Consider the following 72,089-nt stretch of genomic DNA (forward strand, 5'->3'; position numbering starts at 1 on the left):
ACCTTCCCATTATTATATGTTTATATAAAATCTTTCGAGTGTTATCTAAATAAAGATCTCAAGTTTACATTTATGTAGAAAAAAAGAAATCTGGACCCGTAAAAATATGCTTTCAATATCAACAATAATGTGCATTCCACTTCAAACACAAAACAATGATGTTCATAGGTGCGTAAATCTGCCAATACCTCGTTCAGGGAAGGGGTGGTGGTGGTGGTGTAGGTGGGGGGGGGGGGGGCTATATTTCAAAATACTTCTACATAATGCTTATACAACACAATGCATCACATCGACATGTTCATGGCAAAATGTTATGGGGGACCGGGTGATATATAAATAAAAGTGCTATAGAAGGCTGAATAAAATGCAAATGAATATATTAAATTATGTTTCTTTACCATGATTTATACCAGACAATGTTTCCTGATAATTAATAACTTGATCAGCGCTCAATTGATGTTAACTCTGCAAAGCGATGATCATCAACCGTTTACTGATTTCTGCTCAAAGATCAAAGTATTAACTTAGTTTCCCTCATACAGAATACGGATCAAGTTTACAAATGGAAAAACAAAATCTCTCCTTCTCATTTGCTGAACGTAACGTGAAAGGTTACATTCATTTCATAATAATTATAGACAAGGCTAAATTATCTAAAAGTTTTGATTATCTACGAGAAGGACAGTGTGAAAATGTTTTTCCTTCTGGTTAAAAAACGAAACATTCATTAATCATCAACAATACTGAATGAATATGAAACTAAAAATTGTACTGTTTCTATATTTTAAAAATGTAATATACTTACAAATCTGACTTTATATTTCATTTTCTCTTTCAAAAGTCGATTGAACTCGCCTTGATAGTCTCCATCTTCAAGTCCAGAAGATAGTTACAATTTAATCATTCTAAGCTCGATGTGTGATCCATAAAGACCACGATAGCACATTATTGAAATCGCCTATTTGAAGAAACGATGTTACATACACACACATTGATTCATGTTTTGAGGCGCGTATCACGTGTTACAATGTTTAAGAATCATACATCAGTATTACATTAAGAAGTGATACATCTTCCTGATCTAGGGCCGGCCTAAAATATCAATTACAAGTGATTATACTTGGTTTTTAACAAGAAAATTTTAACTAAAACAACATACAGGCAAAAAGATGACATATTTCACTCAAGAATGAATGGCTTTTCGACAGGTGCAATGCTTAACATTTAAGATAAGCCAAAGAAATTACAATGCCTTTCTGGACCCAAACAAGACGTATTTGGAAAAAGTTTAACCAAAGATGTGCGTTATTACGAAACAGATTGTCTTGCATTACTTATACCCATTGAACACGAGGTATCATTCCTCTGACGCATACAAGCCTGCGTCAGAGACTGGTGCGGTCTCTGACGCACGAAGTGAGAGTGACAGCGTACCAAAATGATACAATACACAGTGCAAAACACTCCGTTAAATTTTAGGCGTATACGCCAATCGCCTTCACATGATTGGCGCAGGTGATAGCGCAATTTAAATAACGCCTCGTGTGCAGAGGGTATCATAGAGGTAAAGAACTACCGAGGAGGAAGCGTTAGCGACATACTTTATACGAGATGTGTTTGTTATATTCAATATAAATATATATGTATATATGTATATAATATATACAGCATATATAGTTATTGAAATGTTTTCGTATAATTCTCTGCAAAAAAGATATTTTAGTCTAGCTTACTCTTTTGCACTTGAGAAGCTGAAGGCAATTGAAAAGTCTGTGCTCTATTGTTTAGTCTATCTGCCTGATAGTCATTTGCCACTAAACTTTATGTTCTCGTATTTGGGGAACTGGTTTGTAAATGTTTCTGTTCGGTACAGTTCCATTTCTTCCCTTAAAAGAAGCATTACTGTCCACGATTGTCTTCATAGTTTCAAAGTGGGAGTTACTTGAGGATGTATCAGCCCGAGGAGCGTCAAACTCAGTATGACGCCTATTGAGTCTCCTGATGCCACTGTAGAACCCTGTTGAGCAGTCCGCCCATCGTCCGTACTTACCCCTGTTGAACAAGAGGAAGATGTATGGATTGGCGGAGGAGTTAGACGCAGCGAAGATACCAAGAAGACCGTAGACAAAGCGATGAATGTTATACACTTTGTAGCATTTCATGATCTCTACGATAAAATAGGGAAGTCCACAGATAACGAAAGCGAGAATGATGACAAATGACATCTTAAGGGTCTTACTCTTGGCGCGGTTTAGCGAGGTTGACCCGGTGCTCTGAATGCGCATCTTGCCGCCACGCTGGACGAAGTCACCAACGGGTCGCCGTCCGAACGATGTGTCGTGTGCTTTGTCCCATATTTTCTTGCAGATTCGCGCGTAGGCAACGGAAATGATCATGATCGGGATGAAGAATGTCACGACGGCGGCGTAGGAGAGGTAGGCCATGCGATGCCAGTCTGGACGAAGTTTAAAGTCGGTTCCGCAGGTCTGAATATCACCATGTCTCTTCTGTCTCCAAATGAAGAGCTGCGGTACGGAGAGGAGAAGTGCGAATCCCCAAGCCGCCATTACCATCCGCCACGCCGGTAGTCCTTCCTTGAGCGGACTCCTCACAGCTTGGTGGCGATCAATGGCTATCAAGACTAACATGTTACTCGAAGCCATGATGGAAACTGTCTGCATGTACATCACAACCTTGCACATGAAGTTACCAGCCAGCCACTGGTAGTAGAGCATCTCAAACAATGCTGATCCTAAGATGGTGAAGAAGCATACACAGAGATCGGCTGTAGCTAGACCAAAGATGATCTTATTGACTCGAGACTTGCGTCGTCTGTTCATCCACAGCCACATAAACACGCACATATTCCCGAATAATCCGAGTACGAAGAGGAACCAGAGAGAGACGATACGTACATCACGGTCAAAGGTCACAGGTCGACTACCCTTTGGTGAATCGGTCGCGTTGGCGAGGTCGGATTGATCGAGGTAGTCCGACATCGTGGAGACGGTCGATGTCAACCAACCCGGAGAATGGCCCGTCTGATCGTCAACACGTTCCATGGTTAGCTCAGCCAGAGTTATGTTATCACTGAGAATGAGAGAAAAAGAAGAATTTGAGAAATGACGCTGATAGAAGGGTTTACAAATCTTCTTGGCATAGGAAAGCAATGGTGGGGACAGAAAAGAAGAAAATAAAAGAATGGAAGAGTGATAGAAAGAGATAAAGAAAGAGAGAGCGATAATTTCGTATACATAATCACTTGCTTTCCTACTGTATGTATGATGAGATATCTTATACCTTCTCTCGATGACGACAATTTATATTCAAACTCAGAAATGAACCAATCAGTTTTCACCGACAATCCCATTCAAATACCTAAAACGTCTTCATTTTATTCTTCCTACAATGTTGAATACTTAATATGACTACATGTAAGGCCAAACGTAATAATATAGGCACTATGTAACATAAACAAAAACAAAAGTAAAAAATGATAATCTGAACCTTATTTGAAGCCGGTTAAAATGAAGAGATGAAAAGAATCGAAAGTATTATTGAAAGTCCCTTTACAGCTATTTTTCATGGGTAAACACATAAAGAGGATGGTATATAGTTAGATAGGATGTACAGACAATATAAAACATGAGCTATGATAGAGAGGGATGTTCTGTACATCGGTTTTATGAAGATTAATATTTTTGGCGGTGGTTGTTAGAATCATTATCTGTCTCCATCGCATGTGTGCCTGCAGAGAACATTACGATGAAAGATTTACCAGCCTGAATTCAAAACAAAATACCACAAATTGAAATCTTGCGGACGATAATCATTATGGACGCCAAGGAAGGTTTCACTTATGACAATGGATAGAGATAAACATACGTGACTCATCATTTCCGATATACCCCCATTTGTATCAAGGAATAGGTCTATGCACAGTTAAAGGGACTGGGTGACGTTTTTCAGATGAGAGAAAATGGTGCTAAGGTAGTGACGTCAATGGTAGATGTACAATAAAAGATAATCTGAAAGTTTGAGTGAAAACATACCATTATTAAGGATACAAATTGGGAAAAACTCATCTGATTGATTTCTTAATTCTGCCAACTATATTATTACAATTTATTTATATTTAAGTGAATGTAAATCGTCCCCAAAGCAATGAATTGGCTATATATATACCACTCCAGAAATTAATGTTGACAGATTTTTAAAAGCCTGTCCCATGTCTTAATTTCATGGAAAAACGGTCGGGAAAATTCAAAAATGGTTGGGAGATTTTACTGTAAGAGGGTGTCGCACAGTGACGCTTTCAAAGAAAACCATAAATATCTTTGGGGTTTGAGAACTTTTCAGGATTTTGTTTGCCCGTTCGAGGGTTAGTGCAGTAGAAGGAATATAATAAGTAACATTTCATACAAAAATTACACAGTTTTTTCATCAACCTTCAACAATGTTACCGAGTTACTTTAAAGACGCTCATTTTTTATCACTGTGTTATTAAATTTTTCTTTTAATTTGCCTATTATTTCACAATAGGACAATGATTTTAAGTAGTATATTCCCCATTCGTTGTTTCCGTTGGCAGCGCCTCGGAATCAAGTTGTCTAGATATACGGCGCCCTATAAATGCATATTATTAGTATTTTTTTAATTATTAATGTTGAACCAATACAGACATTTCGATTACTTTAACTTTTTGCACAGTCTTTATCCTGTAATTTGTTTGAAATTAGCGATGCAGCATTATTCATTAATGTGCAAACATGCAAAAGGATCTTCCTTCCTTGGGGGTGTATTTCTATTTTCTCATCTTATTTAATGCGCTATTATGTGACGCCATTTCGGCGCCAAAATGGAACTGGTTAAATCAGTTTTTATCGTACTTGGCATTCCCGGTTTTAGGAAAATGCTTATTCTACATTGCAATACTTAACTTTAAATCCGATTTTTCAATCAGAATGAAGGTATTATTTAGTCCTAAAATCGTTTTATATAATACTAGGTAAATGTACATGAATGCAGAACCTCATTGCGTGCGTAATATCGTGCTTTCAAAAAACACAATTTGTATAATATAATATTTTAAAAAATATAAATAAAACTGAGCTTACGGATGATGTACGAATTAACTGACATCAAAGTGTAAAATTAAGTGCTAGTTGTTTTGTAATGATTTATGACCAGCTATAAACTAACTTTACAAAGTCAAACTATAGATAAAGTATTACCAAGACCGATAAAATGTCAAGGAGACTTAATATACAAAAAACGAACAAGTAGAATTTTTAAGTCAAGACGGTTTTCCGAGTTGGTCTTGGAAACTTGTTTTTATATTCTTAGTATTTCGAATGGAAAGGCAAAGGCGACTGCTTTATGAATTCCCGATAACACAACATTGAGGTTGGAGTAGAAGAAATGTGAATGGATTTTTTTCTCCAGACCAACCATTGATATGGGTGTCTTAATTTGCGGGTTCTGCTTGATCCCTTTTCCTTTCCTAAACTTTGTTAACATTGCTTCCATCTTCCCCTGATGACTGTAGATGGAAAAGGTCTATTTTTATGATCTTAACATTCTCCATTTAGTATATAATTATCAAAGATACTTGGCATTCTTTTCCTAAACTTTGTTATCATTGCTTTTATTTTCTCCTGATGATTGTAAATGAAAAAGGTCTATTTTTATGATCTTAACATTCTACATTCAGTAAAAAAAATATATCAAAGATACATGGTTTACGCATCAACAAGATACATTTAGTCTGAATTGTAAGCATCATTTTGTTGAAGATCAAATTATAAAAATATAAGATCTCCCAAAATCCATTTTCGAAACTAGGAAATCTGTGATACTTTGTGATCTAACGAGATGAAGAGAGACATCGTGTTATGGGGCCAAATAATTAGCAACAACATCAAATTATAATGATCCGTCATGGATCCTACAAAATATCCAAAAAGAAGAATTACATTTTCCTCTTTCTTATCATTTCATCCAAAATTTTCGATGAAAATACTATACTCACTATACTCACTTCCGAAAGATACTCTTCCTTCCAACCTCCACTTTCTCGCCTTTCCATCTCACTTCTATTTTCTATCCACTTTCCTCAGTCCCTCGAGGACTTTACACATGGTGTACCGTAAACCTCTTCCGTGATTATTCATACCACCATGCAAACCTTCAAACATCATCTTATCATTTCATGTTTCTGTATAAACATTCAGCACATTCAAATGAAAATGTTCTTTTCATTATGACGTTAAAAGCTTTCAGAAATATACATAATTCTGTAAAAATAATTATGTCACATTTGATTTTGAACTACATGGCTGATGCGTTTGCCTGTGTGCATTATACAATTGCAGAGAAAATCGAATGTGATGCTTTTTTCGTACTTCAGTTTACGATTTTGCGGTGAACAGAAACTGTGATTTGCCATTTTCTTCTCCCTCCCTCTCTCTTTGTTTTGATGGGGGGGGGGGGGGGGGGGACTTTGAGATTGCGTATTTCTGTGCTCCTTCACTTCTCCATACCTTCAGATTAAACGAAGCCATATTCCATCAATGATAAATAACACCGGGGTGCCACCCCCTCCCTCATCACATGACCAAAAGAAAGTGAGAGACAAAATGAAGTGATGGGGAGGGAGGGAGGGAGGGTGGGAGGGTGGGTGGGTGGGGAGAGGGATAAGGGAGGGAGAGAGAGAGAGAGAGGGAGAGAGAGAGAGAGAGAGAGAGATGCTAAAAGAACATCGGGCACAAACACTTCCCATCTATCACCTAATTCAGTAACCCTGTTCGACGTTTGAGACCCCCCCCCCCCCCCACACCACCCGACCATGAACTTTAACTACACCACTTATCCTAATCCTTAGCTTTATTCTCTGACCTAATAAGCACTTTCAAATTAAGATCAAAAGATCAAGCTTGTATTTGGGGTATTTGGTAAGTTTGCGTTCTATATGCCGCACGCACGTGGGTTCCTTTATGTAAAATAATGTCAATAAGGCATGCACTTTTTTATCATCAAAATCCGAGAAAAAATAATTGGATTTTGGCTGGATCTAGTAGCTCGCGCAGTTTGTTTCCATAGTTATGCAAGGGATGACCAACTATTAATTACGTTATTTGATTAGATATTCAGTTACTAACAAACAGAGTTGATTGGACTTCGTTGGGCTAGCGGACTTGTTGATTGAAAACTTGTCGATTTACAATTCGACACAGACCCTTACCTAACAGTAACAACCAGTCAGACTCATAGGCTATGGCATAATTAGTCATGAATGGGGGAAAGAGAATGTTTTAAATAGTACTTCAGCTTTTCAACAAGAGAATGAAATACAGCAGGACGTTTAAAGAATAAGGCAAATTAGCTCAATACGCGAGCAACTCAACGCAATGCTTGCAAGTTGTTTACCCATTTAACATTTTTGTTCGATGTCAATCTTCACTTTGCGAGTCACAGACCTCGTCAGACGTTGACGTAGTCCTACTTCAGGCATAATAGGGACTTTTCGATTTGCACGTCGACATAGTGGACTGCTACGTGTGACGTCATTTCAATGCTCTGAGCCAGTGCCTTAAAATGACGTCACACGTACATGTAGCAGTCCACTATGTCGACGTGCAAATCTTAAAGTCCCTATCGACGCCTCATTAACAACGGGCTGAGAAGTGTAGGTCTATGTCTCCTCCCAAAGGATGATGCCTTTCTTTCACTTACATACTCAAACTACGTTACATTGTGGTCCATCGTCATTTAAAGGTATAGATCAGTTTCGGAAACACCCCCCCCCCCTCTCAAAAAATGAAATGGAAGCTCTTATTACAATTCATGTGAAATAATATGTTTTGACCAATACGTGGCGATACAAAGTTTGCCGGGAAACCGCCTACTAATTGATATATTTGGTAAATATCGATCCGGCCTGGATAGATATCGCGAATGCACTTCAACATTGAACATTTCGGCATATATTATTTCTGCTTTTTTGCAAATTTAGGTTGAAGTATTGCCATCTGAACCTCTGAAGACTGAAGGCAATATTTTTTAACAATATCAAATGGATATTTGCACCCAAAACCATTGGACCGCAATTTTACATGTGATGAAGCTGTAATTATAGACTGGAGGGGAGTTTCAATATCACAAGCCGTTCAACATTCGCCATGTCGGGAAGGTGATGGGTGTCGATGACTCTGTGGTAATGACCTTGAATTCAATAAGGTGTGAAAACTGTTTGAAGTCATGACGTGATTGAATGGTGTTATAAACACATTAAGGAGGAGAGTAAGATAACACATGCTTCCCTGGGTAAACTTATAATTGATTATTAATAATTATAAGTTTACCCAGGGATGATACCATCTTGATGCCTGACTTAAGTGCAGTGACATTACCATCAGTAGAGAAGGAGGGAATGTTATGTGGATACCTCCACCGCAGATGAGAATGTCCTTTCTCTCCTTCTTTCTCTCTCTCTCTCTCTCTCTCTCTCTCTTTCTTTCTCTCTCTCCCTCCCTCTTTATCTAACTCTCTTTCTCTTTATCTAACTCTAGTCTCTTTCTCGTCTCTCTCTTTCTAATGTCTCTTTTGTTCAATAATTCCACTTTCTTTCTTTCCCTTTTCCATCTCTTCCCCTCTCACTCTCTTTCTCGATGTATCTTTATCTCTCTCTCTCTCTCTCTGTCCTCCCATTTCTATCCCTATTCATTTCTCTTTCTGTTTGTGCTCACCCCTGTCTCTCTGTCTCTTTCTCTCTCTTTCTCTCTCTCTTCCTCGCTTTCTCTCTCTCTCTCTCTCTCTCTCTTTTGGAGCTCTCCCTTTCTCTAGATTTAGGGATGACGACCTTCACCTTTCGGATGTTTTTTTAAAACTAATTAAGTAAAGGAATACAAAAATGTGTCCCCTCCCCCTCCCGGCTGCTATCGACCCAAGCATTCATGCTTTTGATATTTGACTTATGCACTTATTTTCATTGTTTGATTTACCTCCATACTTTCAAGTCTTCAATAATATATCCATGTATTTTTTTGTAATTCAGTATTCATATTTTATGTAAATCAATGATATCATTTACTATCATTATTGTTTAATATTTTGTATTTGATTTTTCAATAAATGAAGAAACATCCGCTGAAAAATAATCGAAAGTAGATTTACAAGTTTAAGAAGACTGTGTCCGAGATTCGCAGGAAAGAGGACAATTTATGCACATTCTTGATGATAAAAGGAAATATGGAATCAAATTGGTAAAAAGAAATGTCCCAGATCTTTAGATATTTACCTGATGGAATATTCATCAGTCATTGTTGAACATTACTTTTGGCGCTTTCAAGGTTACTCCAGAATAAAAGAAATCTACAGCTTGATTGAGAGTAATTGAGAATCTAGAATCCAAATTGAATCAATCTCACGAATTAATTTTGCGTGCCCTAAAAATCACTCTCACTGTTTTCATTATTTCAAAATGCCGTGACACGAAATATTCACATGAAAATCCATTATCAAAATTCGCATTCATGTTACAGAATTGTTAATGGAAATGTCAGGTGCAGAATTTCGAGTGTGGGTGTCGCTACATAACAACTAGAAAACCACTCATCAAGTATAATAGACAACACCATCATGTCATGAAACATTCTTGATAGAACACAAGACTCTCTTTCTCTACATGCAGACGCACCATTCCAGAAATCGGGGTTAATTTCTTATTTCGTGACTAGAAATGCGATCGTATTCTTAACCCACCGGCAAGGGCAAAATAAAACACAAAACTAAATGAAAATGCGATTAATAAAGACCTGGTAAATAAAAGCGAAATGGAAAAGATATTGATATTATAAGACGTTTTAGATTTCATAAATCAATCAACTTCGATGACATCAAGACCTAACATTGTCGAGATCAAGAATAATGCAACTTTGAATGATTATATTAATGTATCGGTAACACGATCGCAACTGTATTCGGAAAAACTACTCAAGGGCAATTTTTTTACCCTATTTTATGTCCCATAGAAATTAGGTTCGCACATTTCAATACATGACGCACAGGCCTACTGAAATTGCACCAGGTTGATTTTCCGAAAGTGGTTGCTATGGCGGGTGATGTTCTTAATCTTTTAAAACTTTAAAAGGACATCGTCAAATACACATGACCTTTCAAAGTCCCTTAAAAGTGCATTATCTGTGCGCGAATGATTTCTAGGAAAATGTGCCATTTTGCATGATGCCATTGAAGGTGTGCATTCTAATACCCCTTTGCAAACCAACAAGACCGACTCCAAACCGACAAGTTACCGAACAAACAATAACATTAATACCCGAAATGGCATAGAATTTGGTCGATTATCCGTCGATTCGGAATTGCGTTGGTATGCGGAGTGACTGCGAGTGACAATGAAAACTGATCAAAATGATAATTATTAACCAATCCTATACTCACGTTATTTTGTATTGAGATGATGTCGATTAGGAAGAGCAGCTACCTTGCATGCCCGAATTGAGGTCCTTCTCCTATAGAGTTCAAGATAGAGATGTGAGAAGGTCGGAGAAGGATGCTTTATATCTATCCTCCAGAGAAACCTTACAAGCTATCCTCAGCACGATACAAACCTGGAAATCAATTAAATGTGGGTTGAAGGCGATTAGTCTATTTTCCTTTGACATTTTTATAAAGCCTTGGTTTTAAGCATTTCCTTTCGTGAAAATCATGTCCGACTGATACAATTACAGGAATGTCAGTCTCCAGACAGAGAACGGGAGGAGGGAGGAGGAAAGAGAAGGACAAAAAGGTAAAGCAGATGCCGAGGAACATGGAAGCCCCCTCCCAAAATCCAAAACCGGGTACATTTATGTGTAATGAGAGAAGAAATGATTGACAAAGACATCTTCTTGGCGATCAAGTAGATGGGGTGACAATCTTGTCATCAAAACATGTTTACAGGTTTATTTCCAACTATATATAAAAGCAATTAATCATTAGGTTTTATTTTCCAATACATCTAAATTACCTCAACGGCTGAATATAGCTTATTACATTTTTAAAATTTGAATTGGTGTTTGAATCTTGTTCATATCATGTCAAATTTGATGAATTAGAAACACCCTCTAGCATTCTGCACCATGTATGTGGCGACAAACAAAACTTCGTGACATTTTATTGGATAACATTTGACGATCTTGAGTTCGTCGTTTTTCTTGTCGTAGTTTAATAGTAACATGTTAGACGTTGCTTCGTAATGTCAAATTTGACACGGCACCAATGAACATGAAATTACATAGAATGCCTGAGGGCTGAGGCAATGAAACTCCCATAGTATCGTAAACATAATCTCAATTTCTCCATTTATCAACCCAGTTCTCTTACTCCCACGGCCAAATGGGAGGTTATATTTTCAACGTAACGCACATTTCAATTCAGTTGAGAAATTTGGAACTGATGCTGGATTATTCACGACTTCAATTCAATTCAAAGTAATATTAATTTTCTTCCATTTCTTTTTCCTTATCAACAAAAACATTCAAGAAATTAATGTGTACATCACAATAATGACATGATAAATGCAATAAAGCATGGCGCGTTTAACACTAGAAAGGCGGCGTTCTTCCTGCAAACACATAGGCTTGTGTCGAATACGACTTTGAAAATAAATAACAAATATTCAAATATCCACTGAGACACATATCCAAACTTTTATAAGGTTTCCAAAAGAGAGCAAGGAAATGAAAATTTAATTTAATACTCGGCACTCATCAGTATTCTTCCATTTTCTTACTTCGACGGTACTTGCTTTATTTTCTTATAAAACATTACATAATTGCATTTATCTGCTGATATATCGTATACGAAACCGCCTAATGTGATAAACAACAGAGCCGTTATTACTTTCATTAGAAAACCTTGAATGCAATTGATTATTTTCCTTCAGCGCAATGGCATCTCTCTAAGTTAAAATAAAAAGAATACGGTGAGAAAGCTGGCAATGTTATATGTAACAATGAAGCTGAAGTGAAGGTTGGGTTTAATGGATTCGTTTAATATATCTACAGGCAGTTTCATTCGCAGATACAAGGGACATAAATGAATAACGAATACTCTCGACTTTATTAATTTCTTCATCAATTTCATAAAGTTGGTTCTTGTTGTAACTCCCGTGATCTTGATCACTTTAAAGACACTTTAGAAAACCTATAAAGCCATAACTTCACGAGCCTTGTCAAATATGGATTCCTTAAATAATTTTAATCAGTCATATCGGAAAAAGGAAATTGAGTTTTCAGCACGGATACCAAACCGTGTAAAGAACACCACATGTATTTCAATTGGTAATGAAGGTAACTCGAACAGATCTTCCGATGTTTTATGACAGTCACACTTAACCAAATTATTCGAGATTTTCAGCTTTGTCTCCTACATCTCAGAATGGCTTCCTTTTTTAATAACCCAAAGCAGTCATGTTTTCTTATTTTCCACTCATTCATAAGTGGAAAAAATAAGATGTTTATAAAATGAACCAATGTGAAAGAAAATGGCAAAATTCAAGCGAAAAGTTGCTAATTATACACGAAAACAGTGATATATTCATAGTTTTCACGGCGTTGCCAGTTTAGCCTTCCCTCCATCTTCCGGCGAAATATCTTGACCGCTGAAACCAAAATGGTCCTCCTTCATTATTACATGAACAAAGACATTCAGCTTTGAACAGGTCTTTTCTTTATCTATACTCTGTATGTATCGACCAAGCCTGCATTATCATGCACTCTTTTACTTTACCTCTAGAACACAACAAGTCGTCAAGGTTGCCTTGGTTATGTCTACTTAATGTTTCTCCTGCACGTCTGTAGACCCGCCAGGGAAGTGGTCCTTGATACAAACTATTTGTTATGAGTCAATACAAACCCCCATGTTCCTCTCAAACTGAACCTAGCAGACATTATTGATGTTCTTTTAAGGCAACCTTTCACTTGCACTCTACGAATGTTCTTTTCGAATGTTCTTTCTTCAATTCCATGTTGCATATCAGTAGGCTATTATTCGTGTCGAAGTATATCGCCTAGTGTTCTTAAGAGTAGATCAGTCTATTGTTTACTGTAAAGTTCTAAGTGTGTTTGCCAAATAAACGAAGAAACGCCATGGGAATAATAGATTTTTAAGAAATACTCGAATTTCATCTATTTCTTTTGAGAAATAATAGTCTTCGCCCCTGCAACTTGTTTTTTTCACTTAAGTTGCATACGCCCTCACATACGTAACATGATTGCATCACATTCATGTATTCCCATGGGTGTTATATGAGTCGAAATGGCGCCTCGGAAGAACACAAACAACCACCATCAATCTATATCGCGTCTTGATTCGGCAAAGAACGACTGGAGTTCAAGGTTACATTTTGTGCTAATCACGTAACATGATGACATCATAATCATGTGTTCCTTTTGGCGTCATAATTATGAGCCGCTAGGGGGCCTCCAAATAACAGAAACAATCATCATCAATCTATATCATGTCTTGATTCAGCAGCGCCTGTATGGCGTGTATTCGGTGTCATAACCTGCAAAAAGAACAACTGTTGTTCTTACGAGTGTCAAGAACGAATACAACATGCGCGCTGGGACAACGACCGCTCTGAACGTTTACAGACGACTATGTTCTCAGTGATGTTTTTTTTTATAATGGAAGACGTACTTGCTTGTATAAGGGATGATAAAAATAGGGGATTAAATGACGACATCCCTCATGAAGTCTTTTAGCGAGCCTCGACGTTAAAGCACCGCAAGGCACTTGCCATACGTGAGCCGGTTTCATCTCATACATTCAAAACGTTGCATCAGAGAGGGGAGGGATAGAAGAGGGGCGGCTCATTATACAGGTCATTGGACTTTTGATCCGATTTCTGAATGCTCTGATCAGTATGTTGTATTATTATAATGGTAAGTTCATTCCCCCCGCTTCATCATTCATGCAATCCAGATTACTTTCCAATATCTATTGACGACCCTACTTTTATAATAAAAAAATGATTCATTGTATCAGAGATAACAATGTACAGTCTCTTTGGAGTCAGATATGGTTGGAAAATTTGATTGTATTGAATAAACCTAGATTATAATGAATTGCAATAGTCAATCACAAAAATTGTTTCCACTACATGATATTCATCTCTGTCATGAATGATAAAAACAATCATTCGAAAATAGAGATATATAATTCAGTAGTTTACTTATGATAACAAGACGAAGAGAGAAAGGAGAGATGAATGCTGATATGCCCCTGGAAGTAAACATCCTTTATCATCATAATCATGAATGAGGAGAAATCATTATCTATTACGTCAACTGAGTGGGCTGGAGAATAAAGAAAGTATAATTTATTTAAAGTGAACAAGCATATTTTCATTACCATGATTACCTCATGCCAAGAATTATCGTGTCAAGGGGCACATTCAAAGCTTGCAGATCTGCCATCCAGCCACCCATCCAGCCCCCCCCCCTCGGCTTCGTAGATTTAATTATATTAAGGAAGATCTTCAATATCCAAGAGAGCTTTCGCGGCTGATCTCATTTGCACTGAAAATGCATAATGTATTAACTCGCATCGCACTATCGTATTTGTTAATTTGTTATTGTATATTTATGATGGATATCCCTTATTTGTATCGAATATTGTGGAAAACGATCCACAATATGCTACCCTAAACTCAAATTCATTAAAAAAGAATCTTATTTCATGATGGTTTCACATCAATATTCATACAGCGTCCTCTCGTTCAGCCCTTATTACACTCTTCATAATTCAAGCGATCTATTTTTGATGATCGCGCACTCGTGCTGTGGCGGGGGAAAAATACAAGGAAAAGAAGAAAGAAAAATCACTGCCTGGAATATTGTTTTTTTGTGTGCATCATGTCATATACGTGACTGGAATCAAGCATCTCAAAATGATTGCTACCCATCAAGTGGTTCTCCCCAACGTCATTAGATCGGGGAGAAAATGATGAATTTATATATCTAAATGATATTTTAGATGACCAGATTTGAAGCAAAAGACACAACTAAACTAGTTGCAAGGTTGGTAATAGCCGGCGGCGGACTAAAGAAAGGTCATGTACTTTTATTTGCTCTCATTTATGATTTCCAGATTTGCTAGCATGGCTAAACTGCGCATGTGGGAGGGGGGATTTCCTCAAATAGCCGAGTGGTACTTTTATGAGGCGATGGACGGCCAGTATCAATTGTATTCACGAAAAAGTACAAAAGTGGCACGGAATTGATATCTAACAGTCACACTCATACATCTTCTCCACTGGTGTATCCAGCGGTGGTTGGAGTCAGCGAGCGCCACGACCTTCCCCTTCCTTCGATTGCAGGATAAACAAAAGTAAATAAAAGTTGCAATAGATCTATATTAGGCCCAGGGGCTATCCATGCATGTAGAAAGCATTCGTTCTTACACAGGACCCCTAGTCCACGAAGTAGATCATCTAGCAAATAGTGTATATCTTTAAAAAAAAATATATATTAATATAACAAGATATTAAAAGTCAGGAAAACGAGAAATATTTTGAAACCACTGGAATTCCCAGGACAGCGAAATTGAGTAGATAACTGTTGCGTTACGATTGGACTGCCCCCTGTTCTTTTATCAGGATAAGATAAAGTCTCTCAGGGATGAGACAAAAATCTGTCAGGAGAGATCAAAATACATACAGATAATAAGATCGAGAGAGAGAGAGAGAGAGAGAGGGTGAGTGAAAAGAGGGGAAAATAAACTAACAAATATTAGCCTGAATTTATTCATTTCCTCTGATTGATAACCTGATCGACATCAATAGTTTTATAAGATATCAAATTACACGAGCGGCAATGAAAAGAAAAAACAGAACTATATCAAAGATTTCTCAAATTATTAAGGATTCAGTGAACTTTTCCCCTACCGAAGCTACCTTGATATTCTACTTTACATCGGCAAGACAATTAGGGTCAAACTCTACCCATATTGAACGTGATATTGAGGATAAAGGAGCTTAATGGACCTAAATCAATATGGGTATTTTAAATACATTACGCTTTAATACAGGCTCGGCTATTCCTTTGTAATATAGCAAGCGTAAGTGAGGGGCTGGCCCACTGGTTTTAAGTACACGCATTTGCAAGTAGATGGGGATGATTGTTGCTTTCGAGCAAAGTGCTTCACTTTATTTAGTGCCTATCGGAGGAAAACAAATCCACACATATGTTTCTGCATTCCCCCTTCCACTGATCTGATTCTCTTGCGTTCATCAGTGATGCAAGCCACACATATGCCTCATAATAATCACATTATAGACCTGAATAAATCAAATAAATAAATTTATTCTGTAAAGAAATAGCTAATCTGATTGTTTTCAAGGGAATTTTCTCTTTCTAACCTTATTGTGTTGCCCTTGAACGTTGAAACAAAATTACTTCGCCGGTGGAACGTAAATTTGGATGGATTGCATTTAAATGAATAGGGGGAAATATTTGGTAAACAGTTTTCATCATATTTTCTGAATATGCTCAGGGAGGTAATTAGTGATAAGCAAACGAGGTCAATTTCGGCAGCAGATGCACGGTGGGTGACCCCGTAGGGAAAATAGTTTGTTCCTTTTCTATATTCATTTTACCAGAATTTTGAGGGTATATGTCTATGGTTTTGCTATCCCAAAAGTTGAGAATCATCATTCATTTTCTATTCATTGTTATCTTAATTGATAGAAATTAATTCTGTTTTCACCTTCTAATCTATTGCATCCATTAATATGTGTTAATCACTTAACATTTAAGAATTATACAGAACTCTTTATATAAAAAGAAAATGTATTAAACTGTCCTCATTTATTTGCTATGCTGACCCTACCATTTTCGTATCCTCTTGCCGGGTAGAAATCAGATGACCCGCTGACATTACCAATTTGTAAAGCACTCTAATTTCTAAAGTCCCATCTAGAAAGATAAGCCAAAAGGATCATCGCACTTCTTTTGGTAAAACCATGGCATTAAGATCAAAAGAAATTTCCGTTGGCATTTAGTCCGCAAGTTTTTGGTAGCTCGCTAGCACCCAGGTTCGTGTTTTGATGTTCCATTTCATTGATTAGGCCAATCATTCTAATAATCAGTCGCACGAACCTAGAAAATGTGTACTTATACTTTTCAAGCAAGGGCTATATGTTCGCACAACCTTCCCAACTTTCACAAAACAACCCATGAACCATGGCTAACCGTATGCAGTGCACAACCCTCCTTCATGCGCTCGATGAACATTGTGTTGCGCCTGATGATTCAGCAAAGGCTGTAATTGTGGAAACAGCCCCTAGTCGAAGGAAAGACTTGTCTGATAGCATTTCCTGTATGTCCATTTAACGTAGTCACAACCATTACTTTGGGCAGAGGGCAATTTGGGGGCATCGGGTCTTCTTCAGAAATATTTTTTCTGAGAATAACCATTTTTATTTGCTTTTGGTGGGGGTAAAAAGTAGGATTGATTGAATTAAAACTTAATTGATTGAATTAAAACTATTCAAAAGAGAGAGAGAGAGAGAGAGAGAGAGAGAGAGAGAGAGATCAACAGGTAAAATAGTCGGCAAGCTGTGTCAGAAATGGAATCTTTTTTAAAAACTTTCTCCGCTTTCTGGTCATTTAGACGATTTCATCAGCTAGGAATGATAATTTCCCCCTAGGGGCGCCAGGCCATAACTATATATTACTATCTGTCCCAGAGTTCGGCTCCAGTTCAGCGAGAGTTGAGCAATGAACCATTGCATTGGATGCCCATCGGAAAACGGCCATCTCCCGCTTCCGTTCCTGTTATCCAAGCTTTAAAGACCAAATATCCGCGACCAATCGTATAGACTTTTATTTTTCGAGGAGTGTCCTAGCTTTCTGATACTATACCACGAGGGAGGCCCATGTTTCGCTCTACTTCATTCAGCCTTTTGCGTAGGGCATTAATCTTTCAAAATAACACTAATAAATGACAGACCGTATCCAGAAAATGGCTTGTAAAGTAAAGACAAAATAACGGATATGCAATCAAACCAGCAAACAAATATGTCAAACAAGTAGGTCGAAGGGTGTGGATGGTATACAGAGACCTGTTGTCAGTGGCCTACGCAGGATTTTTTCAAGGGGGGGGGGGGGGGGGGGGTTAAAATCGGGACCAAAATTTCGCAACGACTCAGGAAAATTTGAAAATCGCGCCGGCCAAAAAGTCGCTCAGTAGGGGGGGGGGGGGGGGGGGGGGGGGGGGGGGGGGGGGGGGGGAGGGGTAAGAGGACATTTTTTTTTTTTTTTTAGGTCTCGAAATTTGAAAATTTGACATTTTGTTCCGTTGGGGGGGGGGGGTAAGGTCACCTTTTTTAGGTCAACCATTGGCATAATTTTTTTTTTTTTTTTTTTTTTTTATTACAAAAAAAAAAAAAAAAAAAATCAAAAGGGGGGGGGGGTTTCACAAAAATCATACACAAAAACATACACATACAAAAAAACTCAAGGGGGGGGGGTTTAACACCAACCCCCCCCCCCCCTGCGTACGCGCCTGCCTGTTGTAGTAATTAGCCAGAAGACTATAAGCTTTATATGGCACGTGTAAAGTTCCCCTGTGTTGAAAGCCAGCCTTGAAAACTGCAGGGAAACTTCTGTTATTATTATTAGGGATGAATTAATCACACATTGTTCTCCATGTTCTTGTATTGATTTATTGTTTGAATAAAATGTAATGTCTCTGAAACAATATAGGCCTACATAGGTTAGAATGTTGGCGTTAAAAAAAAAACTATGATTTTTAATCTCTCAACGTATTGCCAATTTAATGGTTTTAGATCTTATTTTCCTTTGAATTCTTTTGGTATTAAAGGGAATATATAGACATGGAAAAATGGACGCAATGTGGGTAGAAATGTTAGCCCCTTCTACTCATCCATCTGGATTTGTTTAAGGCTCCGAATAAAAATTCATTGAGCCGAGCCACAAAATGTAGAGAGGTTGTTGTGAAAGGATTAAAGTACAACTATAAGTAACGCACGGTGTATTTCATTCCAATGTTTTAAGGGTCTGACTAAATACATTTCACATGTTACTGAGACACATAATATCCTTTCACATTTTCAAGTTATAATTTCTTTCTCAAAGACCTAACAGAAACAGGAATTGAATTCTTACTCAAGGCTTTTGTTACCAAATTATTACCCATAATTGTGACGCCATACAGCACATTCTATACGATTATCGATTGATTGGTTTGCGCGTATGAGATATTGTTTCAAATATCATCGCAAGTGATACGGGATGAAAGACGGGTAACGGAAATGGTATTAGTATATGCCTGTACAAGGTTCACTATTGATTGGACAGTCATAAATGAAATAAAAAAAATCTTACAGAGAAGGCTATGTAATGGACATTTGATCGTTTTGTGAAAGAAAACAAATCCAGAATTTCTGGGAATGGTGAAACTCAAATAATGTGTGCAATGTTATGGAGTTTGATACAGTTTTGCTGTAATTTACACAAATATTAAAAGCAGCGCACGCACTTATATTGGGTACAGTACTCTACATTTAAATTTGGCCACAAATCAGTAACCTGTAATTTCATCTTGCAGCAATTTATATAACATAAATTTTGTGCCACATAAATTAGTTAAAATTCAAAACTATGCCATAACGAAGTATGTTTTCTGGATATTCTTTACTGTATTATATTTTGTTACATGTCTACACCCACACACCCACACACACACTCTCTTTCTCTCTGTATCTATATATCTATCTATCTACCTATTAACCTGCCTCTCATAAACGTAATCTTTATTTCTTGTTATTTTCGCTTGGAAACTTATGTGATGATCAAAATATTCGGTATGGATTGAAATATCTAAAATGTCGATATACAAAATAATTATAGTGGCTCAAAGCGAGCAATAAGACCTGTTCACTTTTTGTTTTTTTCTCTCTGCAAATAAGGTTATCAAATAAAAATTATAAATACAATCTCCTCGAAGTGTATTTGGAAATAGGCTTAGAGAAACCGATTGATGGATCTTGCCAAATATCAAACGTCCCGGAGGCTTATCAAAATGAGTTTTCGATTTGTAAATCTCTGATTATTCATGGGATCTTAATAGAGTGAGCATGTGTCAGAATTATCACATAGCATTTTCACTCTTCTTAACCTCTTCACGCCATCTTCTCTTGTTGAGGTTTATTTCTGTCATAAGTGGGTTTTCTGTAACCTCCTTTTCTCCCAAGCGTACCGTCACAAGGGTATCCGAAGATACTATTTTCGTTTAATCGAATGACAACTCTTGGAAAACGCTTGCCGCTGTTTTCTTCATGACATGAGTTAGAGGGTCCTTAACCTATTTACAATTTTATAGCATAAAAAGAAGTGTCAGGGAACACTGTAAAAACTGTTAAGTAAAATAAAGCAAAACATGAAAGTAATGATGAATTGTAGAGCGTTAATATATCTCCCTTTTGAATATTGAGAATTCTAAGAAAGGCTTTTATCAGACTATATTGTGTTAAGAATAGCATGAGTTACAGAAAATATTACATAAACAGGTTTGTTTGTGTGTCGCCGGGAGCTTTTATGAATTCATTTCTCACTTCGTATAAGGTTTATTTCAATCCATAGACACAAAGTACTAGTCTTTGTAGCCATGATAGCAGTTAGTTATAAAATAGATTTCTAAAATATTCGAGATGAATAATAACGAATATTAGGAGTGCAATTGCACCTCAGTTTAAAGGAAGCCTAATTATGTCTAAGTAATAGAAAATAAGGACTTCCAAACGGTAACCTGTGATATCTTCAAATCCAATTGGCTTCATATTTCTTTTTGCATGTGTCATCACACCTTTTCCGTCCCCTAAAGAAAAACGTTTGACATGCATCTAGATATATGAGAAAAATATTATCATGATTGATTAAGTTGAGTTTCTGCAAACTTAACAAAGAAGAAATCGCCCACATCGAAACATGATACTGACACAGAGATGTGATGAGATAGAAAGGCAGAGAAAGAGACAGGACAGAGAGAGAGAGAGAGAGAGAGAGAGAGGGAGAGAGATAGAGAGAGAGAGAGAGACAGAGATTTCCCTTGAATAAATTGTGTATTGACAATCAATCGATGGTACGTGCTAAGCTTAAATTTATTTCTAAACTTAATGAATGAAATCTGATGGACACCCTTTCTTTGCCGTCATCCAGAGTCACCATAATATTTGATTTCGACGTATCTGAAAATATCTTGTGTACCCGGGGGATATATTGTTGCGCCGTGAATTTAGAATGATTGATTGAAAGGCAGTGGCGTAGCCAGCATACTCTGGAGACGACACACGCCCTCCTCCTACTCGTTTGATTACCCCCAAATAAAATAGTCACAATGTGCAGTGTTTGTAAGACTCTTGATCCGATAACAATCGCTACGCGGTCAATCATCTACGCTCACTTAATTCGGCTGGTCTACAGCTCGAGGGACTTGCCTTTGTACCCCCCCCCCCCCCCACACACACACCTGTTTATCAATTTTGGGGCACGCCGCTAAACATGAGGGATATAAAAATCAAATGCGATACGAGAACTTATCGACAATGTCTCGATCGACAGCACCACCGGCAAATGAATCAATCTGTCGTTTTTATACAAATATCCGCCGCTTTATAAGAATTTTGTTTGCTTGGGGAAAAATTGCCAATTTCTAGAAGATCTAAATGTGAGATAGAGGAGGTACATTAAAGAAAAACAGTCGCCAATCAGCCCGAATATATTTGGATTGGTTTTCTGGATGGATTTTTAAGTGCAGCTTGCAATTGGAGCCTCTCGACATCTCGAAAGAACGATATTCAAATTAATTACGGTGGAGCTACCTTGTTCAAAATGAACTGAAAGGAAATCAAAGCAAGAAACGTGCAGCATCGTTGTTTTTATGCTTGTTCAGATACGGTGCGATCATTGTTTTCATTTCTTTGTTTACGTGTAAAATGAATGGCAAGGACTTGCGCCTATTCACTAAGCACTGTGTTGTAAGATTCAGAAATGTGAAGCGTATTAGACGTCATCATAAAAAAACGCATTTGCACTATATTGCTTCTGTGATAATCTTCCACATGTAGAGATAACATAAAGAACGAGAAAGACCTATACTTCTTCTCGTTATTTGTATTATTCGTTTTTATCCTCGTTGTCGTAAATATCATAGCAACGTCATATGAAAAGCATTGCTCTTTGAATACTCTTATATTGAAGCCAAATATGATTAGAAATACTTTTAAAATTTGCATTAATGTTCATTAAAACATTTCGAACCTAATCTTATACTTTTTAAAAAGTGTTGGAAAAGTTTGAGACCATTCCAATGAACGATACAACGTAAATGTATAAGTAACAGTTTGTGTTTTTCTGCCTCAAATCCACAGGTTGCCTGATAACCCAAATTTTAGATTGTATGTGGTTTATTGAGTAGCTTCATACAAATTAACCTAAACAAATATTTTAGTAGGAGCAATGCTACATAACGCCAAAAGCTTTAACTTTAATCTTTAATATAAGAACAGATTTTAGGGGCAGTCTTTTGACCGTGGATCAGTGTAGAGATTACAAAAATATGTCAACATCAGACAACGTCTTTCAACGTTTGCTCTGTAAAAGAAGCATTAAACTACGAGGGAAGATATTGCGTAGTGGGTTATTTATGTTCTTTCTTTGGTAAGTATTGTTGCAAGCATTCGACGCAGTTTTGCATAGGCCTATAGTTCGCCCGCCTCTTTGACTTCCAAACGTGCAAACGAAAAGCACAAGCTGGCGACCATTATTCTAAACTCCTACTTGTGATTATAATTGCAGTCCAAGGCGACGAAAGCAATTCTTGATTAAACGACAAACCCAGATAGATACCATCACATTCAGGAAGTGTCTATATTTTTCAGCGGAATTCAATGTCATCAGCTAAAATGCCCCGAGCTATTTTGCTTTATATAAACGTAATAACTTTCACCATCGAAAATGTGGAGAGTAAACACTTTTTTAAGCCGAGAGCTTAATCAGGTTAAGTCAATAGAAATATCGTCCAAGGGAAGCTAGTCCAGCATGTTTCTATGTAAAACAATCTCTTTGAGATAATGACGTTATTTTTGTTGAAAACGTAGTTTGAAGTGTATGACAACAAGATGTTCAAGGGAGGAACTGGGAATGGAACAGGTGACGAAATTAGAAACGCAATATGGAATTAGGGCAACAGGCTATCAAGTGAATTTCCTCAATATGGTTCGGTTAGTTTAAACAAGGGGTGGACTTTTCAAAACACTTTCGCTGCCTCGTCTTAGCCAAAGTGTATCCTGCAGGGAGGCACTTGGATTTGAATAGGTATCCTGGTTATACACATTGATCTATAATAAGACGGTTAGAGGGTGGAGAAAGGGAGCGAGACTTGGAAACAAACATTATTCGCCCTCATTTTAGAATTCCCTTGTGATCTTATCTTCTAGTGCTTAAGTTGATAAGATCCGATCACGCAATCTCAGTCCCAGGTCAAGTTCCTTCTTCCAAAATGATTTTTACCCCTTATTCAAGAACAACGTCCACAACGAGAAATATAACTCCCGGTTGACATCAAATGAAAATGAGCTATCCAATTTAAAAAAGAACTAATAAATAAATGAATATATTACCTGCAGATGATTGGGTTATAGAGTCTGTTAAGTGAATATCAAAGCGATGTGTTTACCAGAAGATGTATCTTTGTCATGTTCGAAGATATCAGTATCTAAGGAAATAACCATAAAGGGAAAATATACATGAATAAGTTTCAGATGTCAGCCTTTAAAAAATATACTTTTGCAACCAAATTTATATTAACAAATAATACTGCGTTAGCTATTTAAAAACTAATAGAAGGACTTTCAGTTATCGGTATATAGAGCAAAATACACACAGCGCGCTTAACTATAATTATCATAGACGTATAGATAGCCATGTAGGTGATCCCGTATTTGCTAGAGCGCCAACTGCTGCGGACGTTATTTCTGCAAAGATGAAGGGTTAGGGTTAGGGTTGCGATTGGGTTTTAGGTTAGGTTTACAGTTAAGAATATGAGTATTCATAATGTAGGGTCCATGCAGGGTTGAAATTAAGAACTCGGTTAATGTCGGAAATAAATGACGCGGAATAATTGTCGCAGTTGCAAATGTTGTACAACCACCTGTGATAGGGTTGAGCCGCTATTTAATTGTCCCCTCCCGTTCCCCGCTTAAGGGCAGATAAAAGTCTTGCTTCAATTACAGTGATAATGAATTCATAATCGCTTTATATAGAACCGCAATATATAATTTCCACGCTATCGCATTTGCAACCATTAAAAAACTAGAGACGATCTATATTTAAAACCCTTTTCGATCGTTTGGATAGATGCCAACCGTTTTGGTGATAGAAATCTAATCTACGTCTTTAGTGGAAAATCCTTTGACCCGCAGGCATATTTGCCTTTTAGTCCACAATCTCTGAATAATTAGGTCATACTCATTCTGCCTGGTTTCCGTAAGGTGGTGAGTTTCATATTACTATCCAAACTCATCAAAAATAGTGTATGTGGCTCTCGAATTAATGGAAAGCAGTAATCCCCAGTGAGAGTCCAAATTAATTGCATCGAAACATTAAGGATTTCATCCAAGGGAAAGTTAATGTATTTGTTAAGGTTCTCAGCTCGAGTAACGCGAGGAAATGCTAAATAAAGGTATTGCTATTATTACGGTGGATATGTTCAATTCAATTTTCAATTCAATTTATTTATGGTTCCAACAAAACATTACAAATCTATTTAGGAATACATTTTGAAATTATGAAAATTATATCTGTAAACATGAAGTCGAATGAATGTCGAAAATATCACCATGGAATTAAAAAAAAACCCACGATGGCTGTTGATCTAAGATATAAAATCATCGTTGATATAAACGCCATGGTAAAACCGTTTTAGCTCTCCACGCCGTCTGTTTGTGTACATACATTACCGAACAAAATATTTGAATAAAACAAGTAATACGTCGCAGGTGACTAGCATTATGTGCAGGTGCAAACATGATAGGAACGTGCCATTTTAAAAGAATTATGCATATGATCTTTACTTATTCACGTCGGAACCATGAACAAAAAATTGATGGGCGTCTTGATGGAAAGTTGACAAGAGTAATAATGTTTGCCGTGCAAACATTACCCAGCTGCGGCGCTAATATATCGATAACAGTGGGGCGCTTAAATGCTCTACTTTCATGTCTCTTAGTGAATGTGAATTGGCGAATTTTAACTTTCGATAAAATGTCCCTTTTAACATGAAATGAAATGTCAGGTTGAAAACAATGACGCAGAATGTGCCCTCATAGTAGGTTGATTGGAAAGTGTAAACGTTGGGGAACGTTGTGTCATTTGCAACAGCAAAATTGAAAAAATAATGCCATGCCAATATGGTTGGTAAGATGCCTTGCTTTACTAAAAGAAAAAATAGGTACTACGTCTCCCATTGCTACTAAGGCGCCACTCAGAGAATTGTGGTTTTTATTTAAAGATGATTTCCAGCAAGTTTTTGTGTGGTTGTTTTTATTCTACTGGTTCAAACAATCAATCTACTGCAGAGGATAAACAATCCAGAATGAAAAGTTCTTTCGACATACATGTACGATACCCATACCAGAGCTCAAGATGAGCTTTAAAGACGAGTATAGTACATAGCCTGTTTCGAGGTGCAGCTCGTTTTCTGCTCCCAGTTAGACTGTATTGTACTACAAATACGATTGTAAATTAGCTTAGATCAACATAGGGGGCTATTTCTATACCCTTTTATATCTCCCATAGAAATCATGATCGGGTTCAATCATTGTAATGTTTGCTCGTATCAAAGGGTGATGGACATAGCTATTGCGATTGCCTTCGGTTGAATGTTTCAAAAGTCCTTCAAATTGAATTTATTCAACTCTGAACAAATTGAGTCTGGTGAAAGTAGACTTTAGATATACCGATGTTTCTATTAGTCTGATGAGTAGTTTATCTACTCCAGACTTAATACGACTTAATATAATTGACAGCATGTCGCCTATAAGAAGACTGTAAAATGTATTGATAAAAATGATAATGTTAATTTTGTTAAACAAGAGAATCCTCAGCAATAATTCTTTCTCAGGGCCCTGCAATTATTACAGCCCCAGCAATTGCCAGGTAAACCATTTACACCTCGGTGGAAAGTGGGGAAATAGATTAACGTCTTGCCAACAGATTTTTTGTGCTGCACAGAGATTTGAACCCTCACCCCTATGATTGAGAGTCAGGTAATTGAACCACTCTACCATGACACCGCAAATGTAAAGCGTTAAAGATATAGGCTAATGTCTTATACTTGACTAATCATTCCTTCACCACTCTCGTTCAACTTAAGCTGTTACCACACATTTCGTGCTCAATAGCTGTATACAGTATATTTACTTATCGTATCAGATTTTGGATTAATCGTTAAGGAGAGATTAATTCCACTTAAATATTAACCGGATATAATTGATTTGTCGTAGGTATGGGCCGCAGCTGCAGGTTAACACTCCATCTAACCTGTCTTGTTATTTTGATTGAAACGTTTGCCATAAAGAAATGGCCAGTGTCCAATTCCACCGAACCCAAAGGCTCCAAAATCGATTTGACTGACGAATTGATGACAGACCATTTAATACTTTATAACAAACGTTGTTAGAATGGACTTTTTGATATGATGGTCAATTTTGCGGAATACATTACTCTGCACACATCATAATAACGAAAAATCCCCGAAGGTTTCAATATCAGCTTTCTTGCAGCTGTCCTTATATATGGCACGTTATGGATAAGGCTACACATCAAGAACTAAAATCAATCTTACAGTGTAAAACCTTCAGATTCTTGTTACCAACTTGCTTCAATCGATAATATCTGTAAAACCTCTGCCCGTGAAATTCCTAATACAGAGACCAACGCGGAGGTTTTATCAACGAGAAAATAGTAAGGCGTAATGCCAAAATGATAGAAATACCTATTGTTATCTAATAGATTCATAACTTATGAAGGCATACATCATGATAGCACTGATAAAATCATATCTTATGTGGTCATACACATGGTTAGCTATGGTAGATGCACACTTAATGAAGATATACATAAGGCTGTCTAAAATAGGTTCATATCTTATGTAGACATACCTACATGTAGGGGTGTTTATGATAGATTCACATCTTATGTAGATATACCTTAGGGTGTCTGTGATAGATTCACATCTTATGTAGATATATCTTATGGTGTTTATGATAGATTCACATCTTATGTAGATATACCTTATGGTGTCTATGATAGATTCATATCTTATGTAGATATACCATAGGGTGTCTATAATAGATTCACATCTTATGTAGATATACCTAAGGGTGTCTATGATAGATTCACATCTTATGTAGATATACCTAGGGTGTCTATGATAGATTCACATCTTATGTAGATATACCTAAGGGTGACTATGATAGATTCACATCTTATGTAGATATACCTTAGGGTGTCTATGACAGATTCACATCTTATGTAGATATACCTTAGGGTGTCTATGGTAGATTCACATCTTATGTAGATATACCTTATGGTGTCTATGATAGATTCACATCTTATGTAGATTCACCTAAGGGTGTCTATGATCGATTCATATCTTATGTAGATATACAGAGGGGAGTATATGATAGAGTTGCATCTTATGTAGATAAATGCACATACAACAAACATTGAGAGAAACTCGAATTTCATCCCCCTCCCAAATGTTTTATTTATTATCGGGGCACATGAAGCCTCCCTTGGTTAAAAACGTTACAGAATGTACAAACATGTACTTGGCATGTTTAGTGAAAATCATATTCAGGACGATCAATTGTAGTTTTCCTAGATTAACTAGGAGGCATGACGGTAGAATCCCTCTTGACATGGCACAACACACATTTACCCGGGACCATTATTAAGACACCATGTAACAACAACAACACACATATATACAAGAATAGGATTTGACGGTCAATGACCTTTTAATGGGTATTTAACGCACTGGATGATGTATAACTTACTCGAACCATAGGAAAGGTTGCACGTGTTAAACACATTACAATGCTGATGTATGCTGGCAGGTGTTATATACATGTATACACCTAGGTCTCGTGTAGTCCATAGACAATATTTTAAGGACCACGGGAAAGTGAAATGCATAGCAGGTTACAATGGGCGAAAATAATAAAACATAGAATTCTTGCATAAATTTAGTAGGAGACAAATACATTTCATTGTAAGAAAAGGATTATGTAGAGGTATCAGGGATCTGAACAGGTGTAGGTGTACAGGTGTCGTGGTCTAGTGGATATGTCGTTGGACTGTGAATCACAGGGTTCGCGGTTCAAATCCCACAAGACATTAATCTGTATTTGCCGCTCTCCACCCATTATTATTATTAATTAGATCAGATTGGTTGACTGTTCTCATGTTACTGATGAGTGTAAATTTCTTTTTGAACGAAGGGCCCTAACAAAATGATGGTAGTTCTGTGTGTTAGAAGGAAAATGTCCTTCCATCCTCAGAATGTTTACATGTATCCATGAGTTTGCATGTTTGTTACATCGTTCCAACCTCTCTTACATCTATATGATTTAATGGGGCAAACGAATTCTTTATGACTTTATATTTGTTTTCTTCATTTAATTCCAGTTGAACAACTTTTGGTTCATCGCTGTTGAAGAGAAAACGCTGAAAATTGATACCGATTGGATGCTATACTAATATCATGAGAATCAGCGATTCATTTCATATATTCTGAATGCGCTGGAATATAATTAATTGCGACGGCAGACTGATCAAATACCAGTCAGACAAATTGAGAGGAAATTATCTCCTTCTTGCGTTGCAGAAATGCAGTATTGACACAATAATACCATGTTATAATGTTTTGCTCAATATTTGATTTCATTTTTAGTGGAAGATGGAAAGTCAAATGTGTAGTACTAACCTTTAGCTTAGAAATGACGAATTATTTATGATTTAAATAAATTAAAGATAAACAAACTGCGATATTATTTGTTTCCTATTTGTTTTTGAAATGCTAAAATTCTAAATACTGTATGTTTCTAATACGAAAAAGCATCATAATATTTCAAGAGAGTTTACAAAATGTGAAGGACACCAAGCTTTTATAAAAGCCAAGACATCGTCCGTTCATTCTCAACTTCGGTAATAATAAATTGCATTTTATTAATAAATATTCTAGATATTTTGTTTGTCTCCGGAGTGGGAGTTACTGATAGATTTGATTGACGGAAGCTGAAAATAGCTTAAAAACAATTGTGTATTTCGGTGCAAAAAAACAACAAAATGAAAGTGAGGAGAGCAAGGGCGTAGAATATTTTTGTAAAGAAGCCCATAATTTTTACATATTTTTTTTAAAGCAAAATTAAATGACGTGCATCACATTTCAATGTTTTTTAACACACACAATGAGTATGCTTAAGGGCTCTAGTTGCGCCCAGCTGCTCGTTAATTTTATCCCTGGCCAGTCCTTTTTTTAAAACTAAGTTGGGTTATATTTCCTCTGCCTCAGGTTATTTCTATTTTTTTATATTGTTTTGAGGCTGTTTATTGGATGAAGTCTAAACAGGGCTCGAGGGGTTAGCGCGCCATCGTGTGCTAGACGCCATCCAGTCTCGTTCGGAATCTTGTCTCGTTTTTATCCTTGTAAAACAGTGGTCAGACCATACACTATTATACCAAAACATATGGATGGATTTAGGCCAGGCCATATAATGAAACGAAACGTGTACAAACATTCTTCATAAGTTAATGCGTGTTTGAAGTACAATACCGCTAATAATTGGCAAAACGAACATCCAATTTGGCGATTGGGTCTTTTATGAGAACCATGTGTACGGCTGTGTGCTGGTATGTGCTTCATTAATCTCCAGTGACCAAATTATGTCAACTTACGAGTGATGTTTGATCAACACAGGAAGCCGATGAGAAAAACTGTTTCAACAATTAGGTCATTGCTGTAGTACCATGCGAAGCAAAGCGTGTTTAGACTCCTTTATGCCGCATTAGAAAAACAAACATTGTTTCAAACACAAGCTCGGCAAAATTGACTCTACCAAAATCATGTTTTGATTGCGGAAGAATTTTCATTTCAACAACATCAAAACACAAACGAACATGATTAGGCTATGCAAAGGTTTATTATAGTGATCATATTGCAGCAAGCAATATTTGTTTGATTTCATTCATGTTAGAAAACCATTCTGACCAATTTGTGTTCCACTTATCATTAAAACGCTTCGATTTGGTTTTAATCCCATTAATTCGTTTCATGCTTTTGTCGGCATTTCATTCATTTATTTCTTCGGCATATACATAGAATAAAACGATTTACTTTAACTATCTGAAAACTCATATCACAACTTGAATTCATGGAGTATCATTATCCATATTTGATCTCATATCTTATACAGTATTCGTTATCTTTTAGAATTGGCAAACAGCGTAAGACGAAGATGCAAGCAACATGGACGTGAGATGCATGTCGTACGGATAGGCAGATACAGTTCTCAGTTAATAATGTGCTCATTATGCAATGTACCGCTGGAGGATCATCACAAAATCCAAGGGCAATACGATGAATTATATATTAAAAGCAATTTTAATTCACGGCCAAATTAGGGAACTTGATCTCATATGCGCTTCAATTACGAAATGATATGATACTCTTATTAATCAATCCGTTTTCCCCTTCTGAAATGTCATCGCATGCTTTCTATTGTGACGTATGATTAGAAAGCATCGCAAAGAATTATGATAGTAAAAACAGATACACCCTTCGTTGAGAATTCGTTACAGTTTGACTGGGCAGATCTTCATAGATAGAGAATCCTTCTCCAGACCTTATGAGACAAAACGTCTGTTCAAAGCCAGAAGAGCGTTTGTAAAAATATAAAAAATTCAATTAAATCCAATTCAATAATGTTTTATAATAAATACAATGCGTCGCATTCAAAGGCTGAATTAAGCATTTATGTACATTGTCTTAAATTAGATCATTAAACAAGACATTAATTGCATTGAACTGTATATTACAGTTACAAAATATTGTTGTTATAACAGTTTGAAATACATGCATATTATTGGCATCAAAATCTAAATACATGTAAAGCAAAATGTTGTTTGATAAGACTAGAAAAGGGATTGTGCACATAAATGTGGAAGTGACGCCCTACTTGCACTCTTTGTTGTCATCGGACGAAAAAGTAAGCGTCGGTTGCTACCTCCGCTACAAACAACAAGTAAGTTTCCCGTATTATGGTGGACTATCGCACTTTCAAATATTTTGCCATCCCTCTTACCCATTTTGAGAATCATAACTAGCTTCCCGTCCACCGAATGAAGAGTGGCCCACGGGTTTGCTATTCTACGCGCTCACTTACCTGATCATACACGATGATGTCATACATGATGTAAAACTCTGCGATCTAGCTTCAGAAATTCGATTCAATTCAATTCAAGTTTCGATCAAATCAAAGATTCAAATCATATTATCTTTCCTTTGATTTTTTCTGTTTTGCTAATGAAACTGTTTTGTCATAAGACTGGAGTAGGAAGAACTTTCTTGAGATGGCTTTAAAAGAAATAGTCTGCATATCCCAGCAGATAAAGAGGGGTTACAATGCAACTGCATGGAATTAACGGAGAAGAAAACAAAAAATCAGATTTTCCGTTTTCACTTCAATTCCAGCCACTTTATTGACAAAATGGAGAAAAAAAAATGATTTATCAAATATCAGTTAGTCGATAGAAATCGTTCATCTATTGTAAGTAAGTCAATAACTGAGTCTGATGATCATCGGCGATGTTGTAGACCATTGAACTACTAAGTGTGCTAAAGACTATGAGCATCCATTGTTAGTACATAACTTTTGTTAGGACATCTGCGACAGTTAGCATGTATCAACGCAGAAGAGTCCCCTTTAAACTGTAATCAACAGATTGCTGCACTCTCAAAGGAAATGGCTTCTTTCACTTAAACTTAAACCGAAGTGCTATCCATAAAAACAAATCCGGGAAAGGAAAAGTGTCTTTGTGGACAGCAAACCTCTTTTAAAGCAAGACAATCAATGAAAAGATAACAGATATCAGACATAACATACATCTATTACCCATAAAGGAATGGTAGAAGAACCGAGGATAAGTAGTCGTACGTGGTCTCTAAACATACTAAAAGCCACCGACATTTAGTTCCAAGATGCTATAGCATCCTTCTATAATAACACAGGAGGAGAAGGAGAGAGAGAGAGATAGTGCATGCGTGTATGTGTTCGATGAGTGAGTGAGAGTGTGCGTGTGTGTGTGCGTGGGCGCGCGATAACATCCTTTTGCAATCCACATGAAGGGAGGGAGAGAGAGAGAGAGAGGGAGAGGGGGAACGAGGAGAAGACAGACAGACAGAGACAGAGAACAGTAAACAGCAACAAGTTTGATGTATATCGTTGCAATATACATTTCCTTGGTCTCTGAAAGCTACTGGCGACATTTATTTTCAAGATGGGATAGCTCTGTAGTGTCCTACTGCCATGGACAGTTAAATGAGAGGAGAGAGAGAGACAGAGAGAGACAGAGAGAGAAAGAGAGAGAGAGAGAGAGAGAGAGGGTGTGTGTGTGGGGGGGGGGGGTGACCAACAAGTATATGATGAATATCAATAACCTGCTTTGTGGTTCTCGTTTTGAAAATTAAATTGGTTAACCTCGTACCTTTAACCTGCTTCAGAAATATACCAAGTATCATGTATCGTTGTATCATAACAATATCGTATTTGAACATCTGCGAAGAGTAAAGAAGCCGAGGGTAATCTAAATACTGCGAATACCCAAACATGTAAGTTTAAATTAAGTTACAAGACTTGCAATTGAATCTTTATCAGAGACGACATCGTATAAGCTACCGAGTGTGTTGATGTAAAGATTAATCTACATGGACACCTTTCTGCTTTAAAAATAGAAACAAAAAGCACGATAAGAATTGATAAATTGTCCTTTTTCTTTGATCGAAATTCATGGCAACCCTCTCCATTTTACATTAAATGTTACAATACTCATAATTATAAAGGACTATGCGACAACTTCCAAAAATGTTATGACTGCCTCCCTCATGAGATCACTATGCTCTATCAGCTTAAAATGATATATTGTTAGCAAATGAAACGCTTTACTTTGCTTTGAAATTGGTGAGTTTCAAATTCAGAGTCGCATAAACAAAGCTGCGGCACTATCCAAAACAATAAGAAGGTGTTTGCCTCATCTGATGATTGTTATTCTACAAAATATTATTTCTAATAAAAGTTTATATATAGAAATCATGTTTTTTTTTTGCTTTCAAACCTGAACACATAATGAATATCCTGTATTTCTGTTCATCCATTAAATAACCGTTGAATCGTAAAGTTCAACGACATTGGGTCTTGCGCATTTCCTATTGCCCCACATAGAATAAAAATAAAAATTGTTTGTTTAAATTACAATGAAATCGATTTGCAAAAAATAGCCCCAAGCGAGGATTTATATTGATGGATGCATAGACATTTATGCCGAACCTTCTCGATGGTAGCAAATGCAGCTCTTTTATATATATAACAGATGGCATAGAAAGAGTCCTTGAGGTAGAGAAAGAGAGAGAAAGAGGGGAAGGAAAGAGGTATTAAAACAGATGTAGCAAGGCAAAGACAGATAGAAAAAGTGCGGGACAGAGAGAAGAGAGAGATTGAGAGAGAGAAAAGTATACAAGTAGAGGGGAAGTGAGGAGGGAGAGAGAGAGAGGTTAAGGGAAAAAAGGGAGAGTAGAGAGGAGGAGGAGAAAGAGAAAGAGAGAAGAGACAGAGAGATGGTCTACCTTTACATGTCAAAAACTGTCAGATTGTCATCCGATTCAAAACTTGTCTTGAGCCACATTTATTCAAAATTGCTTTTGATGTTCAAATTGATGTATATTTCATATGTATTTTAATTTATAGATTTATTTGTAATTGTTTGTTTTGTTTAATATGTCATTCTTTATCATTGTATTATTTTTTCAATTGTTATAGCGCTTAGAGACTTCAGTGGTAAGCACTTTATAAGCATCGTTTTCATAATTATTATTATTATTATTATGGGCAAGAATGGAGATAACTTGAGAGAGAGGAGGAGGAAGGGGAAATAGCGAGGAGAGAGAGAGAGACAGAGAGAAGCGGAAAAGAAAGAGAGATGGGCAAGATTGGGGAGAAAGGAGAGAGAGAGGGGTAAAGAGAGAGAGAGAGAGAGTGTGTGTGTTTTTTGTTTAAGTGTTTTGTTTGAGTGGGTGTAAAGAGTGATTAGAGTTGCACTACAAAGTGACACAACTTAAGTTACTGGCGTTTTTATATAATGCGAACCGAGGATCGTAAATCAGAACTTAGTGATGCTCTTGATACAGCGTATCATAAAACATACAGTCGAAGAAAAGTAAAGGAAGAAGAAAAATACAAACAGAAATGGGGACAGACGATCCTCCCACGCACAGCCTAGAATACAAATGTTATTTACAGCTCAAGTCATTTGAATTCATCAACTTTACGGCAAAAGGTGACTCTTTCACCGAGTATTCTAAATCTTCTTTGCCTTTTACAAAGATTACAAAAGCTCCCAAATGAACAATATTGTTTTTCTTATTCATTACCATTTGTTCAAATCCCTTTTCATCCCTATTCAACAGCTTTCGTCGATAATTGATCCTTATGCCCTTAATGACCCAAAGGAGAAAGTCATTAATTTTGTGTGTAATCATGAGTCAGTCTTTACATCTCTATCCGAAAAGGAAATACAGGAGAACCAATCCACATGTTTTGTACTGCAGAATAGAAACATTTCCCAACTGTTATATAAGAGAGACGTAAAGATGCAACTTTCTTTGAATAGGCCTAGTATGACAAGATCGTTAAGACTTTCGAGAAAGCAGCTCTACATTCCAATACCCTTATGTATATAAATATATACCGTAGGAAACATGTTCGGATAGCATATTACGTCATTGTTATATTCGCACTTTTCAAAAGGTGATATTTAAAAATGGCCAAAGTAGATTTTTAGAAAGTATTTGGGTCTTTTTTTCTATTGCAATGAACTTCCAATAATATACCATAGTCAAAAAGAAGAAATAGAATTGGCGGGGGAGGAGGGGGGGGGGGTTCTTTTAGCAGTTACATATGACAGAGAACAGGTATATCTTTAATAATGAATTGTATACAGATGTAATGCTCATGGGCCACGCCAACATCATAAGACGTAAATACATAATACGTTCATTTCAAGGACACAGCAAATTTAAACCGTGGAAGAAAGAATGGACACAAAGACAATACTTACTTTAACATTACCTATAAGATCTTGTAGAACTAGAAGTGTAGAATTATTAAGTTGTCAATGAAATAAGCTTTCCACCATACCTGATGATGACCATGTACTTTTAACTTGTTGACATTATCATGAAGATATAAACAAACAATCTGAATTGAACCAAACACTTCTAAGTTTTCCAGAAGAAAAGGCAACGATTCCCCCCCCCCCCTAAAAACAAAATCTGACCAATTTAACGAAATGACATTTCACGCTAGGCTATATGAGTCCCTAATAAGTCTACGGCAAATGGGAAAACAAGCACGTTTCAGGATTACTTTCTCATAGTTTTTGCGTTTTATCAGGCTTATTATAAAACCGAATCCCGTATTAATGACACTAAAATAAATCTCCAATGTAATAAGATTATAACATAACTTTTTTTAAAAGTTGAAAGCAATCGGAACAATCCCTGCATAAATTAGATTTCCATTAAAAGAAGAGTCGGCTTCTTTGTAACACTCCCAAGATAAGGCAAGGATTTACAGGATGATAATTTTTTTTAAGTGGCGATTTGAATCTTAGAGGATAAAATTGTTATACATTTATCATGATAATTTTCTTTTGATCGACCGAAAACAAACACAAGGTCCATTTTTGTACATACACTTTTAAAAACACATTCGAAAGCCATTGAAACGAAAAAATCTTCAACTATCCTCCATGGAAAAGGAATTAAGATGCGCATTTTTTCTTCTTCATGAAATCGATGATTTACTAAAATTCGCCAAAAGCATTTAATGCCAGAAAACAAATGAGAGAAAACAAGTAATACTCAGTGAAAAGCGAGTTATGAAGAACACGAAGAAGAAAATAATCAGAAAAAGGACAATGCTGGTCCCTGAATGTTGAAATATACAAGTCAAATTCAGCAAACGAATTCTAAAGGTAATCTAATCTTTCACAGATGATTTAAAAGACAGTAACGATACTGTTATATTCACAAATGATTCCAAAGCCTGTGCAGACCAGGGCAGTGGTGGATGCTCATAGTAGAAATTTAAGAGACTCTTTACCTAATTTATTAATTACATTTTCTGCCTGTCAGGGCTATTAAATTCGAAATATGATCGTGATTTTTCTCTTCTATCTCTAGTTTGGAAATTGTACCGGCAATCTGTGACACAAAAGTGTTATTTTGTTATTCCGGGTAACAGAAAGCCATTTGTAACCTTATAACATTTATAAAGTGGAGATTTCCGTGACCGCTTTGAATACAAATCGAAAACACTCGACGCAAACGACGTCAACCCTCGACAAATCTACTTTGATGTCTGCTAAAATGTCTTTGTCTGTTCACCCGCCGCATGTGAAAGAATGCCACTCCTTTTATACAAAAGAAGAAAAAGCCGCAACCGATTCAAATAATTGAAAGTAAAATAATGGATTATTAAAATTTACCCGTGGAAGCCTCATCAGCATCACTGTTGTTCTACCTGAGGGCCCTGTAAGTTTTATAACCCCACTAATTGACGGACACACATTAACACACCGGGTGTAATATTGCAAATGTGGATTAATTGGGCACCCAATGCGGCCAATCAAACAATGACAAATATGCCCACGTTTTGGCGGGAGAAAATTAAAATGTAACAACAATATACATGGTGACAGTGTCCCTTTCATCCCGTTTGGCTATGCTATTTATTTGAAGAAGCAGATGTGTAATCTTACATCGTCAGATCACATTCCTAAAAAAAACAAGAATATGAAGTAAATCATGTTTTGATATGGGTAGAGACCGCGAAAGAGATAGAGAGACCTATTTCTTGTGTACACTGTCACTGAGAAAAACTTCCGGAGAACCACGAAATGGAAATAATATGGCGTAAATGTATATCACAAATATTCTAGTATAACAAGAAGGACTATCGAGGACCACGAGGACAGTTAGGAAAAATTTGCCCTTGGGAAAAAGATATATTTACTTCAATAAAATCACTATAGCTAGATAATCTAGGTCCAGAGGGCAATCATCTCTATACGACAGGTTTCATCCATCGCTGTGCCGGCCTCTACCTCATATCAGATGTGTTACAGAATCTTGTTCTAAAACGACGTGCGAGGTGTCGAAATGAAATGAAGGAGGAAGAACCGAACAGAATTCGATTTTGACGGTATTACCTATTCGACGAAAAAGTAGCCTTCTATGTCAAGAGCTGTCAACTGAAAGCTAGTTTTCTTGGCTCCGATTCCGCAATTCAACTGATTTAGACAATATTATGTGTTGACATCTGATCTGTTGCCCTACCTCTCGTACGTTGTAAACTATCACCCAGATAAACTTCCGGAGGAGAAGGAAATGAATCGTTTCGCGTCTGTATTTCGTCCCATTCTGGAGAATGAGTGATCTGAATGCTAGTGTTGTATTGCTTGTTAGCATCCCGATCAGTGTTTGAAATACGTTAGGGGGTAGAAAGCCACCTCTCTGGAGTGTTTAAAGGGTAAACTGTAGCACCCCGTGTGTGAGCTACGTGGTGTGAATATAAAGACGATCTAAAACTACCGCTCAATTCTAGGGTGTGTACGTCATTAAATGGGAAATGTACGGCGTCGGGGTATCTCACTGAGCGGCGAATGCTTGCGAACGTAGCGAATTTGGGGTTTAGCCAAACAGTTTTCATTGCCGCAAATAGTTTTTCCTGTCGCAAATTTAGTTTGAACATGTTCAAAATGTATTGTTCCGCAAACAGATGCAAGATAACAGATAACATTTGCAAAACAGTCATAAGCCTTTGCGATGTTTAGCGATGTTTAGTGACATTAATTTTGAGCGAATGTTTGTGAAAGTGTTTGCGAAGTGCAGTTGGCGACTATTAGAGACTGAAAGCAAATGTTAGCGACAGTTTTTGCGAAGATTAGCAACTATTTGCAAATCCTTTGTCACTTTTTTTTAAATGTTTGGGACCTTTTTCTAACTCCAGGTACACAATGGGTCAATTTTATACAGGAACCTTGCGGTAACGTGATCGCTAAGCATTGGCGAATCAAAAAGAACTTCAGTGACACTGTCTTACAACCGTTTGCAAAAGCTTACGACTGTTTTGCAAACACTAACGACTGTATTAAAAACACTTACGACTGTTTTGCAAACGCTTGCAACTGTTTGCGAAAAAATAACTTCGCAGAGACATAAAATTTCTTTGCAACAATGAAACTGTTTGCGAACTTTCTTGCAACCTTTTGCGACCTTTTACGAACCTTGGCGAAACCCCACATTTGCTACGTTCGCAAGCATTCGCCGCTCAATGAGGTACCCCCTTTAAAGGTAATCATGGAAAAGATGCATTTCTTGTTTTTCAATTTTCAAAATAACTTCATTATTTCCATTAAGTCGGATCTGTGCTCCAAACGATTGTTTCTTCTTCAAAAGAATTTGCGCAATGACTTTGGCCTCAGAGGTGCCGGAAATGAGAAACGATTTGATCAGATTATGAAGGAGTATTTTTCTGAAACTCTGAGGTTTGTAAATCCGTCTCACTGGGGAGATCGACTTTGGGTAGTAATATATAGATTCCCATGAAATTTGTATAGGTCATGCGATATGAACACTCGATAATGAACACAAAATTTGGTGCTAATTACCCTGGGTGGCCACATCAGTATCAATTCTGCTCTTCCTGCGGACTCTGTAATTATTATTATTACCCCTGCATTAACAGGTATCCATTTACACCTTTGTAGAGAGGGCCAAATATGGAAGAAAAAAACCTGTGCAGGGATGTCAGCACCGAGCGAGGATCGAACCCACAACCTCTCCTATATGAGAGTCTTTAAAAAATATACCACAGTGCTCCCTAGTGATATTGTTAACACAAATATAAAGTTTAATCCAGACTCCATTCTCTGTGATTTAACTCACTTTCATGTTAAATATTATATTAAATTTTTCCTAACGCAACAAAAAATGTCCTTTTTTGCCAGTGTACACAGCATAACTTTTACTATGTAGGATAACGAGATAAACGAGATAACGAGATATACGAGAGTTTTGTGATTCTCACAAAGTTAGAAGCACACCAATAAAACCTACCGAACAAATGCCAGAGGAAGTTTATTGAGCCATTCAATATATCAGCCAAAGCAGTATAACTGAATGCTGTGAATATCTTTGAACTGAACCAAGCAGATGTTTTTTTTTAATTATTGCAATTAGATTGCGGGGATGTTACATAGTTTAAACAAAAATCAAAGGGGAATAAAACCCAATAAAATATACCTAAACATGTTGTTTTGCGGATGAAAAGTCTAGGTCATTGAATCAATAATGGCCTTCGATCGGGTACCCTCAGTCATCAAGCTTGGGCTGACAGGGAAATGATCGTGACCTATTTATCAAAGGGTTCTTTGTCTGAGGCCATACTGACGGATATCACGTTTTCATTTTGTAGATCAGTCACAAGAGAATCTCCTTCTCCTCTGCTCTCTTCCTGTGTCTTTACCAGGGTCATTAAATAATACCCATCATACACCTGCTTCAATTCCGATAGAGGTCTGTCATCATCAGCTCGATATTGCCAAATAACCCGCTATTTTGCCTACCCCGATGGCAAATTATCCAGCTAATTTGCGTCCTCATCAGCCCGCAGTTGCAATTAGCGGGATATTTAGTGGAGATAATCATCCCAAGATATCTTGGACTAGTTTGCAAATTGCCCGATGCATCTTCTCCAGCCCGAAGACTCGCACTATATGGGCGAACGCTGAGCAAAATATCTCGAGCTAATTTCTCGAGGTCGAGTCTGGAGCTGATGAGGACGCGATCTGTAACTTCCCAAGTCAGAAATAGTGGGCTATTTGGCAATCTCGAGCTGATGAAAACATACCAGGGTGTTCTCTTTAATCAAATTTTATTGAATCGCACATCCCCATTCAAGTGATTTCCATTTGAGATAATAATTTCATCGAAATTTTTTTCACCGTTGAGGCTGACGAAAAATTCAATGAAACGTCGATATATTGATATCATGTTTTCATGCATTATTAGGGCGATATAATAAAAAAAAAAATCCTCAAGGAAATAATTATTATTGAAGCGCGTGTTTGTGTAAGTGTTTGCCTCTGAAAAGACAGTTTTTCAATAACCATCTTTTTCTCCGGGTCATGAAAATTAGATTGCAAAAAATGAATATTGAGGTCAAGGACGACAATCGGGTATACTATTACCATTTACTCTGCAAAAGGATGACTTTAATAACCAGAAATGAACTTTCATTAAAGATTTATCTTGAAATAAATTTTTGTAGAAATTCAGATTTTAACTAAAAATCCCAAGGCCCATTATTATTAAACAAGTAGGAAATGACGTATGCTAATTATTTTTTGCTAAATAAGAACAAATGGAATGGGATCTCCTTGACATTGACTAATGATAGGAAAATATTATCTTTATTAAGCCGCCAGTGACCATGATGATAGATCGAGCCATTTTCCATGGAGGAAGAGAAAAAGAATTATGATGATGGATCTATGCAGTGCTTTCGGCCTGCGGAAGCCGCCATTAACTATCATGATCCATAAGCATCCCAATTCCTTTCTAAATGGATTCACGAATGTAAAACAAAATAAAAGCTTCGTATGGTCTGAAAGTTCATACCCTTTTTTTTTTCATCCCAGCTCATGGGTTTGTTTCTGGCCACATAGGATAATAAACAAAGGATGTAATATCTCCGAAAAGTTAGATCCGATAATTTTAACTTGAAATAGCATATTGATCCATTAGATATCCAAAGCGACATTCCAGCACGCGTATCCCGCAGGACAAAGTGTGAGCTCCTCCCGTGTCGAATTTGAAATCGCTCATTTTTGTTTGTTTGGGGGGGGGGGGGGGGGGGGCTTTTACGCTCTTTTTGTTAATGTTTTTTTTTATTCTTCGCTTTGTTACATTTTGTTTTTAATTGGAAGATTAATGTTTCGTATCCGCACGTTAGTTTTGAAAACATATCTGTACCCCCTTCAAAGAACCTTTGATCTACCACCGAAAACATCAAATGCAAAAGATGAAATTAGGGCAAAACAAATTAGTAAGCATGAAAAGACCTACCTTGATTACTATTGGAAATGGGTAAACTAGACAAAGAATTGATAATGCTTTGCATAGTAACAGATATGACACTAATTCATACATTTCTAAACACATAATACCATGGATTAGTTTTTTTATCAACGATTACAACAATTAACGCACGCACAAGCACTGCTCAGGTTAAAGTGTATTTTTATCATGTTTATACTTGTAAGTTCCGCTGTTGCACTGTTGATCTGTTTTTTTTATAAATGTTTGTCATTAAATCGAACGCCGTTCTAAGACCAATATTTTCTTCTGATTCTCATACATTGTCAAATACAATCGTGTAGTCATGAGCCTAACCTCGCCGAGCAATTTCATCTCATGGAAAGATACATGAGTATGATCATAATTATTGGAAGTACATTCTCAGTCAATAGGGTGTAACATCGTCGAAGTATCTCACGGTATGAGCAAGTACATCATTCAGAACACATCACTCTAATCAGGTTTGATCTGTGGGATGTTAGATCTATACAGTGTCAATAACAATCATGACATCCAAACCAAGACGCGACGCATCACTGAGTTTTTTTCTTGAATTTATTTGTTTTCTTAAGAAAACAAAAATCAAAAACATAAAATCAGGTGGTCCAATTCAGAACCACAAATAGGAAAAGCAAATATCATATCACAACAAATGAGCTTCATGTAGAAAAAATATCTCTGCGTCAACACGTATTTAGATTATTTAAACAAGAATCGAAGTAAGGAATCGGAAGAAAGAGAAATCGAAAGCTAGTAGATCATTAATGGGTGACCATTGGGCTGGAAACCAAGCTCTTATTCGGTCATGTCAATCACTGTAAAGCGTGTCAGACAAGAGGTCCTCGAGTGAATATAAGAATGTATCAGCGCTCTCTCAAAGAGAGAGGGAGGGAGGGAGAGAGAGAGCGAGAGCGAGAGAGAAAGAGAAGGAGGGAGGGGAGAGAGAGGTAGAGAGAGAGAGAGAGAGAAAGGGAGAGAGTGGGAGAGAGAAAGATAGAGAGGGGGTACAGAGAGAGAGGAGGGACAGGAAGGGAGGGAGAGAGTAAGAGAGACGGAGAGGGAGAGAGGAAGGGGAAGAAAGAGAGAAGAGAACAAGACAGGGAGGGAGAGATGGGGGAGAGAGGTTGAGAGAGAGAAGAAGATAAGATATAGAGAAATAAAGAGAGAGAGCGAGGGGAGAGTAGAGAAAGAGATAGAGATACCAAGAGAGAAGAGAGAAGAGAAAGGGTGGGGGTTTGAGATAATATATAAAGAGAGAGAGAGAAAGAGGGAGGGAGAGAGAGAGAGAGGGAGAGAGAAAGAAAAAAGAAAAGGGATGGAGAGTAGAAAGAGAAAGAGAGAGAGAGATAGAGAGAAAGAGTTTAACGAGGTGTGTCTTGGAAAGACTTGACGTACATTGCTTCAATTCATTTTCAAGTACGTGCTGTAGCACAAGACCTTGGGAACCTCATCTATGAGGCGCCGTTTGTAAAACAATTATATAGGCAAATTATATGTTATATAATCATTATTTAACAAATAATAACCATTATTTACATATAATGCAAGAAAATGTACATTTTTATTTGTATATAATTCTTAACACATTTTTATTATTTATAAATAATGACAAAGAACGTTTCATTATTTATATATAATTGCCATTATTTATAAATAATTACAATTCACACTTTCATTATTTATATATAATAAAAAGCGTATTTCAATTATATAATATATAATGAAAAGCACATTTCCATTATATAATATATAATGAAAAGCCATTTCCATTATATAATATATAATGAAAAGTGTATTTCCATTATATAATATATAATGAAACGCACATTTCCATTATATAACATATAATGAAAAGCGTATTTCCATTATATAATATATAATGAAAAGCACATTTCCATTATATAATATATAATGAAAAGCACATTCCATTATATAATATATAATGAAAAGCACATTTCAATTATATAATATATAATGAGAGGCGTATTTCCATTATATAATATATAATGAAAAGCACATTTCCATTATATAATATATAATGAACAGCGCATTTCCATTATATAATATATAATGAAAAGCGCATTTCCATTATATATTAAATAACGATTGTGTATGCAAATGTCAATGGTTGGTAACGCCCATAATATGAATATTCATGAGCTTGACTGATATTATTATCCTCTATTCCAGGCACCTTTCCATTTTGTGTTCTTTGTGCATTCTTATCAGAAATCCTACGTGCGGTAAATAAGTCTCTGTATCACCATTCTCCTTCTTATTTGTATGCAGATTTGGTTATAATGATTGATAACTGTAATCATCCTCATTATTTTAATAAGAAATTTTTCTATCTGTGATGGAAGTTTTTATGTACGATTGCCTGATCTGAAGACAAGACTTTCGCTGCATGCATATTTAATGTATGACGTCACCCACACAGAGTGAGAGCTCGAAGTTTTCTTTGAAAGTTTGATGGTGAGTACAGCTGTAATTACGTTCAAATCTCGTAAATTGAATCATATTTATAAACATATCTGCTGTAGGTATGAATCTGCTGATTTGTCTGTACATTATGAAGTGGTTTAAAATGGTTATATCTGATGAATTTAGGAGTAATCTACACTCGAACTTTTGATTCGTTATTTATCGTCGTGAGAAATATTTCAGCTCGATTGCCATCGTCACTCCTTGATCCTTGGCCCAAACTTTCGGGCGAGACCCTCTCTGAAAATTAGATACGAGTATAGGGTCTATAGGCAGATCACTTCACTAGCGCTAGCTGCATCAATGATCCAAGCTTTTTGTTACTTTTAGGTCCAACTGTTGAAAAACTACTTTCATAGTTGGGTCAGAAGAAAGTTAATAGCTAACACTAAGCATGGTCACAGTTGACATGAGTTGTGAACAAGCGCCAAAATTTGGACCAGATACCGAGATAGTTAGACGAGTACGAGAGTAGAAAATTTGAGGCCTAGGCCTACAGACCAGTAAATAATTGGACTACCTGTGAACAGGCGCGGATCCAGGATTTCTTAGGGGGGGGGGGGGCCCAAATTTGAAATTATGTAAGCCAAATTTTGGTACGTAATAGTGACACCGGCAGTGGCGAAATGAGCAAAAACCGGGAGGGGGGAGGGGGGGGGGGGGAGGGGGGTAGACAAAAAAATCTGCACCACCCCACTCTTACATGCAGGTTCCGCTAAACGTTTCTCTAAGTAGGTGGGGGGGGGGGGGGGGGGGGGAGGTATTTACGATCAAGTAGAGCGTTGTGAAATTGGCGTGGTGTCTAAGGGCGAAGAACCTGCGGGGGTCTAGGGGTGGAACCCCCAGAAGCTCAGGGGTATAGGCATTTAATTGCGGTCAGATGAGCATATCAGCATACCTTATTTGTGACACTGGCAGGACACTAATTGGCGTTACTATTCTTTCTTTCTTTATGAATTTGCCATTGTCCCACAAACGCATTAAAAAGTATAATTTATTAAACATTGAGGAAAAATCTCGGAAAATTATGTCATTTCAGCAACATTTGTAAATCACCGGTAATCACCGGTATCGAATTAGAAATAAACCATGTTTGAATTATATTTGGGGGGCATCTGTCACCCCCCCCCCCAAGTCCCCTTCCCCATCAGTATGCCAGTACCCCTCCCCCCGATCTACACGTAACTGATCCCCCCTACCTTTCTTCTTTCTCTTTTTTTCTTTCCCTTTCTCTCCTATTTTCCTTTCCTTTCCCTTCCTACTCTCTGTTTTAGGTTTGCTAGGGGGAGGCAAGGGCCTTTTGGCCCCCCCTCCCCGATCCACACATTGTTGGTGGGATTAATCGCAACTGTTCTCCCCTTCTTATCACCCTTTTCTTTTCTTCTTCCTCTTTTTTGTTCCCTTTTAGCTCTCCTCTATCCCTTTCCCTTCCTTCTCCTTTTTTTTTTTTGGGGGGGGGGGGAGGGAGGAGGCAAGGGCCTTTGCCCCCCCCCCCCCCCCCCCCCCGAACTACAACTTGTTGGCGGGAAAATTGCAACTGATTTCCCCCTTCTTTTCTTCTTCCTCTTTTTTTCCTTCTCTTTTCCTTCTCTTTATCCCCTCTTTACTTTTTTTCTTTCCCTTTCCTTCCTTCTCTTTTATTTTTTGATGGGGGGAGGGGGAGAGGTTACAGCTGGGAGGCAAGGCTCTTTTGGCCCCCCAATCTCCTTCTTTTCCCCCTTTTCTTTTCCTCTTCCTCTTCTTTCTTTCCCTTTCTCTCCTTTTTCCCTTCTTTCCTTATCTCTCTCTCTCTCCTTTTTTTTTTGCGGGTGGGGGGGGGGGGGGGGGGGCCCCCCTGGATCCGTGCCTGCCTGTGAATGTGATACTCGTAGTCGTACAGAGTCTCATAGCTTTCTAACAAATTAAAACACGATTCCCCAAATTAGACTACACTGTATACAGGGGTACGTATAGTGGTGCCTGTGTGTTTCTTAAACTCTTTGATGGCTTAGCCTAATTTGCCTCTGCTCTAGGCTCTATCTTTGAATTTTTGTTTGCTGTAAACACGATTAAGTTTTCTCTGTCATATATAGATCTAGGTCCATACCTTTTTTGCGTTTTTTCAATTTGATAGAATGAACTGTTACGAGACATGCATCTAGATCATCTAGAGACTGTAGATCAACTAGATCTGGATCAAGAAATTGAATATAAATTTCAATGTTAGATAATGAAGGAGGGCTTTTTTGGTAAAGAGAAAATCCAAATTAAAATAGAACAGTTAATTCTGCAAATGCTCATCAATGTTTAAATGATCATGCTCATTTCCTTTTTTTCTAAGAATTAAATCCCCCCCCCCCCTCTCTTTTACAGGAAAATGTACAGAGACTTGTCGCAGTTAATGCAGTACCAAATGCTTGCTTTCTTGGAGTATGTGCTTGAAACAAGAATGTCCTGGAGAAAACAGACCACCACAAGAGAAGGTAAACATATTTACTTTTGATCTAACTTGATCTGTTTAGTTTTTTCAAGTAAAACAAAATTTTGAATAGGTGAGGTCAAGGTCAAACTGAAGGGGATGCAAAGGGCTGGTTTGAGAAGTATGTATTCATGGGATGGCTATGTATGAATCCACATGTCTACTAACACGTTGCTGAAGTGTTTCCCTTTTTAGAATTAACATTTTAAGCTCATGTGCAGGGGAAAAAAGGGGGGGGGGGGTCCAATACATGAAAAGGAACAACAAGCAAAAAAAAAAAATAACAATTGACCTTCAAATTTTGCTGAAAAAGTAAACGTTAAAGACAACTAAAATATTAAATAGTGCTATTTATTTCAAATTTGGTTAATATTTATTGAATTGTTTATAATTCTGTTCCAGGGATTGAGAAGGAGGGCTTCCTGTTGACAGATCAGGGGGTGCCTTGAGGTTCCACTCTTGATGTTCTGCCCCTTACCTGAAAGCGATGGCCTCTTGTGCCTGACATATTAGGAGCAAAGCACAATGGACTGGTAATTAATAATGAATATTGCAATGGTATTTTTTAAATCTGGTAAAGAAACAGATAAAGTCATAGCAAGTGAGCCTGTCATGGCATTTCGAGTGACCAAACATTTGCTCCTGCAACGACTGCTCAAGGCTTTATTTGTCAAATGTGTAGGGTTAGGCCGAGGGTTGCAATTGGGATTGAGGTTAGGTGTAGGGTAAGGTCTAGTGTTGGATCCCGGGATGAAATTGATGTTGAGCAAATGTCTTGAGGAACAAGTGTCGTACAATCAGATTTTCCAGGTGCTGGTGGAGCTGTATGTATTGATACTCATCATTGGCAGTTTAAAAATCTTCCTTTGTATTAGTAAACTAAAAATACACTGACCCCCAGTTTGTGAAACGTGTATCTGATTTTTACGACCTGCTCTATTGTTTAGTGGTTATGTTGTAACACAAAATGAATTCTTAATCTTAATCCTGGATCCATAGCTAAGCGTAATATTAACCCTAAAGCTAATATAAAACCCTATCACAACTTGAGCAATAACCATATATCTTGATGAAATAAAGCTTGTGTTAAGCATTGGCAGACCCAAAGTCAGGTTATCCTAAATTCCTTTCTACATACTGCTATTGTACAAAGTTGATATTTAAGTACATCCCATTGCAAGTTCTAAAATTTCTGTAAAAACCTTACCCTGCTGCAAGATGATAGTGTGTGAAGTAAGTTGGCTCATAGTAGAGCATGAATTATTACCTGCAATTCTCAACCAATACACCCTTGCCACCTGCAATCCATCTCACTTTCATAATATATTCCTTAAACAACATTAACTGAAGTTCAAAATTTTGATTAGTGATTAAGAAAGGCTACAAAGAATTGTATTCTTTTTCACACTCGTATAATAGAGGGGGAGGGGGGGGGGGCAGCCTAGCAGTACAAGATCAAATGATCTTATATGATTATATCCTGCAAGTGTGATAAAGAAAAATATGTTTGTGTACTAAAAGTGAAACAAAAACAAATCACTGGAAACTTTTGGTTGTTAATAACTCAAAAGTTACACTCAAATCAAAACGAGGTTTTCAAAGCTTAAAGTTTAAGGATGTAAATTCTATGCCATTTCTATGAATGCTAATTGCTATTCTTAAAGCCCCACTGTCCTACTTGCTCTCTCTATATAGAAAACTTCCCCAATCGGTGTCTGTTGGTCCCCCATGATCCTCTCTTTCTTATGTTAGTTGAGAGCTGAGTTGATGAGATAGCCACCTGTCAGTGACCTGGCTGGGTGGTCTAATCCCTTCTGGCCCAGTAGTATTGACGGTCTTTAAAACAATGGTCGGAATGTTTGATTAGATCTTTTACTCAGACATGTAGTATATTAGTAATAAAATACATGTTTGGCAATATGGTATTTCATTTCAGACCATAATGAGAAGTAATATTTTAATCTGGGATCTCTCGTTGGCACAGAAAATAAGGAATGTACTCCTGTTGAGCAAACAGTGAATTTATATAAAACTAATAGCCCTTTGAAGATTACTAGAAGAAGAAAAACAACAAGAAAGAAGAAAAAGAAATATACTTGTGATGTCAGCTTTAGAACTTAAAGTGCTTGTAACAATATTGGATTTTGTTTTCTTCTTTCAATTTACATTTTATTCATGAACAGCTGGCTTTGGAATTGGTTACAAAGATACAAGTGGACTTGTCTGTAGTAGTTGCTGAAGAGGAGCAGTCAGCACAAGGAGCGTGTGCCTCCAAAACAATGTGGGAACTTCTCCCAAGTTCATCTCAAATCACAAGGCTCTTCAGGAATCAAGATGTAACAATGGAGGTTGAGAAGGAGTTTGCGACCCTCCTGATTTGGACTACTCGCTATATACATTCTCAAACAATGGATTGTAGCACTTCTGCACAAAACTCAACAAGTCATGATTGAGGAAAACGCAACAAATACTCAGTTGAGCATTGATTTATGTGACTGGTATTAGGGTAGGTTTCAGCTTGGTAATTTTATATAAACTATGTCCCAAAAGAACCTCATTGGTCCTTATGGTTCCACGCCACAAGCTGCTCCCTCCCCTGTTTCGGTATACCGAACCCAGACTATCAAGGGATCAAATGAATTAAAATCCACACTTGATTACAAATGAATTGATCTTTTGAATATTGTCATCATTTCAGGGTGGTTTTGGTTACGGGTTAGTGTGAGCTTTCTGTGCGTAAAATTGAGGGTACTTCGTGCGGAGATCAGTGAATGGATATTTCATGTACAATGCAAGAGAGGTGTCTATCTTCATTGGAATTCAGGATGTGAATTCCAATGAAGATGGCTTGTTTATAAGGAGAGAAGCAAGATAGATTGATGTAAACTTAATGACATCAGGGAATGTTTGCCTGTATTGTTTGAATGACACGGATATTGAATAACATGAAGTTAAGTGGAAAGAATGGCATAATATATTCGATTTGTACACCATCCTATTGAACTTTTTTGAATAGCATTATATGATAACATTTGTGCACAGGTCTATGGAAAACCAGTAAGTGGCATATACAATAAGATCATTTACCGCAGCTCAAGGAATACCGTAGATATCACTTACAGCAGTTGCTGCTATTTGTGCCCACATGCATATTAATATCAAACAGTTGAAGCTAAAACTAATATAATCTAATTAACAGGGTTTTTTTCTCCAATTATCATAACAAGAGAGAAAAACATACTTTTATAATAACTTCCATTATTTCTTTATTTGATCCACAAGACCGAGTAGTCCAGCCCTTGTGAATCTGTATGTTCTCCAGATTTCATTGTCAGGGCCTATCAGGGGGAGGGGGGGGGGGGCGGATCTAGCTTTTTGCTAAGGGGGGGGGGGGGGTTGTCCCTATGACGATGCAGAGCATCGCCCACGAGCCGCATAGCGGCGAGGCGATTAACGCATTTATAAGATGGATTTTTTTTTTCTCTCTCTCTCTCGCTGTCTCACTGCATCATAAATTTTTCATTTTCACAACATCAACATCTCTCACCATTAAACAGTTCTCTCATTTCCTTTCCTTTCTCTTTTGCTCTCTCTCTCTCTCTGAACTCTCACATTCTGTTTCCAGATTTTTTCCACATATGATTCTATTTATCCAACCATATATGCACACTAAAAAGAAAAGATATGAAGGGAATACTGTATATAAGATAATAAACATGTTTAATTTATTCATTTTCTTACAACAAACTAATATGTTTACAGATTATAACATTGATGGTCAAATATTAAGCACAAATGACCTCATCTGCTACTTCCATTTGTAGATTACTTTTTTCTTTAAAAATTCAACAAAGCATACTTAGGCTAAATCTGAGCACTATTTTTTTCTCCAGGGAATGTATTGTATCATGACCTGCATCCTTATTATAAAACACATTATAAAAACATGCTGATTTCTTTTAAAAAAAATATATATACCTATGACTCAATGATTGCAATTTTTTCCAGAGAAACAATAATACTGTACAATAGTATATAACATCCTTTAGTGTGATGGTTACTCCGTGGTCCACACACGCACCAAGGTATATCAGACCTTTTATTAACAGTTGCTTGTTTTATACAATATATAAATCATACTCATAGGCCCATTACCAAATGTTATAATTATTATCAATAAACAGAAATTGATAAAAGATGACCCCTCCCCAAAACTCTTATATTCCAAAAGTTTGATCTTGGCTGACAGGTGGTAACTTGAGTACTTGACTACATCTTATTTGCCCTATAGACACATACTTAAAATGGATGCCTTGGCAAAGCCTCAGTTTTATAAATGATTGCTTGACTTAGACTGCCGATGAACATATTTCTTGTGTATTTATCTACACCATTAACTTTTCTCCACATCGTGCTGTCAGATCGAGATGCTTTGGTGTGATATACTTAATATTTTACATCATGTTTTTAATGAACTCCTACCTTGCTTAGTTATGCAGACATTGGGCCCTTTTTTTAAAACTTGCGATAGCAGTGGAAAGGATGTGCATAAAAGAAGAGGCGGGACTACCATGTACTACTACAACATGGGTAAAATTGCATCATTGTATTATACCTTGGTTCCTGGTTACCTCTCCTTGGTAGTTTGAAAACTATGTTTCAGTACCGGTAATCATTGTAATAGTGTTTCTGTTTCATGGTGTCACTAGTGTGGTTGTGTGTATGAAGGCCAAATTTTCTATTTTCCTGCTTCGCCTGTCCACAATCACTAAACAATTTGAGCTGAAATACAGGGCCTAATATACAAGGTGATTAAAAAATTAAACATACTGCTTGCAAGGTGAAGTTACACGTACTGCTTGAAGAGAATTGTGAATGATATTTATCTATTGGGAGTTTGACCAAATCCAGGTTAAAAAATTTCAGCTTCGGAGGGGGGCACATTACCCCTCAACCCCCCCCCCCCCCCCCTGTGCGCGCTTTTGACTGATGTGTCCCCCCCAGGAGTGGCGGAGCGTCTTCCAAAGTGGGGGGGGGGGGGCACCAACAAAATAGGCACTTTCTGGAAAAAAGGGAATCTCAAAGTGAAAATATCCATTTTTTTAGACAATGGTATATACCCCTACATTGTGATTACATTATCAGGGACGATTTCAACATTTGTTTCTCTTTATACACCATACAAGATATTGCTTAAGTATCAGTTTGGTGTGATGGTCTGAAAATTGATTTGCGAGCGAGGAAAATTTTAAGTTTTGTGAGTTCGCAGTACAAAAATTTCATCTTATTAAGAGGGAAAAACCCAATCCTAATGGGGTTATAAGCACATTCTCACCATGGAAGACTGAAAAGACCTTTAATAAGTAACGTAATTATATCATCTATAAATGCGAGCGAGCTTTGGGGGGAGTTACTCTTAGTCGCTTGAAATTAGGGGCGCGTTTAATGATGAGAGAAAAAGGGGACACTAAAGGGATAAGGGGAAAAGGAGCATGTGTCATGTAAAAAGGGTAATTATCAGAGGTGAAAATGGGGCACTTCTTAGACCTACAGAAAGAGCCACTCACCAGGAATGAAGAAAGGCACTTTTGAGAATGGGAAATGGCATTTTTCAACGGAATAGGGGCACCCACCAGATTTTGATAGGGGCATGTATGAAAAGGGGATAGGTCCCTTTGGTATTGGAAAGGAAAAGAGGCACGTATCATTGTTAAAAGGGAATTTATCAAAAGGTGAAAAGAGATGCTAGTCTTATTGCGCATGAAAAGGGGCACTGACCAGATAATAGATATGAAAAGGGTTACTTAAAAAAAAAAGGAAAAAGTGCAATAGTTTTAAAACAAGGTAAACGCTCTCGGCGGTCTCGTCTGCATTATGCAATTCGAAATGATGAAAAATTGAGGTTGGAACATTATTTATAGGCAGGGTGGCCCATTAGCAGGACCCCAAAAATGAAATCCTCTGAATATAATCATCATTTTGAAGTGAATATTGACTAAGAATCATCAGAAGAATTATTTACTATTAATTGTACCATGATTGATAACTTGAATGAAATATGAACAAATTAATTAAAAAAATTGATTTATTAATTCTCATATTAATTAAGTTGTGAAAACATAATACAAGTCTGCTGACCTAAAATGAGCTTTGACCTTGTAACCTTTGACCTTGTGACCTGGAATTTGTGTCATATGATTTGTGATACATGAAAACCCTTGGGTACAAGTTTCATGGAATTTGAACAAACAATTTTGAAAATATGCTAAAAATTCAATATCTTCATGTTGATGCCACAACAAAGTCTAGGTTTGTTGACCTAAAATGACCTTTGACCTTAACTTAGTGACCTGAAATTCTACTCACATGATTGTGGATACTTGATAACCCTATAGTCCAAGTTTCATTGACTAAGAACTTATACTTTCAAAATTATATTAAAAATTCAAAAACTTAAAGATGAAGTTGAGTTCTGGTCATGCGATTGCATTGTGAAAGAAACGGTGTGGAATCGACCAGAAAAGGTTGATCATCTAGCATATAACAATTTGTGTGTATTGCAAGGTTCTGGAATCATCAAAATGATAAGAAATTTGGCCAAGTCTTGGGAAAGTTACAAACACTGTACACAGAAAGATATATATGGTACACAACAAACACATGGCGTAAAAATCCTACCCCCGAGTTTTACGATGTTACATGACATATTTAGAATATGAAGGCATTTGAAGAGCCATGCTTTTCAGGGAACATGTCTTATCTGATGTTCTTCCACACTTGCATAATAAGAATCATAACGCTCACAAATTATTTTTCACCTCTTCCCAGTACTCAACCTTCTCTTTAACCTTAGGTTAAGTTTTCGATGATGATGCCACAACATAGTCCAAGTCTATTGACCTGAAATGACCTTGACTTTGTGACCTGAAATTCTACTCACGTGATTGGGAATACTTGATAACCCTATAGTCTAAGTTTCATTGACTAAAAACTTAAACTTTGAAAATTATATCAAAAATTCAAAAACTTAACCTTAAGTTAAGTTTTTGATGTTGACACCGTCGCCGTCGCCGCCGCCGTCACCGGAAAAAGCAGCGCCTATGTCTCACTTTTTGCTCGTAGGCGAGACAAAAAGGGAGGTGCAGATCAGATTTTAATAGGGGCATTTATTGGAGGTGAAAGGGGGCTATTATGAGAACGGGGAAGTGGCTCTTATTAAAAAGAAAAAGAGGCACATGTTAAAGTAAACAAGGCACTTATGAGAGATGAAAAGGGGTAATTATGAGAAGGGTAAGGGGTACTTATGATCAGAAAAAAGAGCATTTATTAGGAAGGAAAAGGGGGCATGTCAAATAAAAGTGGCAGTTATTAGAGACAAAATGGGACACTCATCAGAGATGAAAAGAGCACTAATCAGGAGATGGAGGGGGCACTTATCAAAAGTGAAAGGGGGCATTTCTCGTAGTTGAAAAGGGGCACTTACTAGAGATTAAAAAGGACAGTTATGAGAATGGAAAATGAACACTTATTGCAAAGAATAATGGGAACTTGTCGGAGGATAAGGGGCACTTATCAGAGGTGAAATGGGGAAGGGGCAATTTTACAAATTAATAAGGGAACTTGTCAAAGTAATATGGCACTTTACCTATGTGAAAAGGCCATAAAAGGGGCATACTGGGGGTACTTGAAAAAGTGGGGGGGGGGGGGGGGCACTGACCCCTCCCCCCTGGCTAACAACATATCTCCGCCACTGGTTATGAAGTTTATAATACCAAGGTTTTGATACCCAGTCGCAGCTCCAGCAGTTCATTGAAGAGGCTAAGTAGAACTTCATAGTCCATACTGTACATGTATGTCTGTTGAATGAAAAGAGAAGAGAATGAAAGTAAAACATTGATACCTACATCATACATGTATCTCTGTTGGAACATAAAAATGTCTTGCATGTACATTGTAGGACTAGGCCTCAAATTTTTTCATGTGGAATCATACATAGCCATCCCATTAATACATACTTCTCAAACCAGCCCTTCGCATCCCCTCCAGCTTGGCCTTGACCTCACTCATTTCAAAATGTTGTTTTACTTGAAAAATATAAACAGATCAAGTTAGATCAAAAGTAAATATGTTTACCTTCTCTTGTGGTGGTCTGTTTTCTCCAGGACATTCTTGTTTCAAGCACATACTCCAAGAAAGCAAGCATTTGGTACTGCATGCATTAACTGCGACAAGTGTCTCTGTACATTTTCCTGTAAAAGAGAGGGGGGGGGGGGAATTTAATTCTTAGAATAAAAGGAAATGAGCATGATCATTTAAACATTGATGAGCATTTGCAGAATTAACTGTTCTATTTTAATTTGGATTTTCTCTTTACCAAAAAAGCCCTCCTTCATTATCTAACATTGAAATTTATATTCAATTTCTTGATCCAGATCTAGTTGATCTACAGTCTCTAGATGATCTAGATGCATGTCTCGTAACTGTTCATTCTATCAAATTGAAAAAAACGCAAAAAAGGTACGGACCTAGATCTATATATGACAGAGAAAACTTAATCGTGTTTACAGCAAACAAAAATTCAAAGATAGAGCCTAGAGCAGAGGCAAATTAGGCTATGCCAACAAAGAGTTTAAGAAACACACAGGCACCACTATACGTATCCCTGTATACAATGTAGTCTAGACTGAATATTTTTTTTTTGGGGGGGGGGTCGTGTTTTAATTTGTTAGATAGCTACAAGACTCTGTACGACTACGGGTATCACATTCACAGACAGGCGCGGCCGAGCGGGCCTTGGCCCCCCCCCCCCCCCCCCCCCCATCCGCAAAAAAAAAAAAAAAAAAAAAAAAAAGAGAGAGAGAGAGCAGGAAAAGAAGGGAAAAAGGAGAGAAAGGGAAAGAAAGAAGAGGAAGAAGAAAAGAAAATGGGGAAAAAAGGAGATCAGGGGGCCGAAAGGGCCTTGCCTCCCAGCTGTAACCTCTCCCCCTCCCCCATCAAAAAATAAAAGAGAAGGAAGGAAAGGGAAAGAAAAAAAGTAAAGAGGGGATAAAGAGAAGGAAAAAAGAGGAAGAAGAAAAGAAAGGGGAAATCAGTTGCAATTTTCCCGCTAACAAGTTGTAGTTCGGGGGGGGGGGGGGCAAGGCCCTTGCGTCCTCCTCCCTCCCCCCTCCCCCCCCCCCCAAAAAAAAAAAGGAGAAGGAAGGGAAAGGGATAGAGGAGAGCTAAAAGGGAACAAAAAAGAGGAAGAAGAAAAGAAAAGGATGATAAGAAGGGGAGAACAGTTGCGATTAATCCTGCCAACAATGTGTGGATCGGGGAGGGGGGGGGGGCCAAAAGGCCCTTGCCTCCCCCTAGCAAACCTAAAACAGAGAGTAGGAAGGGAAAGGAAAGGGAAATAGGAGAGAAAGGGAAAGAAAAAAAGAGAAAGAAGAAAGGTAGGGGAGATCAGTTAAGTGTAGATCGGGGGGGGGGGGGGGGGGGGGGGGGGCACTGGCGTACTGATGGGGGGGGGGGGGGGGGGTGACAGATGCCCCCCAAATATAATTCAAACGTGGTTTATTTCTAATTGATACCGGTGATTACCGGTGATTTACAAATGTTGCTGAAATGACATAATTTTCCGAGATTTTTCCTCAATGTTTAATAAATTATACTTTTTAATGCGTTTGTGGGACAATGGCAAATTCATAAAGAAAGAAAGAATAGTCACGCCAATTAGTGTCCTGCCAGTGTCAAAAATAAGGTATGCTAATATGCTCATCTGACCGCAATTAAATGCCTATACCCCTGAGCTTCTGGGGGTTCCACCCCTTGACCCCCGCAGTTTCTTCGCCCTTAGTCACCACGCCAATTTCACAACGCTCTACTTGATCGTAAATACCCCCCCTCCCTCACCTACTTAGGGAAACGTTTAGCGGAACCTGCATGTAAGAGTGGGGTGGTGCAGATTTTTTTCAAATTTGGGCCCCCCTAAGAAATCCTGGATCCACGCCTGTTCACAGGTAGTCCAATTATTTACTGGTCTGTTGGCCTAGGCCTCAAATTTTCTACTCTCGTACTCGTCTAACTATCTCGGTATCTGGTCCAAATTTTGGCGCTTGTTCACAACTCATGTCAACTGTGACCATGCTTAGTGTTAGCTATTAACTTTCTTCTGACCCAACTATGAAAGTAGTTTTTCAACAGTTGGACCTAAAAGTAACAAAAAGCTTGGATCATTGATGCAGCTAGCGCTAGTGAAGTGATCTGCCTATAGACCCTATAGGCCTACTCGTATCTAATTTTCAGAGAGGGTCTCGCCCGAAAGTTTGGGCCAAGGATCAAGGAGTGACGATGGCAATCGAGCTGAAATATTTCTCACGACGATAAATAACGAATCAAAAGTTCGAGTGTAGATTACTCCTAAATTCATCAGATATAACCATTTTAAACCACTTCATAATGTACAGACAAATCAGCAGATTCATACCTACAGCAGATATGTTTATAAATATGATTCAATTTACGAGATTTGAACGTAATTACAGCTGTACTCACCATCAAACTTTCAAAGAAAACTTCGAGCTCTCACTCTGTGTGGGTGACGTCATACATTAAATATGCATGCAGCGAAAGTCTTGTCTTCAGATCAGGCAATCGTACATAAAAACTTCCATCACAGATAGAAAAATTTCTTATTAAAATAATGAGGATGATTACAGTTATCAATCATTATAACCAAATCTGCATACAAATAAGAAGGAGAATGGTGATACAGAGACTTATTTACCGCACGTAGGATTTCTGATAAGAATGCACAAAGAACACAAAATGGAAAGGTGCCTGGAATAGAGGATAATAATATCAGTCAAGCTCATGAATATTCATATTATGGGCGTTACCAACCATTGACATTTGCATACACAATCGTTATTTAATATATAATGGAAATGCGCTTTTCATTATATATTATATAATGGAAATGCGCTGTTCATTATATATTATATAATGGAAATGTGCTTTTCATTATATATTATATAATGGAAATACGCCTCTCATTATATATTATATAATTGAAATGTGCTTTTCATTATATATTATATAATGGAATGTGCTTTTCATTATATATTATATAATGGAAATGTGCTTTTCATTATATATTATATAATGGAAATACGCTTTTCATTATATGTTATATAATGGAAATGTGCGTTTCATTATATATTATATAATGGAAATACGCTTTTCATTATATATTATATAATGGAAATGGCTTTTCATTATATATTATATAATGGAAATGTGCTTTTCATTATATATTATATAATTGAAATACGCTTTTTATTATATATAAATAATGAAAGTGTGAATTGTAATTATTTATAAATAATGGCAATTATATATAAATAATGAAACGTTCTTTGTCATTATTTATAAATAATAAAAATGTGTTAAGAATTATATACAAATAAAAATGTACATTTTCTTGCATTATATGTAAATAATGGTTATGATTTGTTAAATAATGATTATATAACATATAATTTGCCTATATAATTGTTTTACAAACGGCGCCTCATACTCATCTTCTGATTGAGTTTAAAAAAATAAGAAGAAAGTTCCTCCGCCACTCACCCCCCTCCCCCTCCAAAGAAAAAAAGAACCCCCGACAAAATCCGTAACACTTTTGCGAGATTTCTATGACGTCATTTTGAATGAACAAAAATCTGTTGACCTTTTGAAAGGTTCCAATCCAGATATATAAGGTTAACACTTAAAAGTATTTCCTCTTTCGTCATTGATCGCACATGAATGTATGTTTATTTTTCGAAATGCTCATGAATAATGTAAAAAGCGTTCATGATACTTGTGGGTGATCCTTTAAATGGACTCGAGAACCTTGAGAGCTTCATGAAAATACTTTGAAGCATCAAGTGGAATGTGTTCGTGCAAGGAATTTCTATCTCATATGATAGCAAATATTTGGACTACATGGGTTTAAAGGTAAAGTTTACTTCATAGGACTACATTATGAAAGAAGCTGTCTACAATCTTTAGGGAGAAAAAAACTATGAGTGTATGTTGTACGGTTTTAGAAGTATCAAAACGATATAGGAAATTGACCCAATCTTGCTGAAGATCGCAAGCACTACACGCAGAAATGAGTATGTTGGAAAACAGACACGTTTGACATGCATCTCTAGTCCACACTGTTTACCTTTTTATCGTCATATTTTGAATTTGAGGGCATTTGAAAAGCAAGCATTTTCGGGGGATATTTTCTACTATGATATTCTTTCCAAATGACATGACACGGAAGAGAAAGCTTTAAGAATGTTCACTATTCTTAGTTCCTTACTATAGCACTTGTATAATGAAGTGCCAGATAGGATGCCCAAAGTTTTGTCTGATATTTCCAATAACCTCAATTAAATTATGGCAAAAAATATACTTTGCATTAAAGATTTTTGTTATGATAAGAATGTTAATCTACATCTGCACAGTTCAACTTTAGTTGATGCAGTTAATAATGATTGAGCATCCCATTTGGCTTTTCATATACAAGTCGTTCGTAAAGTCATGCGTAACTTTACGAACAGCTTTATGAAACAGCTCCAGGGCTGAATTCAGCAACACTCCCGAGGACAAAGACATTCACCAAGCTCTTGAAGACATTGTAAGCCAATGCTCACTCCAAGACAGGGTGACAGATACCATGAAACCATCTATTGGTACTTTTAAAGTGCTTTTCGATAGATGTCCCAAGGCAATCCATAGAGTCAAAGACACAGAGCAAAGGAATAAGTTTAAATTGAATTTTCACACTCTTAGCTGCTCACTGTCGTGAAAATATACACCAAGGCTTATTCAACAATAGAAATATTGGTAGACAGAACAAAAAGAAAATCTTGGATCACCAACCACGACGTGACAAGATGCACTTTCCGAGAAAAAAAGCAAGAACATGAATACCATCATTGACCATTACAAGGAATCGGATACTCAAGTGATAGAATCTGACGGCGGTTTCAAATCCATTAGTTTTTACAATACTTGTAAGATTACAAGTGATTTGATTTCAACCACTTTGACAATAATTTCAGCGCAGCTTTCTCCGCCAGCTATATGATCAAGTATCGATAGGGAGGAATATTGTGGTCGCATTGCGTCGTCTGCAAATAGGATTTTTGAAAATGATATACATTATCCCTTGAAGGGATGAAACATCTGGCCAAACATGCTATGGCTGTTCTTTATATTATTGTTCCAAAGTGTATCCCTCAATCAATGGGGAGGGGCGCTGGCAATCACAAGATTTGGAGTTTTCCAGAAGGGGACGCTTTGACTGAAGGCAGATTCGGTTTCCCAGGCGGATTCCGTTCCGTTGCCGAATTCGCCGACTGATCGGCGTATTTTGCGCTCTTGACAGAATGGTAACGCGGCATGCAGTCGGCGAAAACTGGGACACGCCTGGAAGACAAGATGTTCTATTTTGCCGCTCCTTTCATTTCATGTTATAATTAAAATGTTCAGTTTGTAACGGCTATGTATTACAATGTATTTACGATCAGTTTCACTGACGTTATTTCGTTAGTGACGCAAATGCTCTCTTAATGATGAATTATGTGGAAGAAAAAAAAACGACTTTCATGTAATCCACCCTGAATTTTGGTGACGGAACCTAACCCGCCAGACAACCGTTGGCTATCCACCGTAACGATATATTCGTTTTATCGTCGAAGGGCTGATTGAGCTAAAAGTATTTTGGTAGGATGTATACTGTTCCTTATTCACACCGTCAAGCAGACTCTATAATCCGACTCCACCCCGTCCTCAAACCGATTGATTCAGGCCATTATTTTGTAGAAATGCAATATTTTATTCCGTCTGATGTCGGTCTGGTGTCAGTCTCGTTGATGTGACTGAGATGATGAGGCCTCTGCACAACAAACACGACAGATGGCAAAAACGACACAGCAGCTAGCCTTGCTAGACGACACACGACAAAAATCTGTTCACATCATACACGAAATTAGATAAAATGTCGTGTATGGTATGATGGCAAAGTCGTTCAGTCGTACTGCAAAAAATTGCTTGAAATGACTCAAAATGTCGTGCATGACCTTCTTAATTAATGTTGTTGTCAGTGCGCACGCTGCTATAAGGTTTACATTAATTTAATAGAGTGATTTCTACAAAATTTTGCATATCATCATTGTGTCTCGGCGTGGTGTAGTATCGTTTTATCGTTTGTCGTGTTTAGTGTGAAGAGCCCTAACTTAATCAGGCCAAACAGACACAAAACTTCGATCTTTAATGTAACCACGCACTGTGATAATGATATATACCATTAGCGACTACCCCCTCCCCCTCTATGTCCCCTCCCTCCCCTCTCTCGCTAGCTGTCTCTTTCTCTTTCTCCATTTCTCCCTTCCTACCTCCTTCCCACTCCCATTTCCTATAGTTGCTATATAATTGATATATATTCATTTTTTTATGTTCTGTTCCGAGCACTGGTTATTGCACTTTGTACCTTCCATAATATCACAGTAACTTATTAAGTGTAAAAAATTGATTTTTGTACGTAATCCAACCCCCTATTATGCTGATGTTCACAGCTGCATCATTCCATACTTTCACACATCACCAACACTAAGACAGTGATATTTATACCTCCATTATAACACCAATGGACACACGAGCATGATTGAAGGGGATTGGGGAAAACATTCGGCCCAAAAACATGGCTGGTCACATCTTTCTCAGATATAAATCCCAGTCACACCAATAGGGACTTTTAGATTTGCACAACGACAACGTGGATTGCTACGATCGACGTCCTTTTAATGCACTGACTTGAATGGACGTCACATGTATCAGTCCACGCAAATCTAAAAGTCCCTATTAAGACCGACACAAGACCGACTCCTGACAGAACCCCCCCCCCCAAAAAAAAAAAAAAAAAAAAAAATCAACAAATCAACAAATCACAAATCAACAAATCAAACAAATCAACAAATCAACACAAAATGTAAAAAAATCAACAAGAAAAAATCGAGGAAAAAAAAAAAAAAAAAAATCTAAACAAAATCTGATTACTTCCAGTGGCAAAGAATCGGTTGATACCAGAGTTGACTTTGAGTCGGTTTGGCCATTTTGTTTTGCAGTATGACTAAGGTATCATAAACCATTTGTAAGTCAATAATGTGCTCACTCTCTTCGCTCGCTCGACGGTCAACGTAACATACATTATTTGTTTAAACAATATTGGAAATATTCCTTTTATCCGATAGAACGGGGTATTGGGTAATGTCCGTTTGTTCCGGGGTTTCAATCTTTCCGACAAGGTTTTCCAGGTTCCTTTATTCTTTTCCTGCCAAAACGAACCTTTCGGCTACTCCACCCTTCGGGGCAAACTATGACCATACGACTGGTTTCCTCGCTTAACTATAAGGATATCTATAAATAAGCTAGTTTTGTTTGTATTGCTCCCCCCCCCCCCCCAAGTCCCAAGGGCTGGTGACACTACTCAATGGACAGTATAACGTCAAAAAGCTTAAACTGATCGATGTATGTCACCTCCGGAATTGAGCCGACATTCTCTGCAGGAGGATCTCAACTAGTTTTGTCCCGAGCCGAACACCCCCACTCTGCTATACCAGGATGTAATACTACTTAGTACCATAATTATATCCCCCAGCAGAATCATCCCCCAGTGGCTGTCTCCTGGTGGAGTTGCGGTTTAAGTGAGTGATATGGAAGAGTGAAAAAAGGGAGAAAATACAACATAAATGTTAAGTTAGCCATCACTCTGTGTGCACATCTATCATGAGAAATCCGATCTCTCCTATATATTACATATTTGCCACATCCCTGTAATATTAGATGTTTCCCCATTTAAATCCCATTAGCACTTTATTTCGTAACCTATTAATCTCTCTCTCTCTCTTTTTCTTTCTCTCTCTCTTTTTCTTCATTGTTTCTGATCGTAAAACCGCGTTGGAGCCCATTTGCCCTGTGTTAAAAAAAAAATTAAAACAATTATTTTCCCTTAAATTTTTTTTCAGTCAAACATTAACCCTAGATATAATCATTTGTGAGTTATTATATAACCCCCGTGTAATTTGTTTTTATTTCGTCACCAATCACTAAGAAAACTTATAGGTGGAGATTATAGAAGAGAAAGATCTAAGAATAAATATAGCACTTCAACCAAGTGAAAAAACTGGACTAAATGTGTCTTTTCTTGCCTCTACAATCAATATCCGAAGGAAAAAAGACTAAGAAAATACGAAAATATGAGACCTTTAACAAAAATCATTGGAATATAATGAGCCAGAGTCAAAGAATAATTTCATACTTGTCATAAAATGACATGATATAACAAAGATCGTGAACATGGGAAACAAATGGATAATAGTATGGAAGAGAGGAAGAAAGAGAACGAGAGAGAGAGAGAGAGCGAGAAAGTGATATAGAGAGGGAGAGATGGGGAGAGAGAGAGAGGGGGGATAGAGAGGGAGAGAGAGAGAGAGATATGAGTGGAGGGAGGGAGGGAGGGAGGGAGGTAAAGAACCCGGAAGATAAATTGAGGGGACAGATAAATATTAAAATATGAAGATAAAGATGAGTTAAAGAGAGAGGCGGAGAGGACAAAGTATGCTTGACAGTCATCAACGTTTCTCTCAAATGGCACAACTATTGACGTTGCAATCAAGAACGTGCTATGAGGCAAATAAACTTGAGAAACCATGGTGATATGACCTGAGCGGTGTTCCCAGCTTAATAATGATGCCCCTAGTGAATAGGGGGATGATTAGCCCCAAGGGTGACTATTCTCACCTCTCTAATTGACGTAACGTCTCTGATTAACATAACAACTAGCTAGTCTCACGAGGCATTGGAATGGGCCTTGATCATTTTTATTTTCGAATGTACATCTATCTCTTATTTTACCAAGTCAATATCTGCATTCTTTGTTAACGAACAAAAAGACATGCGTCTTCTCCACAGGAGTAATAGCTTGAAGTTGAATATAATACGGTAATCTGCAATCGTCTACTAGATTTTAAAATTAGCTTTGTTCTCATAATTTGTTTTGTTTCTTTTCAAATAGTTGTCAATTGCAATAACAGATTCTCAATAAAATGTACTTTTGTTTTGTACGACGTTTTGTTATTGTTATATTTTTATAGCCAATTGTTGGAACTTATTATGTATCTTTTAATAACAGGGAGCTGCCTCGACAGAACCTCATGGTTTTATTTGCAGTTTCCCCAATTCATTTCTATCGCTGATTAACTTTGTATAATTCCGATATATATTTTGTAGACAGGTTTACATTTTGTGTGTGTTTTGTTTTCTATATTGTATATAATCTGTATCTTATATATTTTTTATGGATTTGAATTGAAATAAACTTGAACTTGAACTTGAACTACTTTGATCCACCGATAGTCTCTATGTAAGTTATTGGTTGGTAGTTTCTACTCTCACTTTTTAGACTTGTAGACAGGGAAACATACAGAATGAGATAGAAAGTGACGAACTACATGCGACGGGACGATTAGGAATACAGATTAATTTGAACACTGCCCGAGGGCAAAATGGATATTATATACAACAACACATTAGCCAAATGCAAAGTTGAAGCCTCGTTATAAAATTCTCTTTGGAGGACAACAAAAGGTAACTTCTGAACAATCTACATCCGCCCATTTAATTTGATATCACTGAAAGTGTGGTTGAACACAAATCAAATAAATCGAATCAAATTACCATGCACTTACCGGTAATATCATTGTTTTTCTCTTATTCCCGCTTGTTTATAGCATAATATAGTGAATACGTATGACACGCAATTGGTATAAATTGAATCAACTGTTTCCTTTAAACAAATTCCATTAACGCTGTCAAATTGATGTATTTCCATCACTGTTTACAGAGCAGATAAACTCGGCAGAATATAGTGAAGTTTTGGAATAGTCAGCCTGTCAACCTGTCGGTCTATCTGTCTGTCCGTCTCGAGAGACAGTATACAAATATTGACTGCTCATTAGGATAATGGTGGAAATCATCACTCCAAAGACTGTGTTAATACCGGCCCTTCTATCATTCGCCTCGGGAGTGATAGAAGGGCCGGTATGAACACCACCTTAGGAGTGATAATTTCCACCACCATCCGATTACAGAGCAGTCCATATTTGTTTTATTACCTTTTCATTGATTCATGAATACGTCTAGAAAAGAAATCCAACATTAACAGTCTATTTGCTCCTCACAGTAACATATTTAAAGTCTTTCGAAGTTCAAAACATTTCAAATATCCAACGATATTAGAGGTCCAACATACGGAAATTCAATCTATACATATACTGCAATTAGTGTAGTGCAGTTACTGCGGCTGAGCGTAAATTGCACAGTGTGAGCGCCTTGACACCGCAGGAGTTAGCCGCTGGAGGCATTTGAAATCCCGTACGCTCTGTGAGGGCAAAAGTCGCGGAGGGGTTACGCGTTCTATCACATGGTTTGGGCGTTCTACCATTTGACCTTAGGTCAATTGATAAAACACCAAAACCCTCTGACCCAATGATAGATCGAGATGCGCCTTGTCATTTGATATAGTTTTGACCAATCAGTGAATAAGAATCTATGTATGAGGTATATAATAATGATTTCATGCTAGTATAAGCAAAGGGTGAGGGTGAGGGCGCTGCAGAGCCTGCTGTACAAAGAGATTCGATCATACACAATAATGCCCTAGACACATTGTGTATGATCGAATCTCTTTGCGGGGTTACAGTCACATTGAACGTGGCCTCTTTGAAGAAGACATCTATCCTCTACTTGTTTTTTCTTTCCTCTTCACACTGTTCTACTATCCCCTGTATTCACAACAATCCGGTTACACAAACAGTTGCAATTGATCATTCCAGATCAATCACATCTTTTCTAACACAGGATCCAGGTCTAAGTGACAAGCTCTCCACGATTTGTTTAGTCATACGTAAAGACCTTACAAGCACACGCTGCAGTACCATACCATTAAACGGATGCATTTCAAAATGTCCGGAAACATGTGAGTTGCTCTTGAACAGCTAATGGATTTGTTCACCGTCGTGTTCGGCACGTTTATCAATGTTGCTGGTCTAAAATAGTAACACTGATGTTATTGCAACATTACCTGAAATCCCAGAAACATGCTTGTGTTTGTACCAAATTTCTATTTCTATCTATCCTTGACGGCAACGTCAAACATTTAGGACTTTCTAGGGCAAATGTGGCGTTGTGATGTTTCTCTCCTTCATAACCCCTAACTCAAAGGGCGACGATCCTATACCACGATTTATAGGAAACTAATGTATTTGTGTAGGCAGAGAAAGTGGTGTGTCACACATGCATGAATATACATGATTTTAGAACTCCCTTTCTTCCATTTACATCTGACTCGCCCTTTTAACCCATTGCATACTGGAACCTGGTAGTCTCTGTGTTAAGTCTATGGAAATTAGATAATTCAGTAGTCAACGGGTTAAAAAGTGTGATTCAAATATTTGCACAAGATGTTATCCAAAGTGGAAGAAATCATTTACGATACCACCTGGGCGTAATTGGCACTTTTGCCAAGAGAGATGTTGGATTTGAAAATTCGGTAATGTTTAACCATCGGGTGAATTCACACTGTTTGCTATCAAGCTCGAAATGTGTGAAGAAACATCGATTTCCTATCAAGAGAGCTAATATTCATGTAAATATTATTCTAATAATGTATAGTGGCTATCATTATTGTTCACTGGGCCTTTCACAAATAATTTGATCGTTTATAAGTGAAAGTACTAGTGTTAAAGTTGCTTCATCGATATACTCGTTAAAAAAAAAACTGCAAATTGAACGCCTCGAGAAGAGAGGGTGCGAAGTTGTACCAGCATGCATGACAAGAAAAGTAACTACATAAACAATAAAAACGAAATCGGTTTGTACTACCATAGCCAATTATGTTTACACCTAGAAATACCGCGAAACAAAACAATAGGTCTGGATACAATCCATCAAGTATTCTGAAAGTCTCGTCTGCCTGTATTCTTGAAGCACAGACGCATTATCATTAACTATCTCTCAAAGAAGGGCATTTTTACTTTAGTGGAAAAAAAGCAAGAATCGTTCTTGTTTAAAGGTGATGATGCCACAAATTTATTTAACTACAGGCCAATATCTGTACTACCTGTTCTCTCTAATATGAATACCTTAACGAACATGGCATATTGATTCCAAACCAATTTGGTTTTCGTCCAAAATTTTCAACGAGTCTCGCTCTTTAAATCTAACGGGAAATATAAATCAATAATCGAGGTGATTCGGTAGGGCTTGTTGCATTAGACCTAGAAGAGGCGTTTGATATGGTTAGTCATGAGATGTTGCTTTCAATACTGAAATGGTGTGGATTTGATAGCGATTGCATACAATCAGACAACAGTTATAGATTGTAATGAATCGTGTGAATCATTATTGTACATTGTGGAATTGCATGCACAGGCATGGGGAGTATTTTGGGGCTATTGCTTTATAAAATACATAAAAGATTTTCCTATATAAAGTAATAGAAATGTGATGGTACTTGCTTGTTGTTTGTACAGTTTATTATTAAAGAGGATTTAGCCTCTATTCACAACTGGTTAACTCAAAATAAGCTTTTGTTTAAAGAATTTTGTTTTAATGCAAGCTGATACTAATAGTCTCTAAGCGTAAGGCAAACTTATTTGACAATATTAATGTAAGGATTAATGGCCATATACTGGATAGAGTAGATAAATGCAATTAATTTGGTTGTTATCATTGACAGGAAATTTTCTAAAATCTTACGAAATTTATGCTGAGGGGAATAAGAATATATAAACGTAACCACCTCTATCATTTTATACAAATCAATGATTCACTCTTACTTCCATTATTGTAACACCGTGAGGATGAAACTGGATTCCGTGTCTTTGGAAAAGGATCCAAATACTTCAAAACAGGGCACTCCGAATCGTTTTACAAGTAGATTATCTGCCTATTAGTAGTCTATTTACGAAACTCGTTCTATAGATTGTTTGAAAGTAAAAGTTAATAAACACCTTGTTATTTTGTCGTTTGAATTGTGAAATGATTTGTTCCATAATGTATTAAGCTCCAAAATTGAAGTTAAAGAAAAAACCCTCACCACTCTTTTTAACATTTCATACGGATTATATTCCTTCCTAAACCCAAAACTAACTTTTCAAGAAAAAAAAAAATATATATATACAATGCCAGTCACTTACTTAATAATCTCTCTCTGACTGTAGGAACGCAATCCAAACTACAGGATTTTATTTTAAAAATTAATCCAGCATTATCTTCCCATTGAGTTTTTAAAAAGTTACTGGGTTATTGTAATGATACTTTTTGTTTTTTATGCCCATTTGTGTTCTTTTTATATTTCCATACTATCTGTACTACCTCTACCACTACAAAAAAATTGTGTATAACTTTTTTTTTTTTTTGTATTTTGTATTTATTCTTTGTAAATAATTTGTAATATTTATTGATTTATTTTTGAAAGCAGGATTTTGTTAATCACCGTATTGAAATAAAACAAACAAACAATCAAACGATCAGATAGCTTAAGAGAAAGACTTGATATTAAAAGCAGCTTTGTATAATAGATAGGTTACTGACTGTTTTTTTTTTTTATTAACAAGCGATGGATTTGAATTAATCGAAACTCTTTATAAGACAAGAACGGCAGTTGTGAACGAGATAACAGAGCATCACAACATTAGAAACAAGAAGAGCCCAATACAGAATGGTCATTTTCTATAGTTAACGCCCTTCTGACTCTCAGCATACCAAAGTCCTTATTCAATAATTCAGGCATTACCAAACAAAGTGCATGTAATAATAATAATAATACATGAGATTTATATAGCGCCATTATCCATTTTATTTAAATGCTCAAGGCGTATAGTTAACAAAAGTTAACAAAAACAATGAAGCCAAGCTTCGCTTTAAGAACTTGTTGTTGAAGTGAAAACACATTCATTGAAAAGAGGAAGAAGACATTATTACTAACCTTGTAAATTTTCCAAATGCTTCTTAAAATCCTTAAAGGAACTGGCAAGACCGTCAACTTCGATCAAGATAAGCCGAAACAAATATTGAAATATTGAAAGGTTCTCAAAACACGGCCTGACCTAGAAGAAACTCGATACTAGTTCAGTTAGAAAACGCGTCTTCCTCTTGTCCTGTCAGATAAATGCATCCTTGTCATGATATGAAGATCCGCCTTCTGGTAGGTCCGATTCTCGCATCCGTTAACAAGGAGTTCCACATTGATGCGTTCAGGATGACTGGTAGTCAGAGATGTGGGGCGCCAAGGATCCGACAACTCTCAATATACCACAGAATGATGATCAGCTTCCTAACGGTGGAGTGCGCCGCGCGCGTCGAAAATTGAAAGCATCTAGCATGATTAAACAACAGGGAAAGCTTCCCGCTTATAACCTGGGCTGTGACTTAAAATGCAAGTTGAATTTATTTCTAACCTGCATGATCTTCAAATCTAGAGTTGAGAAAGAGTGTTTATATCTGCTTTAGAATTCAAATTCATCGTATTTCTATCCTGGACATTGCATTCATTTCAAAAGGCCAAAATAAAATGTTTTTTTTTATACGACGAGGGTAAAGATGGGAAAAGGGAGAGAGGTAGAGAAGATATAGATATATATATAATTATATACAGAGAGAAGGGGAGAAGGGAGAGGGGGAGAGGGGAGAGTAGGAGAGATCAAGATCTTGAGTATTTGGCACAAAAGAGAGAAAGAGAAAGTGGGAGAGAGAGAGAGAGAGAGAGAGAGCGAGTGAGCTACGCCATCACCCCCACCCGTTTCTGGAGCGCGCGTGAGGAAAGAATACAATACTTAACTGTAGTATGATTGATAAGCGTGCATTCTGAATATTAGATTTAGGCTCTAAATATTTCCGTAGATGAAAAATGAAGATTCATCAAATTTGTATTATGAAAAAAGCACAAACTTAGGCTGAACATTAAAAAAATATGTAATAAGTTCACCTCGTTTGATACAAAACAGGCTTAGGTACACGCGTGAAATTAAAGAGTGCTTCAAACCTATATACTTGCGTGATGTTTCAACACGATGTATCACGAATTAAGAAGCCGTATCCCTTCTCGACAGGAAATGTGTTTTAATTTCTGTTACTAATGATCAAGTCTTGAGTATTTCTACCAATAAATTCATGAAAAATTAGGAATATCCGGTGGGATTAGTCTCCTGCATCTGGATTCAGTAAAAACAAAGTCAGATTTGAGAGCAAGCCGTGGAGTACATCACAGATCCTCTGGGAAAAGAGGAAAAATCGAAGGTAATTTTAAAACTCATGATGTATCGTGTATCATAAAAAAAAGTAGTTAGTCTCGTAACTCCAGACTCGGGATAACACTGATTATAACACGGAGAGCAATGGAAAACGCACCCCACTTGGAAGCAGGTTATAATGCTTCGGAGCTCGCGCTCTGTCGCGATGTAACATGGTAAGAGTACGCGAATGACATTAGTCGAATCAAGCTCAAATGCTCAATAATATATTCCCTGGCGTTATATTGCTAACAAATAATAATGTCGGCTCTACGGCTATCTTATATAGGACCACTACAAAATTACACTGTTGTCCATAAAATTAAGCTGGAATATATTTTCTTATCGCTTTTCATGAAAGGATTGTGACAACCTATTTTTTTCTAGATAGATAAAGTTTATGATTCTCAGAATTCTATTGAACAATCTTTATGACTCTTTAGATTGATCAATAAATTCTGAGAAACTTCAGCTATCAAGATTAAATCATATTGTCACGATTATTATTTCATGAAAAGAAGAAAAAAAGAAAATATTCCAACTTCACGGGGAACAGTGTATTTCATGGTCTTTTAATGTTGTACGAATTACTTTAGCTCAGATCTCATGACGACTTTGACACATACCATGTTACAAAACGTTTCAGGCGTTTTCTAATGAATACCTTCATGATTCAAATTACCCACCGCTAGATGTAACCCTTCTTACTCACAGTCTCCCAGTCATAATGCCACCACAAATCAATAAACAATTCGAGTATCTTTATTACAAGGTGTGATGTATGAAGGTGGTTCTTTAAGGGAGTATGATTTATTTTGATATGTCAGGGTTTGAACAGGAATAGAATCAGAAGCATGAGAAGAAGGTTGGACAAATGATGTCCTTTCGCCATCAATCTTACCTCATTTAGAACTGTACGCCAAATTGCAACGCGTTCTGACGGATAACTCCTCCTCGAACACAATCACAACTAAATTGCTCCCCGTTTTATACCATCTAATGACTTCTCTGCGTGCTTACTATCACCCAATGAACCTCACCTGAGAATTGGAAGTGGAATTTCTTCCTTTCCAATCCAATTTAGAGGGTGGTCCATCAACCAGACTAAATATATTGTCATAATGCCCACTCCTGTAACATCTCGGCCTGCCAATAAAAAGGCTGTTTTCTGCACTTCTATTCCGTTAAGTCTTTTTCATCTAAGATTGATGTCCCGTGCTCTCGGGGCCTCATCATAATTTTTCTCATAAGAACTTTGCTCCTCATCATTTATAACCGGTGAGAAATGAAAAATCGTTACATTGAAGAACAGTGGCGTAGCCTGCTTCGAGCCAGTGTTGAGGTGGCACTGTCGCCGGGGGGGGGGGGGGTGGCACCGACAATTTTAGATTTCATACGAGAGAATAAGGGGTATGTGTGAGTGCGTCATAAATCATCATCATCTTTTTTCTCACTTTGCCTTTTCCATCTTCCTTCCCTTCTCTCTTTCTATTTCTATTATATATTTTGGCATTTGATTTTGGAGAGGGCACGTCGTCCCAATGCCCTCGTGCCCACACGGCAGTTTCATGTCTGTTTTCCGCGGTCACGTACGTGCCCGTTCTATTCATGACCCATGTAATAACACGGTAATTAGTGTGTATACAGGGCTGTTCTCTCGATTCAAGCGTTTGGCACACAGTAGCCACATTCATGCACATTCATAATTTTGTTGGAAATGCAGTTCCAAGACTGTCCCTTTATTGGTTTCTGAATGATTCCCGATGTCTGATTTCGCGAAATAGTCGAGCTTTTAAAAGGGACTGACTTTAGGGTTTTTATCCGTCTGTTCTATAATGGCCGCGGATGATCGATCCATGCATCTCGGGATGGAAAGTACATATCAACTCTCTCCAGTTAAACATTCACAACATTTCTGACATTTCTTGTTCTTTTTTATTTATATTGTTTTTTAATTTGTTCCCCACATTTTTTGGCAATGATATATTGGACGCGCTGCCATACGGTATCCGGTGGTGGATAAATAGGAAGATCTATTGAAAAGGAAGGTGATAAAGGGATGAAGCACATATTTTAGAAAGTAAAGGGGCGAGTAAAAGAAAGAGCGAGAAAGATAGATAGAGAAAGAGAGAGAGAGATAGTGAGTGAGAGAGAGGGGAGAGGGAGGAGAAGGGGTGGGGAGCAATGGGAGAGGGGAGAAGGAAGACATA

General features: G+C 37.2%; 1 protein-coding gene and 2 long non-coding RNA genes across 3 annotated transcripts; 1 reads left to right on the plus strand and 2 right to left on the minus strand.

The window, feature by feature from the left end:
* Positions 1–222: 222 nt before the first annotated feature.
* On the minus strand, positions 223–23,791 carry LOC100889704 (gonadotropin-releasing hormone II receptor-like). Its single transcript, XM_030977424.1, has 3 exons — positions 23,708–23,791; positions 10,459–10,628; positions 223–3,090 (listed from the first exon to the last, which is right to left on the minus strand). The coding sequence occupies exon 3, from the start codon at positions 3,060–3,062 to the stop codon at positions 1,815–1,817; it is 1,248 nt and encodes a 415-aa protein (XP_030833284.1). The 5' UTR covers positions 3,063–3,090; positions 10,459–10,628; positions 23,708–23,791; the 3' UTR covers positions 223–1,814.
* Positions 23,792–43,662: 19,871 nt separating this feature from the next.
* Positions 43,663–47,030, plus strand: LOC115920765. Its single transcript, XR_004062528.1, has 3 exons — positions 43,663–44,040; positions 46,402–46,511; positions 46,910–47,030. It is a non-coding gene; the product is annotated as an uncharacterized LOC115920765 (long non-coding RNA).
* A 7,078-nt stretch (positions 47,031–54,108) lies between these two features.
* Positions 54,109–57,409, minus strand: LOC115920487. The gene is made up of 3 exons (XR_004062373.1): positions 57,044–57,409; positions 54,641–54,756; positions 54,109–54,363 (listed from the first exon to the last, which is right to left on the minus strand). It is a non-coding gene; the product is annotated as an uncharacterized LOC115920487 (long non-coding RNA).
* Between the last annotated feature and the right edge of the window lie 14,680 nt (positions 57,410–72,089).

Source organism: Strongylocentrotus purpuratus, unplaced genomic scaffold (genome assembly GCF_000002235.5).
Source record: "Strongylocentrotus purpuratus isolate Spur 01 unplaced genomic scaffold, Spur_5.0 spur5_scaffold_9, whole genome shotgun sequence".
Classification (NCBI taxonomy): domain Eukaryota; kingdom Metazoa; phylum Echinodermata; class Echinoidea; order Camarodonta; family Strongylocentrotidae; genus Strongylocentrotus; species Strongylocentrotus purpuratus.

Bases quoted from the DNA above. Each gene is read 5' to 3' on its own strand.
- LOC100889704 (XM_030977424.1), bottom strand. From the start codon at position 3,062: ATGGAACGTGTTGACGATCAGACGGGCCATTCTCCGGGTTGGTTGACA.